The sequence below is a fragment of the Jaculus jaculus genome, chromosome 10 (genome assembly GCF_020740685.1).
Source record: "Jaculus jaculus isolate mJacJac1 chromosome 10, mJacJac1.mat.Y.cur, whole genome shotgun sequence".
Taxonomy (NCBI): domain Eukaryota; kingdom Metazoa; phylum Chordata; class Mammalia; order Rodentia; family Dipodidae; genus Jaculus; species Jaculus jaculus.
The window spans coordinates 64,575,659-64,643,455 of NC_059111.1; the positions used below are offsets into that span (position 1 = coordinate 64,575,659).

Genomic DNA, 67,797 nt, shown 5'->3' on the forward strand with positions numbered 1-67,797 from the left:
ACCACATGGGGAGTTGAGCCCTGGGATGCTAGGCTAGGGGTAGTTACCAGCAACTGCTGTTGCTCTGCCCTTATTATCTTTGCTGACTGGGCCTTACCTCCCACAATGGAGGCCAATAATTACTTTCCCAGCTTCCTTTGCAGCTAGGCCCCAGCCTGTCTGACGGCTCTGACTAATGAGCTCTAAGGGGAAATATGCTGAGAGCTTCTGGGAAAGGTTTTCCTTTCCAACATTAAGAGAGATACATGAGGAGAGGCCTTGTGGTAATTACAAAGACCTGTGGGAACTTTTATTTTTAAAAAATTATTTTTACTCATGGTTTTAGCTCCTTCTTCTTGTCCCCTTTTCCTGGATCCCCAGGTTTTTATTAGCATGAAACCAGACATTGTTCTGAATATGGTTTTTGCTCTGTTGACCAAATAAAAACTAATCAAAACTGCAAACATGGTGGCAATAGTATCAAAAGACATGGTATTTATAATTGGCTCCTTACTCTACTGGTTCAATGTTGTATTTTTGAACAAAATTAGCCGGGAATATTAGTAAAACACACAGTGAGATAATATATTGGCACCTCAAATGAGACACATTTTCATCTTGCATACATACCAATTCCTTTAACCAAATTACACTTAGGAAGGTCCACTGGTACTATTTCACGGAAAGCATTGAACCTTTTTCTGGGAAGGAGAAAGAAATAAAGCACACATGAAACCACTCAGAAGGTATAATTAAGCTGCAAAAGTAACGTATGAAACTTCTCTTTAATTGTCCTTTGGCTTTAGTACAGCCACCGAGTTAGTGACCATGGCACCTGTGATTCTACCAGACCAGTGGGGACCTTGGAATACAACATATAGATGAAGGAGGACAGTTATGGCCCCAGCTGAATGACAGACACACAAAAGCCACAGTCAGTGTCCACCAGGCTCTGTGCACTTTGGCCAGAACAGGAGCTGCTTGGTTGGCTGTGAAGACGCCTCCCTGGAGTGTTCGGTTGGATAGCAGCATGGCTCTGGCTTATCCCATTGATGCTTGAGAGCTGCTGACAGATGGGCCTCCTACCTATGTGCACTGGCTGGCTCCACAGCCCAAACTGGGCATCTGCTTTCAGATGCGGTACTTCAAAAATGCAAGTGTGTTTAAAGGATGTGCAACTCCAGAAAGTCATCAAGGCCAGCCCGTGGGAAGGCATCACACACATATGCACACAAGTGTAGGCAGCTGCACACCCCCATGCACACACATGCACGGAAGCAATTTTTTTTAAATCTGAGCACATTATCATCATGGGGGAATATTTGAGTGAAAAAAAGAGGGAGAAATGAACAGATGTGAGGAGGAAGCAGCAGCAGGCTGCCTAAGCAAAGCAAAGCTTTTGATGTGGCATTTGAAAGAAACAGACCACAACAGTAGCACAGCCAAGAGATTAAAACAACAAATGTGTAACTTTCAGAACAAATGATATTATATAGTCACAGGGAGTAGTTACAATCATACATGAAATCTTATTTGGCTTATGATGAGAAAATTTTTTTTTCTTGCCTTCCTGGCGATTTAGTCTCACAGAAAAAAAAAAAAATAGACCAAAATGAATGAACACACTGAATAAAACTCTTACAGGATGCAAAAAACAGGCTGGGGACATGTCTCAGTGGATGAAACACTTCTCACACTTCCCAAGTTCAAACCCTGTGATAGTTACATTTTGATTGTCAAGTTGATCAAATCAGGAATTAAGTAAGAGACAGGCTTCTTGGGCAAGTCTGAGAGCATTTTCAGAAAATATTAACTGAGGGAGGAAGACCTTCCCTGAGAGGAGGCAGGTGTTTCAGTGGTGGACTGTACTTAAAGAAGCTCTGAGAGAACACAGGGTATTTTGCCCAGCTGCCTTTGCTACTCACTAGTCCATGTATCTGCCCGGTTGTTGCTACCCTTTGTGGGCAATGGAACCTGACTTCATCAGTCTTCCAACATGGAGTGAAGACCAGCAGCTCTCCAAGAACCTTCCAGGCCTTCAACTGCTAAAGCATCCAGCCTTGTGGACTGAAGAGCTGCCAGATTCTCAGACATCCCAGCCTACAGACAGCCATTGTTGGACTTCCCAGTCCATATCCTGTAAGCCAATCTCATAAGGCCCCTTTATAATATATATTCATTTTATCAGTTCTGTTCTTCTAAAGAATCCTGACCCATACAGTCCCCCAGCACCCACATAAATGCCAAGTGGGTATGGCCACTTGCCTATAACCCTCATGCTTGGGAGGTGAGAATGAACTCCTCCCAGCAAGATGGTTAGCCAGACTAGCCAAATCAGCAAGGCCTGCATTCACATGAGAGACCTTGCCTCAATGAACAAGGTGAACAGCAATGGAGGAAGACACCTCACACCAACCTCTGGTCTCCACACATTACATATGTGTGCATGTACATGTGTCCCCACACACATGCAAACACACATGCAAAGAATGGTAAGAATTTGAGGTAACTGATCTTGCATTTGTTCAGAAAATAAAAACAGATAATCCTACCAATCAATTCCACCCCTTGAGGAGAATCTGCACTGACAGTGTATCTCAGTGATCTGCTTTATAAAAGATTGTCTTCATGCAAAACTAGAGTGGAGAACCATCAGTATGGGTGCAGGAGAAACAATCATGATTGAATCTATGAGAAAGGTTGGCCTGCAAGGAGACTTTGGCTCCCTGAATGACAGATATGTTATTAGAAAGGAGACTCCAAAGAAAGTTGGGACCTACCCCATGACCTAGGAAACTAAAAAAGACATTTCAAAAGTGGAAAATTCAAAATGTCAGATCATAATCTGACATTGTAGTCATAAAAGTTTAGGACAGTGAGGGGATGGTGAGATGACATAGTGGATCAAGTGCTTGCTGCTCAAGCTGGAGTACCTGAGTTAAATCCCTAGACCCCACATCAAAGACCAGAACCTATGGTAGCCTACTATAACCCCAGTGCACTGACGCTGATGGTTAAACGGGAAATAGAGAGAAAAGAATTTCTTAGAAGCTTGGGGCAAGCAAGGCTGTTGCAGTCCGGTTCGCATTGCTGGTAGAAATCACCCAACAAGAGTAGCTTCTGGGAAAAAGAGATTTATTTTGGCTTACAGGCTTGACGGGAAGCTTCACGATGGCAGGGGAAAATGATGGCATGAGCAGAGGGTGGACATCACCCCCTGACCAACAGAAGGTGGACCACAGCAACAGGAGGCTGTGCCAAACACTGGCAAGGGGAAACTGGCTATAAAGCCCATAAGCCCGCCCCCAACAAAACACTCCCTCCAGGAGGCATTAATTCCCAAATATCCATCAGCTGGGAAGCTAGCATTCAGAACACCTAAGTTTATGGGGGACACCTGAATCAAACCACCACAAAGGCAAAGAACAGCAGAGTGAGAAGCCGAAGAGAGATGAACCCTGCTTCAAATGAGGTGACAAGCAAGAGTGGTTCAGAAGGGATTCAAAGATGTGAAATCACTCAATGGGACAAAACTTGTGAAAAGAGCCAATCACTTTTAACTCAATCCACACAGGAAGAATAAGCGTGCAGCCTGGCTCACAGGTTTCAATGTGATTGATGGGTTTGGACACAGAAAGGCCAAGCTGCTCAGCTCTTGTTCTACTCCAAGCCCATTCCTCATGGACGGTGATCTCTACTCTGGTAGAACAATCACATTTAACTGGAGTCCAGGGAAGGCAAGATGGCATTAAATGAATACACCCAGTTGCTCTGGGTTCCAATTTGTAGCACAAACTAGTCATGTCTCAGCAGGGTGCCACTGCTTCCACAGTTCAGGTCTTTCTCCCACATGCACATTTAACCCTCAGACACCTCCTGAGTAATTTTCCTTATTTAAAGGTGACTAGCATTCATTGGCTTTCCAAGACCATGTAGAGATGGAGTAGCTAAACAAAGACTAGAAGACAAACACATTCAACCCACTAATGGGGTACAATTGACAAGTCTACTTTGAAGAGCACCTGATGACTCAGCTGCCTGCATTCCTTTGTTGATATTCTCAGTTTATCAGGAGATAGCTTGCCAAAGCCTTGATCAAGTCCAATGTCCCAGATCATTCATACAAATAATGCTCAGTGACTGAGGTGTGTTCCTGACTCACAAGCCTCACATCCTCATCCAGAAATCAGATGAACTTTACTGTGAATTATTCTATCCAAATAGATGTGTGCTCCCTGCCAAGGAAAACTATACTTTCAGCTATGAGCTCACATCTACATGGACATATGAAGAACCAGTCACCACTTCAAGTCCATTTTTGCTAACCACATTTTCCTCATTCAGTGTTTCTTTAGGGAGCCTATGGTGTATCAATCACTTGTAAACACACTTCCTCATTTAACCTCTTCACCACTTTCAAAAACTGGGTTCAAATATAGGTGAGGGCCTGGAGAGATGGCTCACCAGTTAAGGCATGTGCCTGCAAAGCCTAATGGCCCGTGTTTGATTCCCAAATACCTACGTAAAGCCAGATGGATAATGTGGCACATGCATTTGGAGTCTGTTTGCAGTGGCTCAGACCCTGATGCATCCATTCTCTGTCTGTCCCTCTTCTATCTTTCTCTGTTTGCAAATAAATAAATAAAAATATTTTTAAAATATATAAGTGAAGCTTGGTGTGGTGGTCACTTTTAATCCCAGCACTTAGGAGGCAGAGGTAGGAGAATCGTGGTGAGTTTGAGGTCACCCTGAGACTACATAGTGAATTCCCAGTCAGCCTGGACTAGCACGAGACCCTACCTCAAAAAAACCAAAAAAAGAAAAAAAAAAAAAAAAATATATATATATATATATATATATATATATATATATATATATATATATATATACATACACACACACATGAATGGCTAGAGAGATGGCTTAGTTGTTAAGGTACTTGTCTGCAAAGCCAAAGCACTCAGGTTAGATTTCCCAGTACCCATATAAAGCCAGATGCACAAGGTGGCACATGCATCTGGAATTCGCTTGCAGTGGATAGATAAAATGGGGTACACCCATTTTATCTCTCTCTTTCTTTCTCTCTCTCTTCCTCTCTCCCTCAAATAAATAAATAAAATATCTGAAATATATAGGTGAGAATGCTGAGGTGCAGAGAAGCTAAGCCATTTATATATGGTTCCTTATTTTAAAAGGTAGAGTTGTGGGGCTGGAAAGATGGCTTAGCAGTTAAGACACTTCCCTGCAAAGCAAAAGGACACAGGTTCAAATCCCCAGGACCCATGTAAGCCAGATGCACATGGTGGTACATGCATCCAGAGTTCATTTGCAATGGCTAAAAGCCCTGGCACACCCATTTTAAGTTGCTCCCCCCCCCCCACTGTCTCTAATAAATAAATAAATAAAATAATTCCTTTTTAAAAAGGCAAAGTTGGGACATGGAATTAGGCATCACAATAGTAGGCACTCTGTTCCCTATATCTCTTGCAGGCCCCTTTGCATTTGCTCCCCCTTTACTACTCCAAGCCCTTTACATCATTACCTGTGAGGCAGACCCTGCTCCTGACCTCCATTGCTCCCTCTGTTCTTTAGTGCTGGGACTAGAAACTCATTTGTTCATCCCCATGGGCTTTCATGTACCTATCTATCAAGTTCTTTGGCATGCGGCTGGTCTTGTTCCCTCCAAATACTGAAACTGCTGAATAAATATAAATCTATATATATAATATCTCTCTATTTATATATAACATATTTTATATATATATATATATATATATATTTATATATACATCCATATATATATCTGCTTGAGCCTTAGGGGTTTCCATGATGAACATGGCACTTGCAGAAAGAAGGGACTCCACAGATGTCTCATGAATTCTGAGCTGTACTGACAGAGGCTGAGGGGCTGGAGTGGTAATTCATCCTTAGCCAGGTTACCAGAGAGTTATGATAATGCTCAAATGTTGTGATTTCAATATGAAGTGCTCCCCAAAGGCTCATTTGTTGAGGTCTTGTTCAAGGTACAGTGCTCAGAGAAGGAGCTTTGAGTAAGCGATTGGATCATCTTCTATTGACCTAATCATTAGATACATCCATTGATGGATTGATAACTGAATGGACTATTTGAAGGTAACAGAAACTATGGAAGTTGGGGGCTAGTTGGAGGGAGTGGATCACTGATGGGCTGCCCTTGTTCACAGCCTCTTCTTCTGGCTGGCTGTCTCTACCTCCTGGGATGAGCAACCTCGTCCAGCAGATGCCTCACCACCACAGCATTCTCTTACACTAGGCCCACTGCAATGGAGGCAGCCACCCACAGACTGAAGTCACTGAAGCCATAAGCCAAAAGAAATCTATCTTCTTTAAATTGTATCTCTCTGGTTTTTGTCACAGTAACAGAAAGTCTGACTAACACATCAAGTGTCATTCATTTAATATCCTTAGTGTATGTTTGGGATCATATATGGCAATTATAAAATCTAATGATTACAGGGAGCTTGTTATGTGCCAGATTCTATATCTCCTACAGTGATATGGATTACTATCCCATAATTTTTAGAAAGAGAAACTGATTTGAATTTTCTTAAGATCACAATGGTAAAATGAGTTGAAATGAGATCATAACCAGGTTTCCAAGAATCCATCACCATCATTTCCCATACAATGTGTTGCCTGGAATGGAGAGTGGGGAGGCAAAACTGCATTGAGAGATTAATGCCAGCTTTGTTGTTTCCTCCTGAAGCAGAAAACAGAGTGATTTCACACTTGAAACTGGCCTAGCTTGGGATGAACCCCTGCCTGGCCCCCACATCCCACACCCTGGCGCATGTCTGGGCATTCCCTGGACTTGCACAGCACATTCCATGCAAAGTCACACGCCAGCAGCTTTCCCAGTTCTTTTCTCCATGCAACTCCCACCATGGAAGCTCAGGTAATCCCCACAAGAACAAGTCCCGCCCCCCAAGCTGTGCCTGTATAGATTCTTTAGAGTCCACTTGCCAGCACAGGTCCACCTCTGAAGTAGAAGGCTGGTTTCCTGATGCAGGTCTCAGGACATCATTGCTTCCCTGTTCTTCTTCCCCCTTATCACATCTGTGGTCTTCCTGATGCATAGCTGCTTCATGTCAAAGTCAGAAGCTGGTCTTAATTGATGCTTTGGCAGGGTTTGAATGTCCTGTACAGAACACGGGTCCATGGACTTCTTTGCACGGTGAGGCTTTGGGGCTTCTGGACAGAGGGTGGGGATTCCCTTCCTTCTCTTCTCTGGCCTGCTTCAGAAGGCTCTGTGCTCAGTCTCCTTCTGGAGCATCTCCTCTGGCCTCACAGCATCCTGTGCTCAGTGAAAATCCACACCCTAATTTTTATACCATTTCAAAGCCCAAATATGGGGCCTATGAATATGGCTCAGTGGGTAAAGAGCTTGTCATGCAAACATGAGGATCCAAATTTAGATTTTCAGTATCCATGTAAAAGCAAGACTTGGTGCTGACTAACTGTAATCCCAGCACTGGGGAATTAGAGATGGGAGATCTCTAAGGCTTACTACTCACTGGCTAGTATAGGTCAATGGGTGAGTTCTAGATTCACTGAGAGATCTTGTGTCCAAAAAGTAAGGTGGATAATGATTGAGGAAGACAGCTGATGTTGACTTCTGGACTTCATGTGAATGTGCATATACTTGCACCTGCACACATGTGCACCTATATGAATATGAACACACTTACATACATGCATACCACATTCATGCATGATAATCCCAACTCATCAACTGATTGTAGCTAACATTTTTCTAATATTTAGTGATTTCAAAAATAACAATTAGAAGACAAATTACCACAACTTATAAAGCATCATTCTGAGAGTAAACTTCTAATTAGCCTATAAGTTCATATGATTTTTAAGCCAGAATGGCCTACTTTAATTAATATTTTACTTCAGAGCAAATAACACGTTATTGACACAGCCTTTTAAAGTTGGGTGATCTCTACACTTTAAACTCCTAACCTGCTAAAGGTCACGATGAAACTTCTGGCACTTTCTTAAACCCCCACCCCTCCCACAACATTCTGGTGCACCGTTCCATGCTCTGCAGGGAAGCAGGCGACCAGTGTGATTGACAGCCATGCCCCAGGGTCTGTGTATCTTCCCATATGAGCTGGGGCTACCAGGTCCAGTGTACTGACACTGCTAAGGTTTGGGGATGGAAATCCACTGGTCCAAGATTCCATACTCATGGGAAACTCAAGTGCCTGGTGTTCTTTTCCTCTTGGGAGGCCCCCAGTAGAACGAGCAAAGTTCTCTCTACCTGGGCCAGTCCACATGAAGTCTCCTGTCGTCCCTCTGCGCTCTCAAGCTAAGACTCTCCAAACCAGGAAGGTTTATGCCACAGGGCTACAGCCAGGGAGCCCAACACAGCTCTTTTTCTTTAATTTAGGGGGGGGGGGGAGAGAGAGAGAGAGAGAGAGAGAGAGAGAGAGAGAGAGAGAGAGAGAGAGAGAGAGAGAGATTGGGACTGTTTTAAATCCAAATTGAGAAGTGACTCTGTAGCAGATCAGCTTGGACCTACCCCACCTCAGACCTGATCATCACTATGTTTACAGGTGGCACATCAAAGATGGACAAAGGAAGCCCTGTGAGATGTGTTTCTTCTCACAGCGTTTGCAGAATTGCTGGGAAAGCCTGGAGCTAGCTGCTTTGAGGGGTGCAAATGCTCCTGGAGCTGCACTTGCGGTGGGGCTAAGGGGCTGCATCCCTCAGCCCAACCCAACTTACTGGTAGGAAGACTGGTGGTTCTTGAAGAATGCCAATGCCAGTCCCACGAGGGTGAACATTATCACCTTCGCCATGGCCTCAGGACAGCAGCGTGGACGGGCCTTCACCCACAGCTCGGAGACCCTGCAGCCCGCAGCGTTCCGGCTCGGACAGGCCCGGGATTGGCGGGCCCCGCCCCGCCCCTGGGGCTCAGCTCCACCCCCGGCCGGCCAGCGGCCCCAGCTGCGCTCTTCAAGCCGTGGGCTGCCTCGGGAGATCCCTCCCGCCCCTCCCTCCCCACCGCACGCACACTGTAACGGGAGAAAACAAGAACAGGCCTAAGACTGGTCAAGAAGCCACTGAGCAAATTGGAGGAAACAGAGAGCCGTGGGAAAAGTACTCAAGTAAACTGAGCTCTCACTTTGTGTCCCAAACGTCCTGACCCGTCCGGGGGCTCGGTGGGGTTCTGTAACTTCAGCAGGATGCGTCAGCCAACAGAAGACAAGCTGGAGAGGGTCGCGATTGGAACCCCGAGTCTAGCACTGTTCTCACGAAGGTGCTCGTCGCCTACGTCACTTCGCAGCAACCGCATTGCAATCATCGCATTCCCTCAGGCTGATCAGTTGTTATATAACACATGTTTACCTTAGTTATTAAAAATGATATGTGTTAGCTCAGGTTTTCTATGAATCAGCAATCCAGGCAGGACATAGTAATCTTTTAAGGTCTCTCGAGTTGGCAGCAGAGCTGTCACCCAGCTTTGCAGGAACATTTGGTTGCTCAGCTGGGTAGAGAAGAGGTGCCAAGAAAAGACCCCAAGGTGGTTCTCAGGGCCCTTCGTAGGTGGCATCCCCTTGCCCCATGGGCTTCTCAGTGCTGGCAGTGAGCCGCCGTCTTAACAGGCTGACGTCCACTGAGTCCCTGGTGACTCCAGTCACATTCAAGGAGAGGGGAAGTGCACAGAAGCTGTGTGCCTCTGTCTTGAAAATCACAAATCCCAACAACTCCTTGGTCAGCTCCCTTCTCTCCATGACTGCAGTCTCCCAGGCTGCCACCATCTCCAGACCAGAACAACCCTTTCACTGTTCTCTCCTCAACCACCCAAATCCATTCTCCTCACCATATCGAAATAATCTTTAAAAAATGTAAAGCAGATTATATGCTTTCCCTGCTTCAAATCCACCCCCTACCCCTCCCCCCCCCACACACACAGCTTCTCATTTTACTTTCCTATCACAGTCCAAAAGGTCTCACAAGATCTGGCTGGTGGTGAACCATCTTACCTGCTTTCTTATCATTCCCTCAGCAGTGCTCCAGAAACGACAGCCTTTGGCTGCTCTGCCATGTGCACTTACTGTCCTTACTTTTGCTTTTCTTTGCTGAGAATGCTCCCCCCTTGCCTTCACTTGCTCCCTGAGTGAGTGCCCCATGAATTCTCTTTTTTCTCATTCAGATCTTAGCTTAAATGGCATTTCTTCTGAAAGGCCTCTTTTGGTGTCACCATGTAGTATAGCTGTCCCTGAACCTGCTTCTAACACCAGTTACTAAGACCCCTGAGTCGATAGTAAATGGTTGTTCCCAATACAGAGTTACTAAGAGAATAGGGAACTGTTTGTATGCTTGTTGGTACTTAGACACTTCCTCAAACCCCACAGGAAGTCTCCGACAACTCCGTCCACTCTGCCTCCGCGGAGGACCCCTCTCTCCACTTTGCAATAATCAGCAACTAAGAGGCAAGGTAAGGTCTCTGTGATACTTCTTCCAGTTGGTGACTTGTTTGATTGTGAACAGTTGAGGCTGTGCTATTCCAATGGCTCAGGACTCTGACCACACTCGACCTTCTTGGCACTCTAGGCCCCCAAACTCTTGCTCATTCATTTGTTCACTGGCTTGCCAACTGTCTTCCCTCTCTAACCTGTGAACTCTGGGAGGGCACAGACCTCGAATGATTTGTTAGCAACCTTCTCTCCAGCTCCTGTAGCAGTTCCTGGCATCTAACAACAACTCAATCATTTGTAAAAGGAACAAAAGCATGATGGGATGGTGAGAGGCAGATATTAAAGCAGGTAAGAGGGATGAGATACAAAGATGGTGACTACTTCACACACTGCCTTTTGTTGTCTTGCTTCTGGTCTTCCTGTTATCCTGCATCACTCACTGCTAACTCACCTGACAGGGAAGGAGAAAGGTGACTGCTCAAATGAAAAAGGCACTTTCTGATCCCAGCTGATCTTGAAATTTGCCCCTCCAAATCAAGACGGGGCCTTCATTGTTCTTCAGTCTATTTGGAGATGACCATATGTCATGGAGAAATAAAGAGGACTCAGCCCCCATTCTTACTTACTCCCAATTTTTCATCTTTATTCCCCAAAGTTTTCAAACTTTGATTCACAATGAATCATGTGCTTGAAACACATTTGATTCCAGAATCTCTGGAGGACATTTCGAGTGTTCCTTGAAGGAGTTGAAGTCCCTAAAGCCAGAGATAGAAGGTGAGTGAGAGGGTGGAGATTGAATTTGATTGGTCAGCTCAGGCTTGGCCATGTGGGGTTCAGTACATAGGGAACGACCAGGTTGTGGCACATTTATTTTCTGAAGGAGAGTCATGCTCACTGCTTGATGGAGTAAATAGAGAGGACCTGTTAATCCAGTACAGAGTTCTGGAAGCTAAGCATAAAATGTATCAAGTACCACTGTTATCACTCAGAGGCCTATGACAAGAGCCAAAATTCCTTAGTAACAAGGGATTTTTGTAAAGAAAATGTACTACATAAATGCAACAGAATACTATACAACCTAAGAAAAGAGAAAGAAATCCTATCTTTTGCAAATTATGAAAAAATCTAGAGGACATTATGTTAAGTGCAATAAGGCAGGCCCAGAAAGAGAAATACTGTGTAATGTCATTTACATGCAGAATTTAGACATTGACCTTATACCTGTTAGGTACTTTTCTTATTTATGTATCCAAAGATCTGACAAGAAGGAAATTCGAAGAGGAAGGGCTGATTTGGGCTCCCACTTTGAGGGATACAGCCTGTCATGGTGGGGAAGGTATAGCATCAGGAATGTGGAGCAGTGGGTCACATTCAACCTTCAGACAGGAAGTAGAGTGAAGAATGTTAACATTCACTCAGCTCATTTTCTCCCATTTTTTCAATCCATGACCTCAGCCCATGGAATGACGCTGTCCACATTTAGGGTGGGTCTTCCCACATCAATTAACCTTATCTAGATGTGACCAGAGGCTTATTTCAAAGTGATTCAAAATCCCTCAAGTTGAAAAGGTCAACCATTTCATTAGAGAAGTGGAAAATCAATGGTTAGCAGAGGCTTATGGAGGGTATTTTTGGAAACTGAGCAAAGAGTACAAAGTTTTAATAACATGGAAGGAATCAGTTTAAGAGATCTATAGTAAAAGTTGGTGGCTATAATTAGAAAAAGAAAAAAATCATGAAGCAAGTAGATTTTGAGTATTTGAGTCTCTGAATCACATTTCCAATTTATTTGTTCAACTCATTGAGATCTTACAAGAGCAATTCTTTAATTTTTTTTCTTATTTAGTCATAGGCAAGCAGAGAGAGACAGAAAAAAAGAGAGAAATAGAGAAATAATGGGCACACCAGGGCCTCTAGCTGCATGTTCCACTTTGTGCATCTGGCTTGACATGAGTATTGGGGAATTGAACCCAATTTGTTAAGTTTTTCAAACAAGTGCCTTAACCGCTGAACCATCTCTCTAGCTCCACAACAGTGGTGCTTAACTTTGTTTCAAGGTACCCAAATAACTCTGAGCATCTCATGAATGCAGTTAACCCTGTCCTCAGTATCTCTCTCTCTCTCTCTCACACACACACACACACACACACACACACCACAACCACTACCACCACAACCCCTAGCATACCATTTCAGGAGGTTTCCCACTCTCAGCTCTGAAGTCTGGTCCAACATTTGAAATCCTTGTCCAGAATAAAAGTGAAAAGTCTTAACGAACTAACAATATCCAGGGGCTGTCAATTACTTTGAAATAATCAACTCTTTAGGCACTGCTTATTCTGGGCTTCTATTCTTACCTGTTCTTTTGTTTCCACAATTTCTCTTTCCTCCAATTCTGATGTTTCCAAATCTTGCTCGCTCCTTCAGGAACCAGTGTGGAATTTACCTCTGCTAGGGCTTCCTGATGCCTCAATCACAAACAGCTTCCCATGTGCGCCATTGCAAGTTGCTGTGTCTTCATACTCCTGCCTCTGTGTATTGCCAAGGTCTGATTTACCTTCTATCCTTTGCACTACACTGTATAAGAATGCCTAGTCATGGTGATAATTCTGAGGCTGAGGTAGCACCTAACAAAGGCAAGGTACTCCATAAATATGGTAGAATATGTAATTGAATTCATGTTCAAAAATCATTACAATTTCTGGAAAGCTTAAATATACGATGTCTTATTGATTTTCAGATGCCATCACAATGACCTGCATAATTACTTTATTATTATTATTTTATGCATGTCTAGGAAAGGGGAACTATCAATTAATCTATATCAGAATCCAAAGAAACTTCCAGCTATGCAATTTCCTGTTAGAGGTGGTAAAATGCAAACAAGAGTATGAGTCCATGAAATGTGAAAAATTTAAATGAATGAGAAGTTATGGAGCTATTTGAAATGTAGAATTTCTTTCTATTACCAGAAATTTTTATCTAATGTTTTTAAACCTCTTTTAAAAGTCACCCATCACCTTGAATTTTACAATCCCTCTCTAATTTTCAAGCAATCGCCTTTAGCAGCAGAACCATCACCACAGCTCCTCTTTTATTTATTTACTTCAGTCCCTCAAAGATTCTTTCCTTTCCTCTCTCAGTCCTCTTATGCTCAATATTTCTTTGCATATATTGAAATGTTAGTTTCTAAATACATTTGGTGAAAAGCCCATCCACTAGGGCTGGAAAGATGGATCATTTGATAAAGTGCTTGTCACACAAGCAGGAGACCTGTATTCAGATACTCAGCACCCAGTAAAAGCTGGGCATGGTAGTGCATGTCTGTAATCCCAGTGTCGAGTAGAGGGAGACAGGATGATCTGCAGGGTTGCTATCTAACTAATCTAGCTGAATTGGTGAGCTCTGTGTTCAGTGAGAGGTTGATTCAAACAATAAGATGAAGAGGGCTGGAATGATGGCTTACTATTTAAAGCACTGGCCAACAAAGCCTAAGGACTCAAGTTTGATTCACCAGTACCCACGTAAGCCAGATGCACAAGGTGACACATATGTCTGAAATTTGCTTGCAATAGCTCGAGGCCCTGGTATGCCCATTCTCTCTTTCTCTACCTTTCTCCCTCTCTCTTTCTCTCTCTCTCTCATAAATAAATAAATTAAATTAAACTTAAAAAGTAAGATGGAGAGCAATTGAAGACATCTGACATTGACCTCTGGCTTCCATACACATGCACAGGCTTTATGTACACACGCACATGCGCGCACGTGCACACACACACACACACACACACACGCACGCACACACACGCACGCACAAATGTACACCCACATACTATGCATAAACAAACACATATGCACATCACACACACAAAGTATATCTATGCATTCTTTTATTTTTTTTTTAACAAAAAGCTAAATGTAAAACCATTAATGAATTGGTAGACAGGAAGAGGCAATCTGCCAAGTTCAATTTTGTGCAAATGCAGAAGGGCTGATTGGGTGTCTGTACTTAGCATTATCCTGCAGAACATGCTGAGCTTTGTTGACAGTAGTCGCCACGTTTGCAAGTGTCTGACAATATGAAATGCTAATGTCCTAAGAATGTCAATAACACCTTTCTGCATGAGGCACCTAGAGGAGAAGAAAAGATATGGACTTTGAATATTGAAGTCATGGTCCTGAAATTCTATAGCAGTAGAAACGACACCTATAAAATGGAGAGTCTCTGTGGACTTATTTTAGTAAGTAAAATATTTATAAAACTAGCCTATCAATACAAAGCAACTGTAACATCAAGTTTATCTGAAAGCAGAAGTTAGTTCAAAAAATGTTTTCAAGTTAAACCAACTTCCAATTTCCTGATAAAGACCCATCTCATTGTCCTCATTTTATAGTTACCTTGTAAGAAAGTATAGGAGCTCTGTGTTTGCATATATTTGATGATTTTTATGTCTATTAGTACCTAAAAATAAAAGCTCAAAATATATAAAACAAAACTAACTAAACTATACATTTTTCCTTAAGATATCCAAGCATGTATCTTCAAAAACTAAAAATGAAAAGAAAGTAGAAAGAAGGAAAAATCCAAGACTATTGATCAATCAAATAGAAAAATAACCTTTGGAAGCAAATGCTGTTTAGAAGAAGGAAGTCCTAATTCATGTTGCCATGTGGATGCACCTTGAAGTCACTATGCCATATGAAACAAGCCAGGCACAGAAGGCGATACACTCAAGCATTCCATTTCTATGAGATAACTAGAAGTAGAGGAAAATTAGTAGAGACAGAAACAAATCAGAGATTAGCAGAGAATAAAGACAAAGAACAGCAGGGAACAAGTACTTAATGATCATGAGTTTCCTTCTGGAGTGACAGAAATACTTTGGCCCAATGTACTGGTGGACATATATTATGAATGTCCTAAATGCCATTGAACTGTACACTGTAGGGTAGTTAAATTGTGAATTTTATGTTATATAAATTTTACCACTTGTCTTCAAGAGAGACAATATACATTTAAAAGTTGATTGTCAGAAAAACTAACAAAATGTATCAGTTTCTAATGAAACAGAAAACTACAGAGAAGCAAGCATGTGAGAGAGATGTCACCACAGATCCTAAAGCTATTTTAAAGTAATAAAGGATAGCACTAGCTCTTCTATTTCTTTTTTTTTTTCTTGGATTTCCAGCCACCTGGCTGGAGAAGGTATCACTGGACGCATCTTTGGGTCCAGGTCTAAGGTGTGGTGGTGGATTTGGCATTCCAATCTAAAGATATGCAAACTATCTGGAGTTCCTGAAGTGTGCATTAAGGTGTGGTTTTAGGGATTTGGTTTGTGGCTTCTCTCTCTCTGCTTGGACTTGTAAAAGCAGACCAGCTTCTTCTGCCATTATGGAACTTCCCCTGGATCTGGAAGTTTCAAATAAATAACTCTTTTTCCATAACTATGCCTGATCTAGAAGTTCATCTCAGTCACCTGAAGCTGTCTGCTACACTCGGTCAGGACAATCTTCACATCAAAACCTGACAAACCGATTGAAAAGAGTGAAATTTAAATTGCCAGCCAATCTTTTTTATAGACATGGCCATCAGAATTTTTAAAAAGACATTAGCTAAGTTAGTCTACAATACAGAAAAGGATAAAACACAACTAAATGGATACTGAGTATAGAAGTTTGTCTTTGTTTTAAACCAATCTTATTAACGGAATAAAAGATAAATACAGAAAATGGTTTATAATTTACTTTATATAATAGTGTCCCTAATTAACCATAAATAGAGTGCAATTTTTTTAAATCAAAGAAAATCTATCAAAACAAACACGGAAGCAGATATCACACTTGATTAGAATCGAAAGAGACAAGGATATTCACTATTATCACTTAAATGCTATATTAAACTACCTTAGGAAAAACAATAGGTTTAAAAAGCAGGGAAGAAAGATTTAAGTACTCATTATTCCCTGACAACATGATTGATATGGAACAAATCCAAAAGATTCTACAGATTAACACATAAATTTACATAAGCAAGGAATTTGCTCTTGCATGGTAACAGTTAGGAAATGATTTTTGTTGTTGTTGATTTACTTGCTTTGGTTTTTTTTTTTTTTTTTTTTTTTGAGATAAGGTCTTACTTCATAGTACATGCTGGCCTTGAACTCACAGTAATCCTTCCTCAGACTCTCAAGAACTGGGATTGCAGGTGTATATTACCACACCCAGCAGGAAATAAAATAAGAATATGAGAACTGGCAAATTCTTATCAACCCAGAAATATATGAAGCTTTACTGAAACTAAAAAGCATCTAAACTGGCTGTTGTGGTGCATGCCTTTAATCCTAGTATTCAGAAGGCAGAAGTAGGAGGATTGCTATGAGTTTGAGGTCACCCTGAGACTACATAGTGAATTCCAGGTCAACCTGAACTAGAGCAAAACACTATCTCAAAAAGACAGAAAAAAAAAAAAAAGAATTTAAATAAACCCACATACCAATTTCAGATCTTTGAAGATCCAAAAGAAGTCCTAAAAATATTTTGTAGTAATTGAGAGCTTATTTTAAATTTAAGTCAAAATTAAAAAAAAAGATAGTTATAAAATTTTTAAAGAAAAACTTAGAGAATTTTGTTACTAAAAATCAGAGTTTATTTTATTTTTTGTTTTGGACTTTTTTTTTCAAAGCAGGATCTCACTCTAACCCAGGCTGACCTGGAGCTCACTTTGGCCCCAAGCTGGCCTTGAATGGTGATCCTCCTACCTCAGCCTCCAGAGTACTAGGACTAAAGACATGGATAACTACCCCTAACAGGTAAGGATTATTTTTAAAATATTTAATAAATGAAACAATATAGCATAAGAGTAATGGCTGAAAAGTAATCTAATGGGAGGGACACAAAAGGCCAAATATAGATGTGCATGTGGAAGACATTCTTATTTATGACAAAAGACCATCCCAGTGTGTAGGAAAAAACCCCCACAGGGGGTCCCCACGCTCTGCCTGGATAAGGCGACACCCCAAATCACTCACTCACGAGAAGCGGTCTTGATGCAAACTGCAAGAGGATTTTATTCCAAGCGCGCTGGGGCCCACAGTCGTACACCGCACAGGGGTAGAGGACTGCAGAGCCCTGAATGCAGGAACAGGACAGTTTTTATAGGGTTTCTAACAAAGCCTGTGTCTTAGACCAATCATTTTCTAATATTAGGAGCCCCGCAGGGTGTTAGCCAGTCAGTTGGTGCAACCCCATAGTTTCTAAGCCAATTAGTTTATGACCTTGGTGGTCAGCGTTTGCGCAGGTCCTTGGGTGGGAGTAGCAGAGTGTGGTATCAGTCTCCTGTGACCTTGGAGGTCAGCACTTGTGCAATTCCTTAGGTGGGGGTAACAGAGTATGGTATCAGCCTCCTATGACCTTGGTGGTCTGAGGCAGGCTGCTACAGCCTATGGTGCGAGTTACTAAGGCTTACAGTGTAGGCTACTAAGGCTTACAGTGTGGGCTATTAAGGCTTATGGTGTAGGCTATTTACAGAAACCAAATAAGTGGTTTACTTCATTACTCATTTCCCATCCTTGAGGGCTATCTCATGCCCTTTTACCTAGTTTTATATTAGGAGTGGGCTCTGATACAATGAGAAGAGGGATTCTTTACTTGCTTCTGACAGAGAGTAAAACCTGGAGTTTGAGGTATGCAGGTGGCCCGCTTAAGCTCCCTTTGGAGCGTGATAGTATTTCTGAGCTTCTGAATTCTTGGGCCTTTCAAGTGCTGTTCAGAGAAGTCTTTCTTTCCAATAAATGATGCAAAGTCAACTGATACACATATGTCTACAAAGGAATCTTATTCCTACTCCAGGATGCCCCCCAAAATATCATCCAAGTGGCTGAAAATACAAAGTTCTTCACAAAATATCAGAGGACCATTTCATATTGTTGAGAAACAAGCTTTCACAAACAGGATATAGAAAGAAACATCCATGAACAAAAATATTGGTGTTGCAGTCCGGTTCGCATTGCTGGTAGAAATCACCCAACCAAGAGTAGCTTCTGGGAAAAAGAGATTTATTTTGGCTTACAGGCTCGAGGGGAAGCTTCACGATGGCAGGGGAAAACGATGGCATGAGCAGAGGGTGGACATCACCCCCTGGCCAACAGAAGCTGGACCACAGCAACAGGAGGGTGTGCCAAACACTGGCATGGGGAAACTGGCTATAAAGCCCATAAGCCCGCCCCCAACAATACACTCCCTCCAGGAGGCCTTAATTCACGAATCTCCATCAGCTGGGAAGCTAGCATTTAGAACACCTAAGTTTATGGGGGACACCTGAATCAAACCACCACAATTGGTAAAATGAATTTCATTAAAATTGCAGCTCTTTGGGCTGGAAAGATGGCTTAGTGGTTAAGGTGCTTACCTGCGAAGTCTAGGGACCCATGTTCAACTCTCCAGATCCCACATTAGCCAGACACACAAAGGTGAGGCAAGCACAAGGTCATATATGCCCACTAGGTAGCACAAGTGCCTAGAGTTTGATTGCAGTGGCTGAGGCCCTGGTCCACCAATTCTCTCTGCCACTCTCATGCTCTCTAAAATTATATATATATATATATATATATATATATATATATATATATATATATGTATGTATGTATGTATGTATGTATGTATGTATGTATGTATATATATATATGCTCTTTGGTTTATCAACACAGGATTCAAAAAGTGAGAAAATTCACCAAAAGTGGAAGAATATATTTTATTTTTGCATATGTATCTACATAAGACTTATAGCTATAAACCAACTTTAAAAATCATGTGAAGTCATTTTTAACTTCTTTTTATTTTATTATACTTGGCTATATAAGGCCATTTTCATCCACATGTATAATGTAGCTTGAGCATATATTCCTCCTATACCCTGCCACCTTCCTCTTTGTTACTTGTTTTTGTGAGTGTGTGTGTGTGTGTGTGTGTGTGTGTGTGTGTGTTTATGAACAGGCACATTCAAGCCACGACACACATGAGGAGGTCAGAGGCTAACCCTTGGGTGTTGCCCCTCACTTTTCGCCTTTGCTGAGGCAGGGTCACAAGTTGTTCACTGGTGAGTGCTCCAGGATACTTGGCCTATGAGCTTTTGGAGGATTCTTCTGTCTCTGCTTCCCACCTTGCCATAGGCAAGCTGGTATTCAGATACTCACACTACTGCATCCAGCTTTATGTGGGCTTGGTGGGTACTCATGCTTGCAGTGCAAGTGCTTTACCCACTGAGCAATATCCCCCCAGCTCTCATTCATGGATTTTAATGGGAAGAAAAATCAGCACTGTTAACTGGTTAAAAAATAGGGGGGAGACCAATTCCTGTTCTCCAGCATTAGTGGAAATCTGCCAGAAGGGCATATAAGTGTGTTCTTTAGTTAATAATTCCAACTTTATATTTGCCACAGAAATTGTTGTATATTTGAATTAAAATATATTGTACACACTGCCTTTATTATATAAAATACATTATATGTGTATTGTATGAGAAAATTCATTGCATTTTATTTATAATATATGCAAACTTGGACATAACATAAGTGTCCATCAATTGTAAAATAAACTGTAGCATATGTATCCAATGAAATATTATATATAACAAAGGGAAAAGAATGAACCAGAGCAGCATGTTACAACATAGCTTACCAGAGTAATTTCTCTACTGTTCTTGCATCTGCTCCTGTCATCACCAATCCAGGACCCAATCTGAAAGAGAAGCTCACACCTCTAATGCTACCCCAATTGATGAAAAGAAAAGAGATACACTTAATCATAAAGGCTTTTAGCCTATCTATCTGTAAATGACTTGTTTCATATCATTGGCCAAACCAAGTCACATGACCACTTCAAAGATCCACAGCACAAAGATGTGTGCTCAGCCCACTGAGAGGAATACAGCAGACAGAACTGGGGTATGTTGACAACAGTTTCCCAACTTGCCCCTCAGGTTGAGAAAGTGGCTCTCTATTGTATTAATCAGGGCTCTTTACAGAAAAAGAACCCAGGGAATGAATATATGTTCTAAAAAAGGTTTATTAGATTAGCATACATGATATGGGATAGGCAGATCAATAATAGCTATCTTCAGACAGGAGAGTCTGAGAACCCAGTGGCTTCTTAGCACATAAGGCTGAATCCCTCAGTGGTTCTCAATCTGGAGCTGAAGGCCTGGAGGATTCCTGGAGAGGATTCCTGTCCATGGTGAAGAAACTGAATTCCAGTATCAGCAAAAGATGGCAGCAACAGGGTAGATACACTCACCAGCAAGTAGCAAGGAGAGCCAGACAAAGACATTGCCTGCTCACCCCCATAAACAGGTTGTCACTAGAAGGGCTGCCCACTCTGGAGGAAAGCCTTCCTCTCTCAATTAGTCTTTTCTGGAGATCTCACAGACTGGTTTAAGAGCCATGTCTCTTGGTTGGTTCCTGGTATAATCAAGTTGACAATAGGAATTTGACTGTCACACCTAGCATTGGAGACAGGGAGATTTCAGAAATGTGTGATTTGTTGATAGGGTGCTGGTCAGAAAAAAATCCTGGAAGAGTATATCTAGGACATGAGAAGAACCATAAGATTTGAATATGTTAGTGGTAGAGCAAGCACATCTGGCTGAATTGTTTCCAATGTTTATGTGTCTACTAGTATACTTTTCACACGCAACATGATTTTTCTGAATACTGTCAGATGTCTTCAGAATCCATTCATGAACAGCTATTCTCTAACATCTACTTTGTGGATAGTCTTCAGACTCACTGTAGAAGCCATTTTCCCCCACTATGGAAAATGGTAACAGTCAGTAGAATGCTCAATCTTCACTTCATGTAGGCTTTCCTTCTTGGATGGAATCCATGGGGATCTATGGCCAATGTAATTCACTGGTTAGTGAGAAACTGCAGAACCCATCTGGTGTGCAAAGCCTGAAGCTTGATGAGCACAATTTCTTGCTAAGTATTCATCTCACTAGTTCCCAAAGGCACTTCAGACACACACAGCCTCTTTTGCTTGGTGTAAAACAAGTACAAAAGAAAGGTGTTACAAATTTTCATTACATTCTCTGCTTTTACTTAACACCATTCCTCTTGGTTTTCCTCCATTGGCTCACTGATATTTGGCTACTAATTATGGCCTTTTCTGTATCTAATAACCAATGGTAAAAATGTCTTGGTAAAAAGTGTGTGTGTGTGTGTGGGAGGGGGGATTTTCTTATAGAAGCAAATTCTTACAGTATTGTGACAAACAGTGAAAGACAAACACATGCATGTGTACCAGCTCTTACTTGTGGGATGTGCAGTGAGATACTTCAGCCTGTTTCCCAGCATCCTTTGGCTGCAGTGTTTCCAAACCGTGTTAACATATTGGGATCACATGAGGATTTTTTATGAAGTACTGAGCCCCAGCAATGGGGACAGGTTCTACTCTTCTGTGTGCGCCTGCTCTACAAGGTAGAAAGGAGAAGCTGTAGTCCTCAAACTATTTTGAAGCCACAGCACAGAATGTAATTTTGTGTCAGTGAGTGGTCAGCAAGACTTGGGAGAAGTAATATTTAGAACAACTTAAATGAGGAATAAGATCATCGTCTGTTTTGCAGAGGTGCACCATGACAGCAGGGATGCCTCTAGAGCCTACAGTGCATTTGGTCCCCACTCCCCGGACCTTACCTAGAGGGCTACAGCATTATCGATGTGTGCGTGAAGTTCCCTTCCCCCACGTCAACACTTGCTAATGTCAATCTTTTCAATTTTTCAAAATTTTTTTCATTTATTTTTATTTATTTATTTAAGAAAAACAGACAGAGAAGGAGGCAGATAGACAGAGAGAGAGAGAGAGAATGGGCACACCAGGGCCTCCAGCCATTGCAAATGAACTCCAGATGCGTGCGCCCCCTTTTGCATCTGGCTATTGTGGGTCCTGGGGAATCAAGCCTTGAACTTGGGTCCTTAGGCTTCACAGGCAAGCAATTAACAGCTAAGCCATCTCTCCAGCCCAATCTTTTCAATTTTTGATAGTCTAATAGCTATAGGGTAATTTAAAATTGCTGCCTTAATTGTCACTTCTCTGATTACTAAAGATTCTGAGCATCTTTTATGTATTCTTCATTTTCCTTTTCTGTAAATTGTTTCTTCACACCATTTGCCTGTGATTCTTTGGGGTGAATATCCCAACTTTGTTATTGTCCAGCATTCCTAATGTAGACTAATTAGTTAGCACCTTGTCAGTTTAGCATTGCAGATATTTTTAATTCTGAAATACTCTTGCCTCATGGTAGTCTTCACTAAATAGAAATATTTTATTTATTTATTTATTTTATTGCTAACTTCCATAGTTATAGACAATAAATTCTGGTAATTCCTTCCCCCCACTTCTCCCTTTGCAACTCCACTCTCCATCATATCCCCTCCCCCTCTCAATCAGTCTCTCTTTTATTTTGATGTCATCATCTTTTCCTCCTATTATATAGGTAGTGCCAGACACTGTGAGGTCATGGATATCCAGGCCATTTTGTGTCTGAAAGAGCACGTTGTAAGGAGTCCTGCCTTTCTTTTGGCTCTTATATTCTTTTTGCCACCACTTCTGCAATGGATCCTGAACCTTGGAATGTGTGATAGAGATGTCTCAGTGCTGAGAACTCCTCTGTCACTTATTCTCAGCATTATGATGCCTTCTGAGTCATCCCAAGGTTACTGCCATCTGAAAAGAGAAGCTTCTCTAATCTAAAGTGAGAGTAGTATTAATATATGAGTATGAACATTAAGAGAAATGCTTACTGGCAGTTTGATGACCACATTATATACATTTAGCCAGACACCACCAAACATTACACCCCTAGGGATCATGACTTCCCCCATAATAGATTTTCAGTATCAAGCATGTATTCCTTCCCATGGAGCAGACCTCCAGTCCAATTGGAGAGTAGTTGGTTTCCCCCATAACAGACAATCCACTATTTCACTCATTAGTGGCTCATTTGCCTGGCTAGTCCAACTTAAGGCTTGCAATGTCCACTGGTATTTATCTCCATTGGTTACTTCTCTCTCTCCCATGAAGCTGCATACAGTATGGCTTTTTTCAACTTTCTGTCAGCTTATCTACATGGAGTAGGTTTTCAGCTCAGCTTCAGCAGGATTTTTCAGTGACCTTGCAGCACAAGCATGTGGAGTCTTCAGAAATAGGGTCTTGCCATCTATTCCTGGGAGGAAACCAAGAGTCTTGGCAATGGCCAGTATATTTGGGGGGTATCAGGGACCTTGCTGGCCAAAACTCACTGGAAGGTATCCCATCCCTGGCACTGGAAATTTTCTAGTAACAATCTATGGCTTCTGGGTGCACCATTGTCCAAAAAGTAGGTTTCCATGTGACTTATTCATATCATCTTAGATTTTGATTAACCCTCCCCCACAATTTCCTTTACTCAATCTCTTCCCCATTAATATGTTCTTTACTTAAATATATGCCATACTCTCCTATTAAGTCACCCACCCCCTTCCTTATATCCACTTTCTAGCTTACTGGTCTCTGCTTCTGAGTTTTATTCCAACTCACATACAAGTCCAAACATTTGTAGCTAGGATCCACATATGAGAGAGAACATGCAGGGCTTGGATTTCTGGGCCTAGTACCTCACTAAGTATAATCATTGCCAGGTCCATCCATTTCCCTGTAAATTTCATTTTTTAATGGGTGAATAGAACTCCATTGTATAAATGTACCACATCTTCATTATCCACTCATCTGTTGAGGAGTATCAAGGCTGGTTCAATTGCCTAGATACTGTAAATAGAGCAGCAATAGAAATGGTTGTACAAGTATCTTTAAGGTAGTGAGAAGAGTCCTTAGGATATATGCTTAGGAGATCATATGGTAAATCTAGTTTGAGCTGTGTCAGGAAACTCCACACTGATTTCCACAATGGCTGTACCAGATTACCTTCCTACCAAGATTGTAGAAGAGTTCCTCACCAGCACTTATTGTCATTTGTTTTCTTGATGGTAGCCATTCTGATAGGCGTGAGATGGAATCTCAAAGTACTTTCAATTTGCATTTTTTTGATGGCTAAGGAAGTAGAACTATTCTTTAGAAGCTTGTATGCCACCTGTATTTATTCTTTTGAAAACTCTATTTATTTCCATAGCCTATTTTAATTGAGTTGTTTGATTATTATTTACTTTTTTGAGTTCTTTGTATATACTAGATATTAATTATCTGTCAGATATATAGCTGGCAAAGATGTTCTGCAATTATGTATGTTGCCTCTTTGCTCTATTCACAGTGTCATTTGCTTTAAAAAAAAAAGCTTTATAATTTCATGAGGTCTCAGTGGTTGATTAGTGGTGTCATTTTCTGAGTAACTAGGGTTATATGCAAAAAGTCATTGTCTATGCCAATATATTGAAGAGTTTTCCCTACTTTTTTCTCTAGAATTTCAGAGTTTTTGGTCTAATATTAATGTCCTTGATCCATTTGGGCTCAATTCTTGTGCAATGAGGCAGATGAGGATCTATTTTCATCCTTCTACATATAGATATCAAGTTTTCCCAGCAGCACCATTTGTTGAAGAAACTGTCTTTCTCCAATGAGTATTTTTGGCATTTGTGTCAAAGATCAGGTGGCTGTAGTTGCCCAGATTTACATCTGGTCCTCTATTCTATTCTGTTGATCTGTGTGTCTCCTTTGCGCTAGAACCATGCTGTTTTGTTACTCTGTAATATAGGTTACAATTAGGTATGTTGATACCACCAGCCTTATTTTTGTTGCTCAATTTCTTTCTTTCTTTCTTTCTTTCTTTCTTTCTTTCTTTCTTTCTTTCTTTCTTTCTTTCTTTGTTTTGTTTTGTTTTGTTTTGTTTTGCTTTTCAAGGTAGGGTCTCACTCTAGCCCAGGCTGACCTGGAATTCACTATGGAGTCTCAGAGTGGCCTTGAACTCATGGCAATCCTACCTCTGCCTCCCAAGTGCTGAGATTAAAGGCATGTGCCACCACTCCTGGCTCAATTTCTTTCTTTCTTTTCTTTTATAATATATGAGGGGTTTTGTGCTTCCAAATGAATTTTAGGATTGCTATTCTATTTTGATGGGTGCAGATTTCATTAACTGTGTATATTACTTTTGGTAATATTGACAATATTGATTTTTCCAATCCAAGAATATGGGATGTCTTTCCATTTCCTTGTATCTTCTGCAATTTCTCTCTCAAGTATTTTAAAGTTTTCATTATAGAGATCCTTCACTTCCTTGGTTAGGTTTATTCCAAGGTACTATTTTTTTTTATTTAAAACAAGTGTGAATGGGAGTGATTCCTTGATTTCATCCTCAGTAGTTTATAGGCAGGCAACTGATTTCTGTGTGTTTATTTTGTATCCTACTACACGGCTAAAAGTGCTTATCAACTCTAAGTTTTCTGGTAGAGTTTTTAGTGTCCTTTATGTATAGTATCATATCATCTGCAAATAATTATAGTTTGATCTCTGCCTTTCCAATTTTTATTCCTTTTATGAGTATCTTTTGCCTTATTGCTATAGCTAAAACTTCCAGTACTACATTAAATAAAAGTGGGGACAGTGTTTCATTCCTGAATTTAGTAGAAAAGCTTCAAGTTTTTCCACATTTGGTATTATGTTAGTTGTAGGTTTGTCATAAATAGTCTTTATTATGTTGAGATACGATCCTTCTATTCCCAGTTTCTGTAGGACTTCTATCGTAAAGGAATGTTGAATTTTGTTAATGTCTTTTCTGCATCTATTGAGATGATCATGTGATTTTTGTCCTTCAGTACATTTATATAATGTGTTACATTTATCTATTTGTGTATGTTGAACCATCCCTGCACCTCTGGGATAAAGACTACTTAGTCAGGGTGAATGATATTTCTGATACATTCTTATATTATGTTTATCAATATCTTTTTGAGAATGTTTTGATCTATGTTCATGAGGGAAATTGGTCTGTAATTTTCTTTTTTTTTTTTTTTTGTTCTGTCTTCATCTGGTTTTGGTATCAGGGTGATATAGCTTCATAGAAGGAGTTTCATAGAATTCCTTCCTTTCTATTTTATGGAAAAGTTTGAGAAGCATTGGTGTTAGTTCTTCCATGAAGGTCTGGTAAAGTTCACCAGTAAACCCATCTGGGCCTGGACTTTTTTTAGTTAGATTTTTGATAACTGCTTGGATCTCCATACTTGTTATAAGTCTATTTAAGTGGTTAATCTTATCTTCATTTAATTTTGGAAGGTCATAAAAATCAAGGAAATCATCCATTTCTTTCATATTTTCAAACTTGGAGTATATGTTCTTATAGTATGTCCCTATGATTTTTTGAATTTCTCTGGTATCTGTTGTAATGATGGGGTTTTTTTGTCTCTAATTTTACTAATTTTTGTCTCTTTTTTCTTTCTTTTGGTCAGATTTGCTATGGGTTTATCAATCTTGTCTATCCTTTCAAAGAACCAACTCTTTGTTTCATTGAGTCTTTGTATATTTTTCTTTGGTTTCTATTTCATTAATTTCTGCCCTAATCTTTATTATTTCTTCCTTTCTACTGACTTTTTGTTTTGCCTTTTTCTTCTTTTTCCAAGCACTTAAGGTAAAGCATTAAGTTGTTTACTTATCACCTTTCTAATTTCTTAATATAGTACTTAAAGCTATAAATTTCCTTCTTAGGACTGCCTTCATTGTATACCAAAGGTTTTGGTATGTTTCATTCTCATTTGATTGAATGAATTTTTAAATTTCCTTCTTGATTTCTTCATTGCCACATTCATCGTTTAGTAGTGTATTATTTAGCTTCCATGATTTTTGTGTATGCTCTATAGATTTTCTTGCTGTTGATTTGTAGTTTAATCTCATTGTGATCAGATAGAGTACAAGGAATTATTTCAATTTTCTTGGGTTCATTAAGGTTTGTTTGTGTCCTAATATATGGTCTATTTTAGAGAATGTTCCATGTGCTGCTGAAAAGAATGTATATTCGGTAGCATTTGGGTGAGTTTTTCTGTAGATATCTGTTAGGTCCATTTATTCTATGACCTCATTTAATTCAGCTGCTTTTCTGTTTATTTTTTGCTAAGATGACCTGTCAATTCATGAGAGTGGACTGTTGAAAACACCCACTACAACTATATTTGGCATTATCAGTGACCTTAATTCTAATAGTGTTTGTTCAATAAAATTGGGAGCCCCATCTTAGGTGCATATATGTTTAGGATTGTAAGGTCCTCTTGTTGGAGTGTTCCTTTAATCAGTATAAGGTGCCCTTATTTATTTTTCCTAACTAATGTTGGTTTGAACTCTATCCTATCAGGACAGTAACACCTGCTTGTTTTCTAAGTCCATTTGCTTGAAACACTATCTTGCAACCTTCCACCCTAAGATTGTATCCATCTTTTATGGAAAAGTGGGTTTCTCAGAGACAACAAATAGAAAGATTCTGCTTTTTAGCCCATTCTGCAAACCTGTGTCTTTTAGTTGGGCTATTGAGACCATTGATATTAAGATTTATTATTGAAAGGTCTGTACTTATTCCTGCCATTCTTCTCTTTTTGTAGTTCTTCTGGTTTTTCCTTTATTCTCTTGTATTAACTATTATTTGAGTATTTTTTCCCCATTTCCTTATGTGTGTGCTTTTTTTCTTCTTCCTCATGGAAGATCCTTTCAAGTATTTTCTGTAGAGCTGACTTAGTTGTCATAAATTTCTTTAGTCTGTTTTTTTGGTGTGCAATCACCTTATTTCTCTATCTTTTAAAAAAATATTTTATTTTTATTTATTTATTTGACAGAGAAAGAGGGAGAGAGAGAGAGAGAAAATGGGCCTGCCAGGGCTTCCAGCCACCACAAACGAATTCCAGATACTTGTGCCCTCTTGTGCATCTGGCTAACGTGTGTCCTGGAGAATTGAACCTGGGTCCTTTGCCTTTGCAGGCAAATGCCTTAACTGCTAAGCCATCCTTCCAGCCCGTATTTCTATATCTTGATGGTTAGCTTTGCAGAATAAAGTAATCTTGGTTGACAGTTATTATCTTTCAGAACTTGGAATACATCATTCCATGCCCTCTGACTTTTAAAGTTTGTGTGTGAGTAATCTGATGTTATCCTGATGGGTTTGCTTTTTTATGTGTCTTGATTTTTCTCTCTAACTGCTTTCAGTATATTTTCTTTGGTTTGTGTGCCTTGTAGTTTAATTGTAATATGATGGTGAGAGGTTCTTTCCTGATTTTGTCTGTTTGTTGTTCTATAGGCTTTCTGTATCTGCATTGGCATCAACTTTCCCTATTTGGGGGAAAGTTTTCTTCTATGACTTTGTTGAAAATACCTTCTATACCTTTGGAATGAACTTGTTCTCCTTCTACTGTGCCCTGAATTCTTATGTTTGATCTATTCATAGTGTCTCAAATGCCTTCAAAATCCCATTTATACCTTTCTATTAGTTTGTCTTTCTCTTTGTTGGACTGTATTAGTTCTGCCACCTGGTCTTCTAGTTTAGATATTCTGTCCTCTCCTTGATCCATTCTACTGGTGAGACTTCTATCGAGTTTTCTAATTGACTTACTCTGCTTTTCATTTCTAATATGATTGGTATTTTTCATTATTTCTATTTCCTTACTCATGTCTTTTATTGATCTCATTTCATTACTTTGGTTTCCTGTGTTCACCTTCAGGAGTTTGTTTTCTTCTTTGATTCCTTTTATTTCTTTAAATATAGATATGATCATTTTAAAAATATATTTAGGCATTTTATTTAAAACAGTCTCACAGGGGGTCATTTCTGATGAATTTATAGCTTTTGGTGGGATTGTATTGTCTTGATTTTTTGTGTTTATTGTATTATAATGCAGAGATTTTTTTCATCTTGAGTTAAATTGATCCTTGGATTTTCTAATCATCTGCTGTGTTCTTAGCTGTATAAATCCAACTTTATATAGCTCCAGGGTAGGAGTTTAAGGTGACGAGCTTTTATGCTCAAAGAAAACAGTACAGGTGACCCTAGGTGTTGAGTTTGCCTGCCATTCAAGTATTCTGGTATAATGGGTGGAGCAATTTACTGGCAAATTCTAAGATTCAATTGAGTAGTATAGACATTCAATCCAAACCAGCACAGAGTATTTATGCAGCAATGGAGATTAAAACAAACATATAATCTAATAAAACCAAACCCAAGCCACACACACTTAATCCTGTCAACTGGAAGGTTGAGATTTCTGGTCTGAAACGGGTTCCAGGTCAGCCTGAGACTGAGTCAGACCCTGCCCCCCATAATGACAGAATAAAAAGACAAAGGCCCTATGAATTTGGATTACCAAAGACAACAATAGTCAACACCAAAATATAGCTTATTTGAGAATGATAAAGCCAATCAAAAATATGTAACATATAACCTGCCCTGACATGGAAAGAGAGATTAGCACATCCAGTGAAGGCCTATGTACCTGCCTTTGTGTAAGTAGTCCCTCTTACATTTTTGGATGGCTTCCAATCTCACTAATGCTGAGTGCCCACCTCTATCCTTCTCTGTTGCAGTGTGGATCCAGTGTTCTGATAAGCTGTGCTGGATGCTTTGCACCCAGGGGTGAATGAGTTCCTTAAGAGTTTGGAGAAGGGAAGGTGTGCAAGATGCCTGGAGTTGTATCAGAGCTGCTCAGCTGGTCCCATTTATATTCTTCAGTTTTTCGACATTGCCAGATATCTTCAATTCTCATGATTCAAAGTCAATATTGTAATTTGGGGATATTTGCTTTGTAAATTTTCTTTCTTTAGTCTGGTAATGTCCCGCCTTCTATTAACACTAAAGTCTACCCTTCATCTTTACCTCTTTAACCAGTCTGGAGTCTACCCTGCTTATATGATGTGTAGAAAAGCATACCTTTATTTCCTTCCACATAGGGAGTCTATTTTCCTGATTATGTCTACTAAACAAAACATCCTTTCCCCACTGATTACTAACTTTATCTTATGTGAATTCCCTACACATACATGTATCATTTTCTGTGCTATTACTTCTGTTCCATTGGTCTATTTGTGTTTTGTTGCACAAATACTATGCTCTTGTTATTATAAGGACAACCTATGCCTTTATTTTTTGAAGTTGGCTTTGTTCTCATATATGTATCAAATAGATTATGAGGCATATCATATCTACTCTCAAGCTTACTGGTATATGGACAAAGTGTTTCTAAGCTTTAGCTTTGTTAAATATGATTTTTTTTACTCCCTAACTCAATTTTCTCAGTGATCATAGAATTGCAAATACTTGTTGCATCAATCTTAGGGCAGTGGTGGTGTTTACTAGCTGTCTACATCCTACTTTTCAGGGCACAAAGCTACCAAACTTTAGTTAAATCTTCTAGCTTCCCTTCCACTTAGGTATCATTATACAAGTTACCATGCTTTTACCAACAGAATGCCTTTGGAAGTTGTTTGACTCATTTCTAAGTTGGGCCTTAAAGTATTAAAGCATTGATATGTCTCCTTACACCTCCTTTTCCTTTCCAGGGATAGAAGCCAGTGCAATAGTGACCTAATTTTGGTCCTGTAGGTAATTCAGTGCCCTACCAAGTTTACATGACAGAATGGAAAGCTTTGAGTTCTCTGAAGAGCCACAGTATTCATGCTGAATTGGAATGCTCATCAGAGATCTCGTTTAAATTTTTTCTTTTGCTGTGCAAAAATTAAACCCAGGACTCTCTGTATGCAGGCAAACATACTTTTGATCTCAGCCTCTTAAAAAATTTTACTCTGAGTGCTGGAGAAATGGCTCAGGAGTTAAGGCATTTGCTTGCAAAGCCTGACAAACTGGGTTTAATTCTCCAGTATCCACATAAAACCAGATGCACAAAGTGGAACATACATCTGGAATTTGCAGTAGCAACTTTTACCCTGATGTCCCTGTATGTTGCTCAAGAGATAACATTATCATGTAACTAGCACTCTTTCGGATTTTCTATATTTTAACTCTTTTTTTAAAAATATTTTATTTAGTTATTTGCAATGAGAGAGAGAAAGAAATAAGAATGTGTGCACCAGGGTCTCTTGGCACTGCAAAAGAACTCCAGATGCACATACCAATTTGTGCATCTGGCTTTAAAAGTGCCCTGGGAAATCTAACCTGGGTTGTTAGGCTTTGCAGGCAAGTGCCTCAATTGCCGCACGGTCTCTCCAGTGTGTATATATTAACTCTTAATCCTGTTTACTAACTCTGGCTGTGGTTATTATTATTACTATTAACTATTACTAGTATTTGCATCTTCACTTTTATTCATAAGAAAATTCAGATACACTTTTACTAGCATTTTAAACTCATGACCATTCCACTTATCATACAAGTTTATTGTATTTTAGCCAAACATTTACTTTTGGAAATATCTTGAGCCTAGAGTACACAGTACAAAGCCCTGTGAAACACAGTGCCGATGAGCATCTTCCCTCGGTACACAGACGCCACAGTGCTGCCCTGAAGCACAGACCCATTGTTGGCATAGACTGTGCTCACTGTGGGCTTATCTGACAAAACATTCTGGATGCGTAGCACCTGTGGAAAGAAAAATGTCTTTAGTATGCTCTCTGAGCAAACAGCTATTTAGGGATGTTTTCTTTCCTAAGTAGTCCAAGACAAATGCAATTTGCAGAAATCAACAAGCTAAAATCTGTTTATCTGCAGTATTTGAGAATTTGAGAGTACTAATGCTCTCATAACATCTAGGTACTAAAATAGACTGATGACTTGACTTCAGCCAAATTCCCCTGTAGAGAACTTACACAGTTTTGATGGCTGAGACATCCCAGTAGAAGAAGTATACACCCAAAGAACACATGCCTAATTCTTGAGTACACAGTTGTTCCCCCATCTATGGGGAAGGTGTTGCCTTTGACTAAGCCTGTAGCATAAGGAGGGAATCCCAAGACAACATGGTAAAGGAACACTTGGCCAGTCAGCCAACATAACCTGGTAGCCAAGAAGCTGGCAACCATTGCAGTTGGCACTTAGCACCTCTGCAAAATGGCTGTGAAATAGAAGGCACATAACCTTGGAATTCCACCTGGCCAATCACCAGTGTTGTTCTTGATCATATTAATACACATGATAGCTTTGCCCATCAGTAAATACACAAGCACTCGGGTTTCCAAATAGTCTGCAGGAAGTTCATTCAAACCACGTGAGAAAAAAAAAAAAAAATCAAAGGAAAACAGTAAGAAACCCAAGAGTCATAAGCTGATATTGACCACATATTCTCTTAGGAGAATGAAGCTTTGAGTTATTTTGCTTGTTCTCTCTCACTTTGTTTCTTCATCTTAAGAAAAAATCCGGTGACTTGATGTCAGGTTTGCTACACAAAAATACTCAAGCCTGGATCTCATATAGAAAGTAAAGGGAACAAATAATTGTGAAGAAAGAGGTTTGACCTAAAGTAAATGTTCAGACTGGAAAATAGAGATGTGTCTGACCATTAAAATAGTTTGCAATTATTGTACAGGAAATGTGCATTTTTGGTAGGAAAGTTTCACCAATCATTTGCTGAGGTGGGGGCATATAGCTGAGTGAGGAGAAATTGCTTCCTAATGGAGCTGAGCCATCACGCTTCATGTTCTAGACTTGGGCTGGACTTGTTTGTTTCTTTTTATATTTTTTTGCAGCTCTTTTTAAGATACTGGGACTAACATGTGAATTTGAAAGACAATAATGAACTTAAAACCAGTGATATTCCTCAGCTCAAATAACCATACGCTTTACTTTACCTACTGGGTCAATAAGCAGAGTAGGCTTTGAACGTGTTTCTCAACTCCATAAACCTGTGCTCAACAGTTATTCCTTCCCTCAAAGCATCCCTTCTACTCTCATGAACAGAACTCTCAGGACAAGGCATATGCCAATAATTTGTACTGATAACTAAATTCAATTGACATGTTTTATCTTAAACTCAATGTCATTAAAATGCAATAATAGTTTTACTGTTACAGAAAATGTAATGGCGTATGTCATTGGCTTGTAAGATGCATATTTCATTTTAAAAATTGCATTTATTTATTTACTTCTTTGAGACAGAGAGGCAGAGAGAGAATGGGTGCATCAGGGTCTCTAGCCATTGCAAAAGAACTTCAGACACAATCACCACCTTGTGCATCTGGATTTACATGGGTTCTGGGGAATCAAACCTGGTTCCTTAGGCTACCCAGGCAAGTACCTTAACTGCTGAACCATCTCTCCAGCCTAAGATATGTATTTTAAATGACACAAATTTTTAATATTTTTTAGAGAGAGCAAAAGAGAGAGAGAAAATTGGCGCACCTGGGCCTCAGCCAATGAAATCAAATTCCAGATGCTTCTACCACCTAATGGGCATGTGTGATCTTGCATTTGCCTCACCTTTGTCCATCTGGCTAACATGAGATCTGGAGAGTAGAACTTCTGTCCTTAGGCTTCGCAGGCAAGCATCTTAACTACTAAGTCATGGAGATATTCTTTAGCACTATTATGTATATTATAACCTGCAAACAAAAATTCATTTAATTTTGAGACCATGGTTATTTAAACCCTTTTATTTAGGCTTTATGCTAGGTGATCTAAAAAAATCCATGGTTTCAAGTTGGACAGATTGCTCAGTGGTTAAAGTGCTTGCCTGCAGAACCTAATGACAGGAGTTTGATTCCCCAGTACCCACATAAAACCAGATACCCAAAACCACGCAAAGATCTGGAGGACTTTTGAAGCATCTGGAAGTACTGAAGCACATATTATGCTGTCTCTCCTTTATCTTTCTCTGCTTGCAAATAAATAAACAAAATTATTTTTTTCAAAAATCTTGGTTCCATACATGCCTCTCTCTTTGTTCTACTGCAGGATCTGCTCAGGATCTACCTTCTGGATGGAAATCTGGTAGCACAACATGGGAATGAATTTTCATGTTTTCCCAATACTCTCAATAGCATATCAAAAAGGCCCTTGCAACGTTGGGACACACTGTCTGTCACTGATGTGACATTGGACCCTGGTCAATGCTTCCATATGTAGTCTTTGTTTAGTTCTGGTACATCAGAAGTGACCCACATGAGTCCTCACACATTGTTGATTCTTGCAGCTTTCCTGTGAGCTCTGAGAAGCATCAGCACTTACTTCTGATCCTGGAGGGTCCTCAGGGTTATAAACCAGAAGCTTCATGCCATTAGGATGGCATCCTGCCAAAATATCTCCCGTGGCAGGGTCAACTGTCAAGTTATCCACTAAGGTGCCCAATTGCATCACCTTCCAAAAAGACATAGTAGTGAGGACATCATTATTTCTATTTTTTCCCTACTCCCCCCCACCCACATCTCCTGTCTAGCACAAGAAACTGGTATTTTTAGGAGCCCTGTGATTGCATGCTAAAAGTAAGTGTGCATGCAATCTTCTTGGCTTTGCTCTAAAATAGTCATGGTTCCTTCATTCAAGGCATGCACTCCTAGGTCAAGGGTGGGACTAATGTAGTGTGTGTGTGTGTGTGTGTGTGTGTGTGTGTGTGTGTGTGTGCGTGTGTGTGTGTGTGTGTGCGCGCACATGCATGCGCACACACACGTGCACATGTGTGATGTAGGACAGCTAGGGTACTCTTACCTTCAGTTCTGTTAAATTCCAGTTATCATGTCTCTCCATTATACGAATGTTCCTAGCTGTGACATCAGCTACATAGATGTACCTGTGAAGTATGATTTATATTTAAATAAGTAGTAATGAGATCTAGTGCTAACAATATTGAGAAAAGGTATAAAAATTCACACTAGTTTGAAGTACCACTATGATGCCTTTTTAAGACACTCTAAAATAAGATAATAGAATGAAATTGTTAGTATTATTGAAATGTTTGAAATGAGTAATGAATATGATGATAAAGAGACAATATGGGGGTCTAGCTGACATATATTCAATCTAATTACTTAGGAGTTACAATTTTCATTAAATTGAATGGAGGCAAAGATGGGCTCTTAAAAGACAAAAAGAAGGCCAGGTGTGGTGGTACATGTCTTTAATGACAGCACTCAGGAAGCAGAGGTAAGAGGATAGCTATGAGTTTGAGGCCAGCCTGGGACTACAGAGTAAGTGCCAGGTCAGCCTGGGCTAGAGTGAGACCCTACGACGAAAAAAACAAAAACAGACAAAAAGAGGCTATCCTTCAAAAATTGTGTGCTTGAGGTGACCATGAAGCTCAGAATCACACTTCTAAGACAGTAAGAACTCTTAGAGACATCTTCTATAAGAATTGTCTCTTCATTATCTCAAATTTTCACTTTAACATCCATGTTACTTCTCTCTTTTAAAAGCCTTCTATTCTTAAGCACTTATCAGGAATGTTTTCTTATAAATTTTCATACTGTTTAAAATCAGCCATCAGGGCTGGAGAGATGGCTTAGCAGTTAAGTGCTTGCCTGTGAAACCTAAGGACCCTGGTTCTATGCTCGATTCTCCAAGACCCATGTCAGCAAGATGCACAAGGGGGGCATGCATCTGGAGTTCATTTGCAGTGGCTAGAGGTCCTGGCACGCCGGTTCTCTCTCTCTCTCGCTCTCTCTGTCTCTCTCAAATAAATAAAAATAAAAACATTTTTTTTTTAAATCAGCCGTCAAATTATCTGTCATTAAGTCAGCAAGACTGGGCTGGAGAGATGGTTCAGCAGTCAAGGTGCTTGCTTGCAAAGCCTGAAAGCCAGAGTTCAACCACCCAGTGTCCACATAAAGCCAGATACACAAACTACACAGGCATCTAGCGTTTGTTTACAGTGTTAAGAGGCCCTGTTGCACCCATTCTCTGTCTCTGTCCCACTCTGTCTTTCTCTGTGTGCTTTCAAATAAATAAATATTTAAAAATAAATAAATGAATCAACAAGACCGAAAGCTACACTGCCACCTCCCTTTCTATCTAGTAAGAATTTGGGGTTAGTCTAACTTAGCATGAGTGGTAAAATGCCTTCTGGTTTCATAAGAGGCTTTTTAGCATGTTGGGAAACAATGCTTTAGAGTTATGTAAGAATTTAGAACCTTATTTTGTGAGTCTCCTTTCTATTAGAATCTGAAACTAGAGAACAAATGGTTTATTTCAGAGCACACATGTAATGTAAACTATAGCCAGACCTGAACCCTCCAGTTATTGATTCGGTTTAAACCTAAGGAAGGTAAGTAGCTCTTGAGAGAAGAGGTCTTTCAAAATAGCAAGGGTAAAGGACAGAAAAATTATGAAAGAGCATACTTTTGGTCTAGAGAGGTTGTGATCCCATTGGCAGAACTAAATCCTTTGGCCACTATTTTGACCTCTCTTGGGCTGTAGAAAAGAACGTAAGTCCAGTGAAGATCCAAGATCATCTCAAGAAATGACAGGAAAAAGTTGGTAAAATAGTGGTCTCTGGTGGCGTAGAAGTGTTCTGGTCCAACAACCACAATGTCATTCACACTAAAAAGAAAAAGAGAGAACCTCATAAGGTATTTGAATATCTTGATGATTGTTAAAGTCACTAATATTTACATATATCTGCATGTGTGTTAATTTTACAAAAGTAGACCTAGCTTACTATGGAACAAAGAATCTCTCAAAAAGCTCAGGTTTTGTATTGCCATGTGATTTATTTTCTTACTCTTTGCTTCTATAAAATTAAGAAAAATGAGATGAAGATTCTGTTACAGTTGTAGGAGCCTTTGTCCTCCTCCTCCATAATTAGACCTCTTCCTCTCACCAGTTTCATCTTGAAGGTCAGTATCGACACGTGACTGGCTTTGACCAATGAGTGATCCATTGTGCTTTCATAGTAACTTATTAATAAGCAATTTTTCTGACTATACACAACCGTGATCCTCTGACCCTAAGTGAGGACAATTCTTAACTGGATCCCTTAATTATCTACATATATCATGGACAAGAAAAAAAAAATGCTGTGGCTTTGAACCATGAGTTTTCTTTTAGAGAAAACATGAAGATCCTGCCATGATCATTTTCTTTTCTCTAAGTGGGTAGGAAAATGGGTGATATTGTTTGTTATATTCTTTAATATTATTAAAATTTTTAAAAAATGAAAGAAGCCTTATTTTTACAACCAGTAAAAGCAAAGAAGGCACTTCCACTTGGAAAGGAAAGTGAGTTGGAAAAAAGTATAAAGACTAAAAAATGTCTATAGCAAAAAAATGAAACTTTAGAAAAGGAAAATGTGAATGAATTGGGAAATGTTTTCAGGTTTTGATGTAAAATGGAGTTCCCAAGTTCACTGGGCTATTAGTCTTTCTTGAGTCAGAGTTCATTGTTCCTTCCCTACAAGATTTGTTTGCCTGACACAGTAAATTGCATCAAAGTCTTGCCTTAACACTTTACATTAAATTCACCCATAACTCTTTTCAGTAACACTGTTCTGTCTTTTATACTTGGTTGGTCAATGTGTATATTAAACCATCTCTAGAACTCTAGAGTTTATGATCTTATAGTCTCACCTCCCTGGTTCCAAAATCAAGTAGGAACAAGTTCAGCCAGTTCTGTGTGGTCTGATAGACTTCCTAGAGATGTAACTTCACTGGTGCTTGGCCTCACCTGTGGTGTGCTTCTGGCCTCCCACTGCAGGCTTCCTTGCTGCTGCTAAAGCGATACCGCCAGGCTTGACCTCTACATTATCAGGAACGTAAGAGTGGCAAGGTCCCTTGAGATATCTTTGGTTAGGGGAAATCAGGCAGATAGATAAACTCTCTTTCTTATCTTGATCATATGGTTGAGAAATGAGGCTTATGTTGTTTTGGAGTATAACTCCATGATGTCAAGCAGTTAATTGAGCTTACCTTTGTCTGGTTTGGTGAGGCATTTGCTATGACTCTCCCATGTATTTCTCAGGATTGCCATAACAAACTACCATCAACTGGATGACTTACAACAACAGACATTATTGTCCCACAGATCTATAGACTAAGTCTAAAATTGAGGTGTCGGCAGGGCCACGTCCCATCTGAGGTTCAGTGTGAAGATCTATCTTCTATGTTTCCAGCTTCTGGGAGCCCCAAGCATTCCTTGAACAGTAGGTGCCTCACTTTAAAGTCAATATCAATCTTTGAATGCTATTCCCTTGTGTATCCGTGGATCTTGTTATAAGAATATCAGCTGTAGTGGATTAAGAATGTAATACATTCTAGAAGGATTTCATTGGATGCATTAATTGCTTTAGCAATGACTCTATTTCCAAGTAATGTAATATTCTGAAGCATGTGGTGTAGGAATTTCAACATACATTTTTGTGGGCTATAAAATCCTCTTTTCTTTATTTCAGATTGGTCTCTAACTTCTGGGATGAAAGTTCCTAATAAAGTGGCCACATATCAAGTGAGGTCGTGCTTTCTAGGAATTCCTCATGGGAAGTTGTATGCTTTTCAATTTGATCCTTACAAGTTGCCAGTGAGATAAGTCAGGTCGGTGAGAGAATTCTTTTCTTCCTGAGCAAGTTGAAGCACAGATTTGTCCAGTTTCCCAGCAACCCTGTGGAAATCTATCATGGCCTCAAAACCCAACAGCATCCATTTGGGGGAAACATTCAATACCTTCAATATCAATTTTTTTCCAGCCCTCTGATCTTGTTGCCATCAAATTGTACATGGAGAAACTCACAGGGGATGTTGACAAAGAGAGCAATGCTGAACTGACTGCATTTTCTTCCTCTGTTCTTCTACACCATGGAAAAGTCAACCTCTACTATCTAGGAACTTGCTCCTAGGATTAAGGGTATGTTCCAAGAGAAAAACTTATTGTTATTCATTATAGATCTTGAGAGGGAGTCAGGTGGCTCTATTAGGCAGTTAGGGTGACTGAGCCCCTGAAAGTAAAGACATAAATGTCTGCTCTCTGCAATCTGTACTTGGTAGAGATCAAAGTGTGACCAGATTTCTTCTCTAGATCTGTTTTCCCACAAACAACATGGCCCCCTCCTGAGAGGGAAGTCTTCTTTCCAAGGATTTAATCCTAACATTGTGGTTAGTCAAGTTCAGCCCCCAGAACATGGCGTCATGACTGGCCTCTTCTCAGACAGTCCCTAGCCCAGACCAATCAGTTGTCTCTCTGGCTCACATGAGCTAGAATATTGGACCCACCACCATAAGGTTATAAATATGTTTACCAAGGAGGACAACCTTTCTTGGTGGCCCATTCATCACTTACAAACCTCCAGGTTCTGCTGGGTTTTCCTTCATCTCGGCCCAGTTGGGCTGAGATGAGGGGAGAACCTCCTGACCCCTACTTCCTACATGGGCTCTCTACCCTCTCTTGCCCTCCACATGGCAGGGGCTCTTTGTACTTTACTTTGTTTTTTCCTCTCTAACTCTTGCTTTACATTTCTTCCAAACCCGTCACATGGGCTTTCTGAGCACATGAGTGTATTCATTTTCCTTTCCTTGGTCTGCTCTTCCCTCACAAAATATAATAGTTTAGTAATTATCCTTCTCAGTTTTATCCAATTCTTTGGCTAGAGTAGAAACAAACCTAGGGCTTGGGGTTCAAGGGTGTTCCTAAACCCCAACACCCTATTTCACCTCGAGATAACTATCCACTAAAAACACCAATTTTCTGAATATAGTAAGACAGATATTCATCATTGCAACAGAGAGCCCTGCTTTGATTTCAGGTGCATCTCTTACATATTGGTTATGTCAATCACAAATTATGTGACTCAGGTAAGTATCATGGCCCATAGCTCCTCTCAGACTCAGTTTACTCACACTTATTACTAAAGGCTGTGTGAGAATTAAAGTAAATGAACATTTTGGCATACCTGACGTACAGTAAACATTTAATAGAAAGTATTTTTTATAAGTATCCACAGACTTTTTAAATCAAATTCCACTTTAACGAATTTGATAAAAAAGAAACAGCTCACCTGGAGGTTAGTCGTCACACTCAGTGGATTAGGCTCACAGAGAACACTCTACCAGGACGAGTAGAAAAGGAGTAGGTGTTTAAAGAGGGCACAATAGTGGGTATTGAGTTGCTGTGGTAAAGAGGATGGAATTAGAGCTGGGAAGCTAATTGAGCACCTTTATGGGATTAAAGTGCTTTCAGAAAGTTGGAAAACATAAGGATATTCAATACTGAGCACAGCAATTTCTAGTGTGGTGCTGGGCAGTGTCACCGTGGGAAGCTTTAGAAGGCTTTAGGAAAAAAAAGCTACAAAACAAAAGTTTAAGAAAGCCTGCTGAAGCAAAGAAAACAAAGCACACAGTGGAGGCAAACAATAAATAGAAATCCACAATACCTTAATTCCATACCTCTTGAGAAGTTCATGTTTTAGAGTTTTTAGGTGTTTGAGAGAACGTTGTTGTTCTTCAAATTTAAATATTTCCACAGTGGACTTCATGTGGGGATGATTCACAACATAAAGATACACCGTGCGGTCTAAATGGGGAAAAGGTATAATTTCCAAGTAGTTTACTTCTATTGCAACTGTTACCAGATTCGTTTTTAAACCTGGCCGCCCCCAAGGGTTTTAGTTCTGTCTTCTTTTGAGACGAATTCTTGCTATGCTGCTGAGGATTATCATGAATTATGGAGCTTGTCCTGAGGGTCTAGGACTATAAGCACCCATCACACAGCAAGGGTTTCCTTGGTCAATCTTGCATTTGGCCTTCACAGTCCATTTGACAGGTAATGAAGACTGAGAACTCAAGTTCCCTGAAAATTTTGCATCCACCTCAGATAAGGCTGAATGCACTACTGATAGATCTCCTACAGAGATGGAATGTTGCAGAATCAGAGCCATATAACCTCAGGCTACATGTAGCCCCTTAATAGCCATTTATTGCCCACCTCTGTGGCTGATCTAACATCTTGGTGACCAGCAGTTGATCAGGTATGATCCTTTTTGGAAGGTAAGAACAAATCCCCAGCTTCCACCAACCCAAGGGCTAAGAATGTTATCAGACAGCATCTGAAACCTATGGTAGAGATTTCCCTGCTTTGGTAGTTTGAATGGATGGCCCCCAATATATTCAGGATGTTATTAGTTTGTAACTTAGATGTGCAGCTACCTGGCTGGAGGAGGGTCACTGTGAGTAGATCCTAGAGTCCAGCCCTAAGGTGTAGGGCTGTATTTGGAATTCCAGTCTAAAGACATGCAAAGTGCTTGAGCTTTGCTTGGAGTTCCTGAAGTGTGCTTGCTTGCATATGCTGAGTGATGTGACTTTTGGGTTTTGGCTTGTGGCTCTTCTCTCTACTTGGTCCTGTGAAAGCAGGCCAGCTTCTTTTGCCATTATGGAACTTTCCCCACTTCATTAAATATCCCTTCCCCAGTAACTGTGCCTAGTTTGGAAGTTCATCCCGGCAATGTGAGGCTATCTACAACACCAGCTTTGCTATAACCCTCCTTGATTTATGACTATCTTTTGTTCTGTAAATATAAAACCTTCATAAAATTGTAAATACATTGGAACCTGGAATTTTGGGTACCTAATTCTGTGTTCTTGGGTCATGGTCACTCATATTTGGCTCCAGAACAAATTATCTCTTATCCCCTTTGAGGTAAGAACTGTCTTTTGTATCAACAAGACAAATGCTAGAATCCTCTATTTTTGAGTGGATTAAAGCTCAAAGCAATTTGACCTGATAGCAAGCCCCTGAGAAGAAAGTAAGGGCTTGTAGAATGTCCTCCACAGCCTCACCTGCATACTGCCTCCAACAGGAAGGTGTGAAATCACAATGGTAAGTAAAGACGATGTGATTTTACAACATGGTGCTTCAGTAAGTGAGAGAAAGCAAACACACCTTTACTGAGAGATGCTAGGGTGTGGATATAATTACTTTTCAAAGCAAGGTTTGATATGCAAATAAAAATTGTATATAAGCCTCCAGAGGAATGTTTAGCAGAGCAGTATGCAAGCATTCTAAAGGTACCATTTTTTGAAAAACATTGAACAAATCTGTGTTAATGTCAAACAAAAGAGATGAGAAATTATCTGATATAAAGATGTGGAAAAATAATCTCTACACAGTATTATTTTCTTTTTCTTTAATAATATTTTTATTTATTTGTAAGTGGAGAGAAAGAGTGGGGAAGAGAGAGAGAGAATGTGTGTATGGTTCCCCAGGATTGCTTGCCACTATAAACCAACTCCAGAGTGTGCATCTGGCTTTACATGAGAACTGAGGAATAGAATCCAGGGCAGTCAGGCTTTGTAACTAGGCACTTATAATCCTTGAACCATCTCCCCAGTTCCCCGTTCTTTTTTCTTCATTAAAATTAACCCCAAGAAATTTGTATTTAACAATATATGCTAACTCCAACACATACTTGAAAAACCAGAAAAGACATTTAGAAATAAATATGAATCTCAACTCTTGCATCTGGCCTTCCCTATTATTGTTAGTGCTGTTGGTGAAGTTTTACTACTCTCAATTTTCTACATACTTGAATAACCCACAAATATATAAAATTGAAATGAATTTGGAATTATAAACCAAGACCAAATCAAAAATAACATCAGAGGGGCTGGAGAGATGGTTAAGCAGTTAAGTCCTTGCCTGCAAAGCCTAATTACCCAGTACCCACATAAAGCCAGAGGCAGAAAATAGTGCATGCATCTGGAGTTTGCAGTGGCTGGGGGCCCTGGTATGCCCGTTCTCTTTATCTATCTATCTATCTATCTATCTATCTATCTATCTATCTATCTATCCATCCATCCATCCATCTATCATCTATCCATCCATCTATTTATCTTTCTCTGTCTCTGTGTGCAAACAAATAAATTTTTTAAAACCTTCAAAAAAACAACATCAGAAACTGTTGCTTTAAAGCACACATATATGCTTTGTTTTTATAATAGTTTTGGGGTATAATTCCCATGCCATTAAGTTCAGTCTTATAAAATATACAATTTAGTGAGTTTTAGTATATTCAAAAAACTGTGCCACAATCATTGCTATCTAACTCCAGGAATATGTTCATCATCCCAGAAAGAAATTGCACCCTATGAGCTGTTAATCCTCATTTTGTTCTTCCCCTCGGCCTCTGCCAACCATTAGTCTGACTTTTTGTCTTTATAAAGTTGCCAATCTGGAAATGTCATGTAAATTTTATTTATGTGACATTTTGTGACCAAATTCTTTCACTTAGCATAGTATTTGCAAGATGTATCTATATTGTAGTAGGCATTAGTACTACCTTGTTTTCATTGTGTAAACATGTGTTCCACGTTCCTGAGTCAATGGGCATGTGGGTCTTAGAAGCAGTGCTGCTATGAACATGTGTGTAGGAGTGGCCACACACCACAAAACAGAGTTTCTGCATCATGTTTGGCATTTTGAGGAGCTTCCAGACTGCTTTCTTAAGTGGCTGTACCATTTCACAATGTCACCACCAAGTACAATGGCCAGGTGTCTGCACACCCTTGTCTTCATTTGGTATTGACTATCTGTGTATTACATCATCTTTGTGGATGTAAAGAAGTAACTTATTTTGATTTGGTATAAATCACACAAATAACTGAGATTGTTGTGCATTTCTTACACATTCATTAGCTATTTTTATATTTTTTAGGAGAAATGTCTACTAACATACCTATCTATTTTTAACTTGGTTATTTCCTTTTTCGTGGTGAGTTGCAGGAATTATGCATATATTTTAGAGACAATCTCTTAGATGTATTATTTTGCAATTTTTTTCTGTGTGTACGTGCTTGTTCCTATGAGTGCATGTGTGTGTGTGTTTACATGTAAAGGCCAGGAGACCGAAGGAGTTAACTGAGAACAAGAAGGAAGTTGAATCAAGAGACCAAAGAATTCTCAGGCATACAAAGAGAATATGTGGACATGCTTGGTGGCATACCCCCTAAGTACATTCTTGTGTTGAACTTCCTGCACAGTTCTCAGAATGACTCCCTATGGCTTTATATTATAAGTAATATATAAAGTAGTGATTAGGCTCTCACACCGTTTTGCTCAGGGCACAGCTCCTGTCTTGCTTAAGGTATGGTTGCTTATGATTTTGCCTCACATACATGTTTTTGTTTGTCTTGATTCAAAATAAAAATCACCATGTCTCAGACCAAGACACTCGTCCAAGTGAGATTGAGTCCTCTGCTCAGGCTGGAATTGCACATCACTTCTGCGTCCATAGTTACTCTGGCTCCGAACTACCACAGGAGTCACTGTACACATCCATTGAGATAGGATCTCTCATTGGCCTGGGGCTCACCAATCAGGCTGCACTAGCAACCTCCAGGGATCTTCCTGTCTTTGCATCCCCAGTGCTGGGATTACAGGGACATCCTATCCTGCTAGAAATTTTTAATGTAGGTTCTGGTAATTGAACTCAGGTACTCAGAACTTCAAGGTAAGCTTTTTACTGATAAATCTATCTCCCTGGCCCTTATTTTATAAAGATTATTTGTCATTCTGAACTTTTTCATTTTCTTGATGGTATCTTTTTAGGAACAATAGCATGTTAATTTTCATGAGTCCAAGATATCTATTTTTCCCTTATGGTATACCTCTAAATATTACAAAATGATTTTCAAAGGATCTTTAGTTTCTATGTTAGATTTCTCAGAGTGGTACTCAAATGGGTTAAAAGAAAATGGATAGGGGCACAAGGCCACTTACGATTCCCAATGGTAGTCTTCCCTCTTTGGTGCAATGTTTAAAAATGTTATTACATGCACTTAAAATTTCACAAATTTTGCATACATTTCTATGGTAGAATAGCAGCTGCCCTTGTCCTTTAACCTGAATGTTGGTTGAGTAATAAGGGATGGATATCTTTTCTTTCCTTCATTGCGCCTTATGCTATATTATTCAGATTTTACCTTTGTCGATGAAAGTACTGATCCCATGTGGGTTAAATGATTGTTTGTCAAATCCATCACTGATCTCAAGTACTTGTGCCTTCGGGTTCTGCTCATTCAGATCCATCAGGAAGATTTTTCCTGGCTCATCTGGGGCAAATGTTGGCATGCCTGGATATTTTAATCCCTTTAAAAATAGAGAATAAGTCTGCATATTAAAATAATATTTTCATATGGAAGCTAAAATCTCAAAGCCAAACAACAATGCTCCAGGCTCTGTATTTCATTTCGATTTGGGGGATTTTTCACTCTGCCACCTATGGCCATTATCTGATCTGGGGGGTCACCACTGTCATCCACGTATTGGCTGTAGTACAGCAAGAGCCATGCTTGAATTGAGGAAGCATTTTTAATTTAGAAACACTTAAATCCAAGTTACACTGGAAGGGGCTGGGCTGCTTTTGTGTGAGACCCTTGGCCTGCCTGTGCCTTAGGTGCCTTTCCACAAAATGAGGAAGGTGAAATCTAGGACTGTTAGGATCCTTTCCAGTCCTGATATCCTATTATTTTCTTCCCTCAAAGCATCAAGAAAGGGAGGATGGCTTAACTTCTTCACTCTCACCCCCATCCTTATTACATTACACAGTCACAAAGAGTAGCATCCACCATATATTAGCAAAAGAGTACCACTATCAAAAGATAGATATATCTGACCTATTCTGTTCCTATAGGTTGTGTTTGCACATTCTGACATGAATCCTTTCTCCAATATATATATATGTATATTTTAAAGTTCATTACAGTACTTTGAACAGTGATCCTTTCTACCCATAGGACCAAATGTTTAGAAACTAGCCATTGGCTTCCCTGGGTGTCTGGATGTGTTGTGCCTTTGCTATATCCCAGTTCATTGTATTAGACAGCATGACCAGGTCATTCTATACCAAGTACAAACCAGTCTATTTCCTCCTTACATCTCTTCCCTATCATGTCTCAACAGCCTTCTGTCTTTTCCTGAACTCTGATCTCCATTTGTAGTTGATTTAAATTGTCTCCTTCTTGCTCTACCTTCTCTCCCTGCCACTTTCCTTATTTTTGCTCTTTTTTACATGCTTAAACTCATGCAACATATATATCTTGGTCCTTATATTACCCTTAACCTTGTAGTAGTCAATATACTATGGAAGTTTCTACCTACATCTTCAATTTTTTCCTGAAATTGTCCCCCTATGTCCAAATCTTGTGCCCCAGAATTGTCAGGAGAAGGCCTCATAAGCCACCAGAGAATCACTATTAATTTTAGTTCTCCTTGGTCAGCACACCTAGAGGATGGATTGGTAAGTCCCTGGCTCCCAGCTTCTGCTTCCAGATTAGTTTCTATAATCATAAAGTGAAGAGCATCCCTAAGGAAGCCACTACCTTTACTTCATAATCAAATGTTCTCCCCTTTGCCCTCATCGAGCTCTTAAAAAATGGCACATCTAAAAATCACATTAAAAACTCATGTTACAAATACATCATCCCAACTTTAGCTGGATACTCAATATTGTTCATTGGATTTTTTGTTCATTTTTGTAGTTAATCCATTGTTATTTCTCCAATTATGTGTACTAAATTGATGGAACTTTTCCAGAGTTCATACCTCATTCCTCTTCATCTGAATGGATAAGTTTACCTTATCTTTCTCTGGAAAGATCATGCCAATGAATGTGGATTTTCTATGTCTCCCTTCTTTCTCTTCTAGTAATTCTTTAGTTTTACCCATTTTCTTCCTTTCTCCTCTGTCCTTGAGAAAGAACTGTTGCTCTTCTTTCCCCCACTAATTCTTTCATCATGGTTTACTGTCACTTATTCTCTAGGACTTGTCTAGAAACTGTACCCCTCCCTCACTTATTACTTATCTCTCAGTAGTAGGTCTCCGTTGGCCTGAAAAAATTGTCCACATTTTAAATTCTTTGAAGCATATCTCCTCCTAACTTACTTCAAATACATCTTTATGTCTTTTTGTTTTACTGTCAGAAACATCACCCCATCTTGTTACCTGCTTTGCTCTACCTTAGTTTCCTGGGATCAGCTTTCTACAGCTACCAGTTTGTAAAACATCCCTGTGAAGATCTTGTCAACAATCTTCACACTATCCTTCTTGACAGCCTTTCTGTCTGCAGCCCTGGGGCTCTGGACATTGTAGTATGTCTCTTCTTTCATATCATATCAAAAGTACAGTTTTGCGATAGAAGTCATGCTTCTATTCTTGTCCCTTGGATTTTTCCTCCTCCTGTTCTCATTCATCCCTCCTCCCTTCTTGCTGTATGCAAGTCTTCATTCATAAAGCTTTAGGTATTTCCTCTGCACCAGTGATTTTCAAATGTGTATGTTTATCATAATCTGCTTCTGGTTCTCTAGCTTTCATTACCAAATTCCTCTTAAGGCTAGCCTCAAATAAATATTTCCAGCCAAAGCCAATGCCCTGCTCCATCCTGCCCTCACCAATCCTTCCGTTCACTGGCAACTGTTCTCAGATAATGGCCTTTCTACCAATACCAGGCCATGAAATCAGTCCTCAGGTCCACTCTTTGTCTACAACAACGCTGTTGCCAAGTCCATTGGCTCAAAAGATGGTAATGCTGAGGAGAACAAATGTAGTTCCATGCTTCCCTTACAAATGAGGAGAATGGAGTGCAGCAAGCACTTTCCTGGACCATTTACTGCACAGCCTTCATGTGCTATTCCATAAGGTAAAGAAAAGAAGCTATCTTAATGCAGAATTCTTCAAGATATGCCACGGCACCACAGGTACAGATGAGGACACTGTAAGCTTAGGGGAAAGACTGGATATTCTAGAAATGGAAAAGATTTGACAGAAACAAGAGTCAGGTGTTGCCAACAAACTTGGCCTGGATTAACAGTGGTAGTGACTGGAATGCTTCTGGTAAGTGCCCCAGTTTTCTGTTCAAGGCTGATAGGTTATAATTGGTGGCAGCAATCCCACTGGGTGCCAGTGATGCAGGTGATTCTACTCAGATCACTCTCCAATGTAAATAGCGACAGTCACCTGGATATTCAGGCTTTTCATTTTCCCCCAATACACTGCAGGCATGTGTGGACATCCACTGAAAGCCTCCGCAATCCTCATTCACTAGCATGTCTCAGTTTACATGCCAGCACCTGCACATGCCTAGTGGCATATTGGGTGCTGGCCAAGTCAATGAACATTGCAAAGTCCTGGATTCAAGGCACTTGACATTCCATAATGTAGTAACATGGACACATCAGTACAAGCTGGTATATAATAGCTTAAGTAAGGCTGGCAACAGTTTTAGGGCAGAGTGGCCTGAGGAATCTGAGTGCCTCTGCCGGGAGGCCACACAGAGAAACAAGAGTTAGCTGGCACTGAGTTAGGAAGAGAGTAATCCTGCAGGCAAAGAGAAGCTAGCCAAGTCCCAAGGCAGGGGAGAACACATCCTTCTTGGCACCTCTGAAAGACTAAAAATATCTGTTTGCATAGAATTGCAAACAAACACCATCTAACAGGAAAACAGTGAAAAGAGAGACCAAGGGGAACACGATACTGAATGCAGAAAGCTTAGAAATAAAAGGAGACATGCCGTGACTCTGAGAATGAGTGGTCTGCTACTTTACAACAGAGACTCATTATTCAGAAAGTAATGTTGACATCTCTCATGCAATACTTGTGATGAAAATGTTTTCTTCCTGTTTGGCAATAATTCTCATGAAAATAGAGAAAATGGCATGCAGCGGGAATGACAAATGCTGTTATTTCCTAATAAAAAAAGACATCTCCTAACTATAGAATAATCACTTTTGAAGGTCTATTTGGCATTGCACTGAAAATCTAACTTGACAATAGAAAATTGGGGTCAAAAAAGGAAAAGCTTTTTTTAGGTAGTTTTGTTTTATCTTTGATTTTGGAGGAAAAGTAAAGAAATAAAATTCTCCTACTCACTATTTAAAATATAAATATAAAATCACTGGTCTCTACTATGCATATGTAAGGATTTGGAAATTCTTGCAGTTGGTATAGGTGTCTCATTTTCACCAAAACCATTTATTCTTAAAATTCATAGCTGGGCATGGTGGTACACCTTTTAATCTCAGCACCTGGGAAGAAGAGATAGTAGGAGCATCATGAGTTCAAGGCCACACTGAGACTACATAATGAATTCCATGTCAGCCTGGGCTCCAGCAAGACCCTACCTCAACAAAAAAAAATAAAATTCATCTTATTTAATGGTACTTTAATAGCCAAAAAATAGAATATTACACATGCAATTCTATCAATGAGAAAAAATCATTCACATTAAAAATATAGAAAATCTGGGCTAGAGAGATGGCTCAGCAGCTAAGGCACTTGCTGTGAAGCTGAAGAACCCTGGTTCAATTCCCCAATACCCATATAAGCCAAATGCACAAGGTGGTTCATGCATCTAGAGTTCATTTGCAGTGGCTAAAGGCCCTGAAGCACCCATTCTCTATCTCTCTCTCTGCCTCTCCCTGTCTCAAATAAATAAAATGTTTTAAAATATAGACAATCTAATTGTTTAAAATTGGACTAGTTCGGGTTAGAGTTCATGACTAACATGTATCAGCCCTCAGTTCAGTACTCAGAACCAGAAAAATAGAAAAAAATCTTGGTGTCTTTTCCAATGTGCAACTGACTTAACAAATGCATGACAACTGTCAACATTTTACCAATACACTATTCTTTTGTCTATTGATTTTCAGTCCTTGGTGTAGCTTCCTGATAATTTAAAACTCATTAAGAGGGCACTGAAAACAAAATGCAGCCTTTCTCTACTCTTTGAAAGACATGGAAGGAATAGCAGGGAGTCCAGAGGGGAATGTGCTCGGAGGTTGTGCATCAGGTAATGTGGCTCACACCTAGCTTGTCAACATTTGTAGAACTCCATACACAGGCAGTTGTGCCAAATCCTACTTAGTGAGAGGATAAATACTAGAGTCTGAGACACCGCCCCCCCCCACACACACTTAGGATAATGATGGCAATGGATAGCAACAGAGCACACCACACACCTGGAGACCTGCTGGGGAAACAAATGGACATGAATACACACTTATTGAGACTAGTGAGCATGTAACTGACCACAGGGAGCTGCCCACATGAAGCAGGTGGAGCTGGGCACTCCTGTGGTGTTCTAATGAGACTTCCAGACTTCTGGTGGGCTTTTGTAGTCGATTAGTCTACCCAGAGGTGGGAAGAGGACGTAGGGGTCCATCTGGCAGCCTTAGCTGGCAACATTACTGTACTGTCTATACAGCTATTGATGTGATCATCAGAGAGGCATGGAAAATACTCACACTGGAGATAAAAGCCAGCCCACTAGGAAGTATATCAATATCTTCAGAGCCATTTTCTACAAAAACAAAAAAATCAGAAATATGCATAAATGAAGACTTAAAAAATAAATCCAACATTCCAAACTTTGAATGTCTTTTGGAAACCCCATTGACGTTTTCAACTACTTCCTTGGGAAAGAATATTAATTTTCAAGAATCCCTGAGGTATAACTACTCTGTAAGAGCAATCAAGTCAGACTCCCCACATACTAAATTTTGTTCTCAGAACTCCACTTTCTGGAGAAAAAGATAAGACACTTTAAGATAAATTCATATCCTAGATTTATCTTTAAATAATAATGCTCAGGGTATGTCCTGTGAAAATTCAGAATTATTCCCCATAGAAGACTCATCTATACACTGTGATAAAATTCAGGTTGTCATTGTGAAGCTGGCTTACAAACCTCTCTGCCAAGTATTTCTCATCACCCAACTTGTTGAGGCCTAAAAAATAATCTATTATTATACAATCTACTTGGAAATTTTTGAGTAATAGTTCTGTGAGATAAAGGCATTCAATCTTGGCATGGGTTGTTGAGTATAATGAATCTGAAAGAATTAAATTCCATCCTCATCTCAGTGTGAACTGGTCTTGAATATTTTTCTTTGAAAGGAGGCATACATACATAAACTTTGGTTACAAACAGAGTGAAAACAGGGTTGGCATAGCTTCTAGTAGGGAGATACATCCACATTAATACCTGGGCCCTAAAGAATAGGACTGATTCTGAAGTCAGTAGTTATCTAGTATGGCAGACTATAGTCTAAAACTATCAGAATAAACATGAACCACAGCTACATGATTTTCTTTTTTTTTTATTTTAATTTTACTTTTGAGAGAGAGAGAGGGAAAGAAGTACACAGAGAAAAAGAGAGAATAGGCACACCAGGGCCTCTAGCCACTGTAAATGAACTCTAGACATATGCACCACCTTGTACATGCAGCTTACATGGGTACTGGGGAATCGAACCAGGGTTCATAGACTTTGCAGGCAAGCACCTTAACCACTAAAAAATCTCTCTAGCCCTACATGCTTTTCTTAAGAAAAGCTATTCATACTTGCCCATTGAGAGGTAAGGTTGAGCCATTACCTTTAAGTGTGGACCTTTGTAACTGTCTTCATAGATATAATGAGTCCAATGTAATGCCATGTGACATCCAAGGCTAAATGCCACAGCCAAAGCTGCTTGTTGTGTGCACATTTTCTTTCCCTCCCTCCCTCCCTTCCTCCATGCTTCTCTCCTTTCCTCTACCCTCTCCTCTTTCAAGCATATACCAGCAGAGTACTGGAATGAAAAGGCATGCTATTCCAAAGCTATGAGCAAGCTGAGACTGTAGAGATCACACAAGTTGGAGATAAAAGCTAAAGAAGCCCAGCTGGCTAGATACTAGCTTTTGAGTCACCTTTGTTGATGCCTATCAGATTATTCCCAATGAGCCATGCAAAGTTGTAGTTATAAGAAAAATAATTGGGTTTTGCTGTTTGCTTATGTGTTTCAGACAGGGGTCTCCCTAGATTGCCCAGATCTTCCTGCCTCATCCTCCAGAATGCTGGGATCAACAGGTATGTGTCACCATATCTAGTTTTGTTGCTATTTTAAATCAGTGAGTCTGGGGTGGTCTGTTGTACCGCTACAGTAATTGAATCACAAGGGAAAAAATGATTTACCTCGGGAAATGGGTTTCTACTGGGGGAGCATAGGAGAGGGTATAGAACAAAGCCAAAGAAAATGTAAAGTTGAATCAATTGAAGATTGGCAAAGAAACAAGAGAACACCCCACCCACCGTCTGTCCCTTCCTGCTTCTCTCAGCCGAGCAGCCAACACCGCAGGCCTGGGCCTTCTACCTCCACCCAGCTGTTCTTGGCTCTCTGATCTCTACATCAAGCTGCTATTCACCCAAGTTCTGATGTCCGTGATCACCTGCAAGCTGAATGTTTATGTTTGTTTTCCCCTTATTTCTCATACTCAACAGGTTCTGAAATGATGTGCACACTTCTCCCTTTTATCTCCTCCACTTTCTATCTTTCAATGTCCCAGGTACCTAAAGGTGTAGACTTGATACTTTCTTTGGTATGCCCCTTTTCTTTCATCCCCGTCTCCACTCATCACCAGTCATGCTAATGCTAGACTTCCTTTTGGGTTTCTACAGTAGCTTCCCAACAGTTTAACTTTACTGCTCTACACCCATTCTCAGCATTAGTGAAGTTGTTATTCCCACGTCAGGCCTTGCAGAGACTTATTGGAACTAGCAGCATTGCTCCCATGTCCATTTATCTAGATCCAAAGCCCTTCCCACTTGAGCTCCCGTCTCAGTTCCACCGGACCCTCAGCTTAGAGGTGGCTTGATTGCCTATGCTGGCTTCCATCCCTGGTAACATAACCAAAACAAAAATCTCCTCCCCTCCCCTTCTCCCTCCTTCCCTCCCCCCCCCCCAACAACATAAAACAAACATACAACAAAAACCTCTCTGGTCTTGAAGGAAACTAATGAGCATTTCCCTCCAGCTGTTACTGCCTGTTGCTCTACTGTCCTCCTTCAGTAGCCCTCCATTGCTTCCTAAAATGTCCTGTCACCAAATAGTTTGGTCTTATGAATACTATCTTCTTAGCTATCCTTATTTACATATTTAGACTGCCTTCTTTTTGTCAGCATACATTTAGAAATTCTGTAGCTGATTGCGTTTTCTGTTGCCATAATACTTTTCTGGAGCTTGCGTAATAAAAACAAATGTGTTGTCAGTAGATAAGGCAGTCAGTGTTACACAACAGGGAGGGCAAGGCACAGGAGACAGCCATCCTGCTCCGTAGCCTAGGTCTAGCTCTGGACCTGTGTGTCAGCCTCCCACCTGCAGAGCACAGACAGCCGTACCGACCTCACTGATCCCTGGTGAGGACAATGCAGTGCGCGCCAAGGAGCCAGTGGAACACTTAGTGCCTTTGACAGAACTGCTTCATTTTAGATATTCGTTGGTATAGACCTATTGACAAGTGGCCTATGATCACCCAGTGCTTTAAACACAAAAATGTAAGCACTCGAACAGTCATGAGAAGCAGCACGGCATTTTCTCTTGTCCGTTCTAAGCCAGCTTCCAAATATTAAAATATTTGGATAATCAGAACACGGACCTGTGGCTTATAATATGAACACTGGTTTTAGATTCCTGAATTTAACTGACTTCTATAATTTGAGATTGGACTAGATCTTAGGCATCCTCTATTGACATACCTCTGAGCTAGTTGGCGGACTCATATCTTTTAAGAGAGACACGTGCATGCAGTGAATATGAATATCACCTCCTTTCAAGACAGTAAACAAGTAGGCAAATGTCACATTTCCTTATTTTTTGTGTCTAATTAAATCTCATCCTGGTCCCCATTCTGTGAGCTGATGGAAACCTAATATGAGTCATTACTGTGTCTCATACTAGAGCTCTGACTTTCATTGGAGGGTCTTAAAGTCAAGCAAGAATTTTAATTATTCCCTGCCAAACCTCTGAGGCCCCTTTCAGTTTTGCCAATTCTATGACTTCCATGCCAGGCATAAGATCTGTTTAGACTGCTACACATAGGACACAAAATACAACCTCCTTGAAGACGGTTTGTGACATTCCTTCTGCCATCTTTTTCCTTACCAGAATTCTGTGAAGCAGTGGGGCAGATGCCCTGTTAATCTAAGAAATCCATATATCCTCACCCTCTCCTAGCAGACCCCCTTGAAGGCTCAGGGAGGGAGCTGTCTTCATTCCTTCTGCTCCCTACGTGGCAGCACAAACCACTTCTAAGCCTGGGGAGCAGAGTTGCGGGTTTGGCTCAGCTGATACAGTGCTTGCTTCTCATGCTTGAAGCTCTGGGTTCAATCTCCAGTGCTATATAATCTGGCTGTGGTGGTACACATGATAGGTAGAGACACGATGCTCACAAGTTCAAGGCCATGCTTGTGTTTGAGGTTAGCCCTAACTGCATAAGAAACTGTCTCAGGGAAAAAAAAGAAAAAGAAAAAGAAAAAGAAAAAAAAGACTAAGGAACAAAACAGGTTATTCTTTTGTGGAAGTTGTGAGGGTGTTAAGAAAGGGGTAGAAAAAGGCTGATTTTCTGGGAGTTTTTTTTGAAGTGGAAATAGCAAGAAAAATGAAGTATAAATTCATATCACAAAATAAGTTGTCTTGTCACATACCAATAAAAAAGTTGCAGTCCTTGGCCCTAGGGATTTTACAATCTGATAATGGAAAAGAACACCAGCTTCGAAATAAACCACGTGTGATGGTCGTTGGGAGGGACTTGGTTTCTCAGTGCTGTGAGAGTGCAGAGGAAAGAGATGAAATTTGCAGCTGACTTCAGAGAGACTTGGTGGAGAGAATGTCATAAGCAAAGGTGAGAAAGTGATAGAAAGACATTCCCAGGACAGTGAGCAGAATCTAGCTGCATTTTCATTTATTTTCTAGTGGTAGCAAGTGTCACAAAAAATGGGAGGTTTGGAACCCAGGTAAACATTGCTGCAGTGCCCAGTAGGGGCAGTTAGCCTGCGGGGGACAGAGGAGACGGCTGCTTACTACGGGTCTCCTGTGGAAGCAGGAGGGAGCAAAGGGGAAACCAGTGGTCCCTGGGTTTTTGAACTAAGAGTTGGCTGTGGGTGAGGGAAATGTTAATGAAATGAGAGAGATGTCAGTCAATATGAGTCTCAGAAAAGCTGGCCTTCCAGGGGTGGTTTGAAAGGCTGGTGAGCTGCTGGTGGGGTTTAATGTCTTTAAAGCACTAGGCTGTGAGATTCTTGAGAGCAAATGCAAAGTCCAATTCCTCTTTGCTGCTTGCTGGCAAATGTTGAAGGAAATAACACTTAAAGCTAAAAATGTTGTCAAGAAATATAGGAGAGAAAAGGAAGGAGAGAGGGAGGGAGAAAGAAAGAGAGTACAAGACAGAGAAGAAAGTGCATAACCAAAACGTTGTCAATGACATTTATCAGATGATAGTGACATACGCTCAGCCTTAGGAGCCCCTTGGGGACCTTGCTCAGGGTAGTCTGGGTAAAGTGAATAGACAGAAGCCACACCAGGAAGGCCTACAAAATAACAAGGATTACATCATTTGGCAGACTCACCGAGGTGGATGTTGACTAAGAAATTGTGCTTCAACTGGAGAGATGGCTTAGTAGTGAGGGTGCTAGCCTGCAAAGCCTAAGGACCCAAGTTTAATTCCCCAGGACCCATGTAAGCCAGATTCACAAGGTTGTACATGTGCCCGGAGTTCATTGGCAGTGGCTAGGGGCACTGATGCGCCTGTTCTCTCTCTGTGTCCCTCAAATATAAATAAAATAAATAAAATATTTTAAAAAGAGAAATTGTGCTGGCCCTTTGTGGTAGTCAAATACATACCGAGTCCCTCAATAAGGTGGCAAGTCTGGGGCTCTACAGACTCCACTTCTCGAGATGAAGTAATTTTTCCACTGCAGAAGATAAAGATCAACATGGAGAAACCAGCGTGAAAGTCAAAGTGCTGCTTCTAAAAACAATGTCTGGCAACCTTTAATCACTTTCATATTGGCTAACTCTCATTACCCTAATTCATGGATAGCATCACAAATTAGTTGGCAGTTCCTCATATTTATATTATGAATTTACTGTGGACATTATATGAGTACTACACCTATATGAGCTAACTTCAGTTAATAATATGAGTAGTTAGTTGATCAGGATCACTCATTTAATACACACAATAGTAGTTTCATTTTCTAAAGAGTTTTCTACCATAAATCTGTACTTTCTTCCTTTTATATCCTAGTCTAGCCTTCTGATTCTCCTCTCAAAAATAACTAAAATAAACTAACAGAAAAACTATTCCCACATTTCAGTCACACCTCCAAAGGGCTATCCCTGTAGCTTTTGCTTTTTCTTGATTTTTAGTCATATGATGACTTATTTTGCAAATATGTAAGTTCATGGAACTGACCACCACTTAAGCCATTGGTCAAATTATTTTGCAATATACTAGTCTTATTTACACAATGTGACATTTTTCTAAATAGTAGATATAATTTAAATTTTTTATTAAGCTATATTTAAGAAGAAACTATGCACAGGTTTATCTTTCAGTCTCTCACAAAAAAAATATATCTTTCAGAGTTAGGCTTGTAGCTCAGTGACTTGCCTGCCTAACTGTTCCAGATTGAGTGTGGAGGGGGACCTTAAACTTCCTTTGTTATTATTATTCAACAATTTTGTCCCTAGCTCTGGAAGCAAATACAGCAATAAACAGTTTTAAGCTGGCCTAGAATTTGCCCACAGGCATCATGGATCTGAACAAGTTGTAGTGGTGAATCTTGGAGACCAGCTTCTCCTTAGAGAAAGAAGGAAAACAACCTGGAGGTAAGGGGGGGTGGGGGAGGAAGCCTTAGACCCACCCACCCAGGAATGGAAGACACCTTCTCCAAAAGTGTTTTCTAGCCCTACCAACTTTGTCTGAAACAGCCCCCACCCCCACCCAACCCAGGGCTGTCACACCTACTTCAAAAGGTCACATCCTCCCACAGGCCAGCTCCACCTGTGAACTTCAGCTCATTTCCCTGTTGTGTGCCTGTAACCCCAGTACTTGGAAGGTTAGCCTGGCATAGACAAAGTCCAAATCCACCATAAACACCCAGCTGCGAGCGTGGCCTCTCCCAGGCCAAGAGCAGCTCTTCCAAAGGACTCTGAGCTCTCAAGAGGGGAATGTAGACAGAGACCTGGACAGGGCAGGGGACTTTCAGAAAACAGACGGGCATTCGTCCCTGTCCTTGCCTTCCTCCAAAGACGTCTCCATTTCTTTATGGGTGATAGTCTGGGTGGAGCTCGCGGGGTGGGAATGAGGAGTGAGGTTACAAAGCGGCTCCCTCCCTCTTGCCAGGAAAGTGACAGCGCAATCCTTGGACCAGAAGAGAAAGAGAGCCCCGCGGAAGACGCTCCCACGGAGATGCCCACTCACCTGAAAGCCAGCAACCTCTCCCCGATTAAGGCCAGAGTGGCCCCCAGCACCGTCAGCACCACCAGCTTCCCCATGGTGTGGGGCGCCTGTTACTCCCTGGGTACGCAGCACGCAGGCGTTGGCACCGCCGCCCTCTGTTTAGGGACCATGTGGCCCCGCCCTACGGCCTCTGCCAGCAGGGGTGCACCAGGTGCCACCCGCCTGCGCCTAGGTTCACCTCTGCGCGCGGGGTGCAAGGCCATTTTTGCGCTCCCGATGAAAGGGAATCCTCTGCCTGCGGGGTTCAAGGAAACTTTCACCAGCAGTTGCAAGGTCACCTCACCGCGCTCCGCAGTTCAAAGACACCTTAGGGTGCGGCGGGAGCGGGATTCTCCTTTTGGGGATCAACTCAGAGCCAGAACCAGTGACCTCTGGCTAAGGTGTGCCCAGTCCTCCGCAGCCGGGTAAGAACGCACCAGCTGATGGATGGCAAGAGCACAAAATTTAACCTCAGCGCCTTTAGTGGATCAAGGCGGGCACTGAAGGGGCTGAGCAGGATGGCAAGCTGGAGGTCATAGCCTGGAGCCTGGGGGTTCTGGTAAAGAGCATTGAAGGCAGAAGGGGAGATGGCTGGGAAGACACGCATATACTAGGATGCAGGAAGTTTGAACTGGCTCTTCTCCAGGACTTGCGGCACAGGACCTTCATAACTTGGGGAGCATACAGATCAAAGTGCAGACTAAATGCATCTATCTGGGGAAATCAGCCCGACTCCGCAGGTGGGGGTGGGGGCACAGAAAGGTCAGAAGGAACGCGGGGCGGAGAGGATGAGCACAGGGCAGGAAAGTATTTTGTGGGCAAGTCCTGCTCCTTCTTTCTTCTAGATCTTCTCTTCTCTGCAGTTAGGAAGGTACTTTTTAAAATCTAAGCAGGTCCAAGTTGGAGAGGAGGGGCTGAAGATAGCAGGAGAGTTGAGTGCAGTCAAAGTTGCATTTTCATTTTATATTATTTTTTAAAAGGTTACATTTTTATATACCCTCTCTCCAAACCCCAGTCTGTTGAGAACTCTCCTCATGGGGTTACTGGTATTCACTCTGGGATTACAAAGACCACGGAACATTCCTATCCACGTTGTGACTCTTACAATCTTTCTGCCTCTTATTCCCCAATGTTCCCTGAGCCTTGGCGGGCGAGTTAGCAGTCTACTTAGTGATCATTTCTCTGCTGCCTTTGGATTTCTGCTTTGATGAGTTTAGAGTGACCACTGTGTCTGTTGCCATCTCTCTGGAGCTGGTTGTCAGGCTAGCAATGAAAGCAGAATTTATGACACTTCTTTCTCTGCTATTTTTCCTGGGTCCTAGCAGATATGATAGAGGTGACATGTCTTATGTTTGGCCATTGGCTATCTTTTTCTTGTTGTATTGATGAATCTTGGATCCCAAGTTGCATCTTTAAAAATCATTCATTACTATTTCCTAACAGAAAGAAGTAGCTATCTTATTCAGTTCAAGAGAGTATTTTTCAAGAAATCAAGACTTTTCTAGAACCAAGGATGCTCCTCCTGACCTATGGCATACCTGATTGTCATATGAGTACATAATTATAGAATGAATAATGATGCCTAACCACTTATGCAACCCTTGCTATGCACTTTGCCTAGTGCTTAGAACTTTATCTATGTTAATTCAAACAACCTAGAGGTAGCTAACATTACATCATGTTTATAGGTGAGGAAAGCAAGGCACAGAGTGGTTGTGGGGCTCTCCGAAATTCAAACAGCTGGCAACTGGCAGAGTCAGACAGCCTGCCTTCAGAGTCTGCGTCACCCACTGCAGCTGTACCACATAGCCTCAGCGAAGGCTGTGGGAGAAAGGGGTGGGAAGAGGAAACTGTTACATCAAGAGTTGTGGAGACAAGACTATACATTTGAAAGTATGCAAGCAGAGAAGGAGATGAATGTGAATTCAGTGATGACATAGGGGGAAGAAGAGGGCTTGCAGAAGCAGGGATTTGAAGTTATGCTGGTTGGGTTTGAATCCATCTTGGAAGAGGAAGCTCTCCTGAAAAGGCCATCTACTGTGTGGCAGGCTTAATGTTATGCTTGCTACATTATGCAAAGTCAGTAACGATTAACCCCAATTAAGTTTGAGCTTCCATGTGAGATTGTAGATTCCTGTGGGAAGAGACTTGTATCATTGACTACTGAGTTTTCTAGTGGTGTCCATAGAACTTTGCACTTAAATAGTATTGTTGTGGTTTAAATGTAAACTGTAAAATGTCATGTGCTTGATCACTTGGTCCCAGGCCGGCAGTAGTACTTGGAAACATGTGAAATCTTCAGGAGATGGAGCCTTGCTGAAGGAGGTGGATCACTGAGGATGGCCTTGAGGATTTTTAGCTTGGCCTCACTTGCTATTCTCTCTATGTTGCAATGTGATGCTAGCTTCTCACTTGGCCCTGTCTTGTCTCCCGCTCCTTGATAAAACTTCCCTTTGAAACTGTAAGATGTAAATAAACCCTTTCCTTCCTTGAGTTGCTCTGTTCATGTATTTATTCACAGCAACAATAAAGGAGCTGGCACAAGCGTCTCAATAAATATGATCACATGGACAGGTGTATGGTACAAACTGGGGAAAAAGAAGTGGGGAAAACAAAACAAATAGAACAGATGACGAATTTGTAGTAACTGTACTATGAGCTAAGCATTTTGCATCCTTGTTGCTTCCTGCTGTTAGCCTTGCTTTACAAAGAAGGAAAGTAAGCCTTAGGACATTAAATAATAACTTCCTTTGGGTTCCACAGCTAGGAAGTGTGGGAGCCTCTGTGTGGTCTGAGGTCAAGGGCTGCTAGAGTTCTTGTTTCTTTTATGTTTCCTCCTCTCAGACTGGTGTGGAAAGCAGGGTAAGAAAGGAGGCATGTTCATGGGCAATTAATTGATTGAGGATGCAGGCTTGTCTACAATGTGCTTGAAAATTCCTCATTTTAGGCAAAGGTGTGTGTGTGCACATGCGCACACATGAAGTGAGCATTAACTTTAACCTTAATAGATATTAGTAATTATGTGTGTACTATAATCAATAATTTAAATCCATACTTAGGAGTGCCACATGTTGGAAGTTAGCCCATCAAGTGTCGTCTTATAAATATGCATATGTTGAGTTTACTAACAACTGTCACAAGACTTAGTAGAAACAATTATTTGTGGTGAAGCCAGTTTTAACCACATTATGTGATTTGGAAAGCAATTTTGTACAAGCAGCTCCAGCTCTGTCTAGAAACAGAGTCGGTATTCTACCTCAGGAAGGGAGCCTTGCTCCAGAATGTGGTTGGGTGCTAAATGCACAGGAATGCTGAAGGAGGTCCCACGGAGTATGCTGAACAGATTGTCATAGGATGATTTTCATTCTTCCTTACTGGTCATCTTTTTAATTTTTTTTGTTTTGTTTTGTTTTGTCTTTCGAGGTAGGGTTTCACTCTAGCTAAGGCTCTCCTGGAATTCACTATGTAGTCTCAGGGTGGCCTCGAACTCACGGTGATACTCCTACCTCTGCCTCCTGAGTTCTGGGATTAAAGATGTGTGCCACCACGTCTGGCAATTTTTTTTTTTTTTTTTTTGAGTTAGGATCTCACTCTAGCCCAAGTTGAACTGGAATTCACTATGCAGTCTCAGAGTGGCCTTGAACTCATGGCGATTCTCCCACCTCTGCTTCCCAAGTGCTGGGATTAAAGGTATGTGCTGCCACGCCCAGCTTTCATCTTTTGTGAGTGACTGACTTGGTTTTGTGTTTATTGGGCCATAACACCTGGCAGTGAGATGATGGCCCAAAGGACCTATGGCTTCAACCACACCCTTGTCTTGGAGAGGACTGTCACTGCGATAAAGACCCTGGCAGCAGGCCAAGCTAGCTTGGTCAAAAGGCCACAGGACATCAGTGTCATTGGAGAGGTTTGTTGTCACTGCAAGAATTCAAAAGTTTTGTATTGTCATTCCAGTTTTCTTTTGGGTAATTAGCTCCTTAATCTTTAGAACTTAACTATTATCTCTGGGCCTTTCTTTTTTGTGTGTACAGGGAAGCCCTTCAAAGAGCCAATATGGATGAAATGAAACAGCAGATATGTAAACAATAAGTAGCAAAGTACATATATATATAGTCAGGCCAAATTCCAAATGGCATTCAGAAAGAACTTACGGGATAACATTGTTATATAAAAAGAAATAAACATAGCATAAATATTATATAAACATTTATATATACACATTGTAACTACGTGAAATATGTGTGCGTGTGTGTGTGTGTGTGTGTGTGTGTGATTTAGACAGGAAGGAGCAGTGACTTCAGAAACAAAAGGGCAGAGTTCAGGAGAGGGTCAGGTCAGGGAGAATGGAAGGAAACTTGACTTTTATTATATGACCTCCTGTGATGTTTGAAATTTTAAGCCATTTATATTGATTACAATATATTATCTTGATTACTATATATATACTTTAGACAGAGAGAGAGAGAGAGAGAAACAGAAAGAATTGGCATGCCAGGGCCTCAGCCACTGAGTAGCGTTCCAAATGCTTGCACCACCTAGTGGGCATGTGCGACCTTGCCCTTGCCTCATCTTTGTGGGTTTAGCATCTATGGGATCTGGAGAGTCCAACATGGATCCTTAGGATTTGCAGGCAAGTACCTTAACTGCTAAGCCATCTCCTCAGCCCTCTTGATTGTATTTATAACCATATTTTTAAATTTTTGTTTATTTTTATTTAATTATTAGAAAGAGACAAACAGAGAGAGAAAGAGGCAGACAGAGAGAGAGAGAGAATGGGCACGCCAGGGCCTCCAGCCACTGCAAACGAACTCCAGACACGTGTGCCTCCTTGTGCATCTGGCTAAAGTGGGTCTTGGGGAATCGAGCCTCGAACCGGGGTCCTCAGGCTTCGCAGGCAAGCGCTTAACCGCTAAGCTATCTCTCCAGCCCTATAATCATATTTTTTATTTGAAAAGATTGTTTGTATCAGTTATTCTTGCCCAGAAGAAGTGTAGATTGAGAAAGAAATGAGAGACAGAAAGAGAGAGAAACCAATCAAAAGAAACTGGGAGTGTATCTTCATCAAGCAGCTCCTTAGGGCTGGGATGTAGTGCACAGCATTGTGCTTGTCTAGTATACACAGTGCCCTGGGTTTGTTCACTTGTACCACAAATACCAAAAAAATAAGATACTCTTTAAAAGGATGATTTGGATTTGGGGCCATTAGGAAACATTGTCCCAAGCCATAGAATCTAGGACTTAAAACCTGAGTATAAATGAATATATGTTGTCAGTATATATATTAAGCTATTTAGGAGAGTAAAAAAATGTAGAAGACCATAGATGCCTATATTTCAGGAATAATATATACTTGAATTTAATAAAATCCTTAGTTATCTCAGGATGCATCCGCTAATGAAGCTGGTGATGAATATCTGCCACACTGCTCAGTTATTTTCCACAACCCACCTTGGAGGTCTGCCCCTACCCAGGACCTCAGGACCAGCAGCCTCCAGTGGGTCAGGAGTCATCCAGGGTGAGTCTATTCAGCATCAAGCAGCACCAGACTGAACCAGGCTCATGTTTCACTATGTAAGTACCAAGAGAGAGTTTTAAGGAATTACACTTTGCCAGTGCAAGCCTTTTCAGGCTCATCTTTTCCTTTAACATTTCAAAGATCCTTTATCAATGCTCTGTGACCCTTCAAATGACTCTATTTTGGATTACACCTCAGGGTAGAGCTAATATCTTAGTTACATCACTTGACTACACACAGGCTGATTAGACTGTGTAACCAGAAGTAGGGGTTTGTTAATGGTAAGGCTCATCAAGAGTACTTCATGGCAAGTCATGGGGAACTAGAACAACAGTGAAAGTGGGAACATCTCAAATTTCAGCAGACACAACAAGGATCACTCATTGCAAGACCCTGCAACAGAGATTATGTCTTGTTTGATTTGAGGTGGGACCTGAGAGCATCTGGCAGGTTGGTGCATGCTGCTGCTCCAGGACTGCACAACACTATGCATAAAAGATTAAGAGGAAGATGGGAGAGAGGTGAATCTATGGAGCTAGGCAGCACCTTCTAGGCAAAGTTCAAAAGCTTTGGCCGGACTGGAGAGATGGCTTAGCAGTTTAGGGGCTTGTCTGCAAAGCCAAAGGACCTAGGTTCAGTTCTCCAGGACCCATGTAAACCAGATGCACAAGGTGGCACGTGTGTTTGGCGTTCGTTTGCAGCAGCTGGAGGCCCTGGTGCACCCATTTTCTTTCTTTCTCTTTTTTTTTTTCTCTCTCCAATAAATAAATAGAAAATAAGAACATTTAAAAAAGAACTTTAACTGTATCCTAGTGGGCATTGGAAAATCCTTAGACTTTTCAAAAAAAGAAAAGCAGATGTTTCAAAAAAATAAATAAATAAAAACCACCACATCACCATGATGAGAATGATTAAGTAGGCAGTAGAAGGTTTTCTCATCCTGGAACCTGGGAGAGAGCTGGGGACCCTTTTAGGAGTGGTGTGGGTAAGATCTACCACAGTGACTGGAGAAGGTAGGGACTGTTTCTTAGTGTCCTTAGAATTGGGTGGAATTAAGAATTCTAGGTGTGGGGCTGACAATGTCGACATTTGGTTGGATGTGAGCAGAGTGTGGTGAGGGAGGAAGAAGTGAAGGGAAATAGGCCTGATGGGGAATGTTCTTGAATTTGGGGCTTGTGGAGGAGTGTTCTCGATAAAACTAGAAATTCACTTAAAAGCTGTGGACTTCCATTCAACTTTGCAAGAGTATTCTTAAAAGGGAGTGACAAAAGTCATGTTCAGCATGAGCACATGTTGATGTAGAAGTATTATGATTACATCAACCCTTTCTCAAACTAAAAGATCTAGTTATCCGCCAAGGCCCATTTCCCCTGCTGCACTGTATGATAATTATCTTATTGTTTTGCAAGAGCTTATTCTCAAGGTGGTCAAATGTGGTGGAGGAAAACTCAAGTCTTGAGTTCATTACCCCAAAGAGAAGATCTAGGGACACTTATGGGACAAGGAAGCAGGGCAAAAGTGGACTGGAGTGAAATAACCAGTAGTCAGCGTAGGTCTAGTCAATCCTCCTGACTCTCTTCAGTGATCGGACTGTGGTGCTGTCAGCAAGGCTTGAAGTTGGAGGTTTTGTCCCTTTGATGTCAAGAGGTCATAAAACTTGGTTGTTTCAACAGAAGTTACTTTTATTTCCTTGGAAAATAACTAACCAACCATTATCATGACCCAGACATCGGAAGTGATACCTCCAAAAACTACCAGGAGACAAAAAACTGCTTACCCATGTGGCATTCAAAATTAGTGATTTAAAAAATCAATTAAAAATTAACTGACAGGGGCTGGAGAGATGGTTTAGTGGTTAAGGCACTTGCCTGTAAAGCCAAAGGACCCAGGTTTGATTACCCAAGACCCATGTAAGCCAGATGCACAAAGTGGCACATTCATCTGGATTTTGTTTGCACTGGCTAGAGGCCCTGGCATGCCCATTCTCTCCCTCTCCCCCTCCCCTCAAATAAATAAAAATAATTTTAGAAAGAAAATTAACTGATGGGCTGGAGAGATGGTTAAGTGGTTAAGGCACTTCCCTGAAAAGCTTAACGGCCTGGATTTGATTCCTCGGTACCCACGTAAAGCCAGATGCACACGTGTTACATGAGTATGGAGTTTGTCTGCAGAGGCTAGAGGCCCTAGTAGGCCCATTCTGTCTGTTTGTCTGTCTCTCTGCTTACAAATCAAACAATAAATAAAATAATATTAAAAAAAATTCTGAACGCTCAGGAGGTATAGGCAGAAAAATGATACATTCAAAGCCAGATCAGGTTACACAATAAGATACTGTATGAGAAAGTGGGGGTAGGGAAGAGAAAAAATATATCTAGCAGGCTTAGAGGAAGCAATAGGATTTCCTGTGCTTTTTATCTGAGCAATGTCTTAAGTCAGAAAAAAGATTTCCTTATTTCCTTGTACTATAAACTGTCAAGAATTTCTGTTCTGGGGATGAAGTGCAGTAGCACAACACGTGCCCCACATACATGAAGCCCTGAGTTTGATTCTTAGCACTCCAGAAAAAAAGGGGGGGCCAAATATCAGAGAGAACTCCCATTCATCAAAACGACCAGAAGAGAAGCTCCAAGTGCCCAGCACTGGAGGAGTCATGTCTAGCACACCCACCAGAGCCCTGGAAACACTGCAGAGGATTAAATGTGAGCTCTGCTCTCACTGCTAGCCACAGAACCTTCTCTATGGAGATGGAAGTTTTGAGGAGACTCAAAACTCATTAAAGAAGAAAACAGGAGGTGGTTGAGAGATAGCTCAACATCAAAGACTTCTAACACGTCCTCCAAAGCTCAAGGCGCATTGTGGAAGAGGGGACAGAAAGAATGAATGAGTCACAGAGTGGTCATGGTCCTCTTGGCATGAACCAACTGGTACATTCATAACCCACAGTGATTAGTGACACTTCCCATGGAGGAGAACCCTCATGGAATGAGGCAGGGGAGAGGGGACGAAAAATGATAACCTGATAAGAACATTATAAATTTTGTGTTTATATATTAAAGTTTCCAATAAAAAGTTTTTTTTTTTAATCTAGGCACTAATAAACCTATCATAAGAAGGTGTATTAGAAAATGGAAATTGAAAATTCTCATACATAGGAGATGAAAAAAACTATTTAGTATGCAATTTAATGTAAAGTTTTTCTCATAAATTGCCTTAGAGAATAAACTGCCAATAAGACGAATCTTATTTCCACTTTTGGTGTTATATTTGATTATTTGACTGCAAAATATCTACTTTAAATAGAAATGTCCTAAAGTGAAAAAAAGGAGGGCTGGAGAGATGGCTTAGCAGTTAAGCGCTTGCCTGTGAAGCCTAAGGACCCCAGTTCGAAGCTCGGTTCCCCAGGTCCCACGTTAGCCAGATGCACAAGGGGGCGCACGCGTCTGGAGTTCGTTTGCAGAGGCTGGAAGCCCTGGCGCGCCCATTCTCTCTCTCTCCCTCTATCTGTCTTTCTCTCTGTGTCTGTCGCTCTCAAATAAATAAATTAAAAATTTTAAAAAAAGGAAACAAAAACTAAGTAATTAATGATTTTCAATGACCAAATAAAAACAGTTCTTCTATTCCTATTCATAAAAGCAATATAAATATAAATAATAATATAAATATTTTAAAAATATTTTATTTATTTATTCGTATAAAACAGACAGAGAAAGAAAGAGAGAGAGAGAACACAGAGAGAACACAGGCATGTCAGGGCCTCTTACCACTGCAAACAAACAGACACATGCCCACTTCTTCATCTGGATTTCCATGGGTACTGGGAAATTGAACCTGAACTGGAAGGCTTTGCAAACAAGTGTCTTTAACTGCTGAGCCATCTCCCTAACCCAAGGTCAACATTTTTAAAGAAAAAGTACAGACAAGAAAATTCAGTGAAATATAAATACAATTCCCTTAAATATCTAAGAGTGTGTTTTAACTCACTTGTAATAAAGAATGAAAACTAAGCCGGGCGTGGTGGCGCATGCCTTTAATCCCAGCACTCGGGAGGCAGAGGTAGGAGGATCGCCGTGAATTCAAGGCCACCCTGAGACTACATAAGTGAATTCCAGGTCAGCCTGAGCCGGAGTGAGACCCTACCTTCAAAAACCAAAAAAAAAAAAAAAAGAAAGAAAGAAAAACAAAGAATGAAAACTAAAACACATTGAAAGAAAATGTTGGAAAAGTGGAGCCAAAGGCTTTGAGAGTCTTAGTAGGGCCCTTCTGAGCCTCTGCCTGCAACATTCAGAGACACTGGCATGGAAAGATACGCCAGGCCGGACGTGTGCAGGCAGCCCGAGAGGCGGCAGTGGGTGCGCTGGCTGGGGTGCCATCGTGCCTCATTGCTTTGCTGCACTTCATTTACAAGCCCAGGGGAGATGACTTTAAGACAGGATTTAAACTCAGGAAATTAAAATAAAAGTCTACTGAAAGCATTTTCCTGAGATGAATTGTCATCAACAATTAATCCAAGCACAAACTGAAAAAAAAACATAACATTTAATTTTCCTTGCTTAGGTTTTGTAAAAAAAAAAAAAAAGAAAAAAAAGGTATTTATTGTCATTAAATAGGATCTGAGATATGAAAGATTAAAACACACACCAAACACTTATGCACCTAGTGGTGCCATATTCCAATTTGGGTTTCTGTTGTTTTGAGTGATGACTTAGTGACCAAAT

The 67,797-nt window shown here is 40.6% G+C and overlaps 2 protein-coding genes across 2 annotated transcripts in view; both read right to left on the bottom strand.

The window, feature by feature from the left end:
- Pon1 (paraoxonase 1) overlaps window positions 1–8,867 on the bottom strand; it is a 26,409-nt gene extending 17,542 nt beyond the window's left edge. The window contains exons 1-2 of the mRNA XM_004656209.3: window positions 8,755–8,867; window positions 610–680 (exon numbers count right to left, since the gene is read on the bottom strand). Of these exons, the coding sequence (XP_004656266.2) occupies window positions 610–680; window positions 8,755–8,828 (145 nt within the window). The 5' untranslated portion in view covers window positions 8,829–8,867. The remainder of the gene's footprint in view (window positions 1–609; window positions 681–8,754) is intronic.
- Window positions 8,868–31,769: 22,902 nt separating this feature from the next.
- On the bottom strand, window positions 31,770–57,658 carry Pon3 (paraoxonase 3). The gene is made up of 9 exons (XM_004656208.2): window positions 57,550–57,658; window positions 55,965–56,035; window positions 50,553–50,608; window positions 45,237–45,402; window positions 40,707–40,833; window positions 36,676–36,876; window positions 35,050–35,131; window positions 34,573–34,701; window positions 31,770–31,992 (listed from the first exon to the last, which is right to left on the bottom strand). Exons 1-9 carry the CDS (start codon window positions 57,621–57,623, stop codon window positions 31,834–31,836), a joined length of 1,065 nt encoding a protein of 354 aa, XP_004656265.1. The 5' UTR covers window positions 57,624–57,658; the 3' UTR covers window positions 31,770–31,833.
- Window positions 57,659–67,797: the final 10,139 nt, after the last annotated feature.

What these genes read in the sequence shown, in the direction of transcription:
- Pon3 (XM_004656208.2), bottom strand. Translation starts at nt 57,623, where the DNA reads ATGGGGAAGCTGGTGGTGCTGACGGTGCTGGGGGCCACTCTGGCCTTA. An exon ending in CAGTACTTTCATCGACAAAG is followed by an intron (nt 40,834 to 45,236) that starts GTAAAATCTGAA and finishes TTCCCCATTTAG; the next exon opens with ACCGCACGGTGTATCTTTAT. An exon ending in ACAACCTCTCTAGACCAAAA is followed by an intron (nt 35,132 to 36,675) that starts GTATGCTCTTTC and finishes CATACTTCACAG; the next exon opens with GTACATCTATGTAGCTGATG.